The sequence below is a fragment of the Chenopodium album genome, chromosome 1 (assembly GCF_948465745.1).
Source record: "Chenopodium album chromosome 1, dcCheAlbu1.1, whole genome shotgun sequence".
NCBI classification, from domain to species: domain Eukaryota; kingdom Viridiplantae; phylum Streptophyta; class Magnoliopsida; order Caryophyllales; family Amaranthaceae; genus Chenopodium; species Chenopodium album.
In genome coordinates this window covers 56,974,345-57,035,292 of record NC_137834.1, presented here as the reverse complement: position 1 = coordinate 57,035,292, position 60,948 = coordinate 56,974,345, and the positions used below count along the sequence as shown (strand labels likewise).

At 35.4% G+C, this 60,948-nt stretch overlaps 4 protein-coding genes across 4 annotated transcripts; 1 reads left to right on the top strand and 3 right to left on the bottom strand.

Annotated features, from left to right (window-relative positions):
- Nucleotides 1–1,803: 1,803 nt before the first annotated feature.
- On the bottom strand, nucleotides 1,804–12,669 carry LOC145633097 (putative pectinesterase 66). The gene is made up of 6 exons (XM_081685393.1): nucleotides 12,383–12,669; nucleotides 4,272–4,460; nucleotides 3,641–3,803; nucleotides 2,712–2,924; nucleotides 2,232–2,458; nucleotides 1,804–1,963 (listed from the first exon to the last, which is right to left on the bottom strand). Exons 1-6 carry the CDS (start codon nucleotides 12,667–12,669, stop codon nucleotides 1,804–1,806), a joined length of 1,239 nt encoding a protein of 412 aa, XP_081541519.1.
- Nucleotides 12,670–26,960: 14,291 nt separating this feature from the next.
- LOC145589011 (beta-glucuronosyltransferase GlcAT14A-like) lies at nucleotides 26,961–32,726 on the top strand. Its single transcript, XM_081645611.1, has 4 exons — nucleotides 26,961–27,878; nucleotides 31,357–31,432; nucleotides 31,524–31,639; nucleotides 31,723–32,726. Exons 1-4 carry the CDS (start codon nucleotides 27,371–27,373, stop codon nucleotides 32,235–32,237), a joined length of 1,215 nt encoding a protein of 404 aa, XP_081501737.1. The 5' UTR covers nucleotides 26,961–27,370; the 3' UTR covers nucleotides 32,238–32,726.
- Nucleotides 32,727–41,699: 8,973 nt separating this feature from the next.
- On the bottom strand, nucleotides 41,700–42,839 carry LOC145633090 (uncharacterized). The gene has a single exon (XM_081685386.1). The coding sequence runs from the start codon at nucleotides 42,837–42,839 to the stop codon at nucleotides 41,700–41,702; it is 1,140 nt and encodes a 379-aa protein (XP_081541512.1).
- Nucleotides 42,840–57,542: 14,703 nt separating this feature from the next.
- LOC145633074 (uncharacterized) lies at nucleotides 57,543–59,696 on the bottom strand. The gene has a single exon (XM_081685372.1). The coding sequence runs from the start codon at nucleotides 59,694–59,696 to the stop codon at nucleotides 57,543–57,545; it is 2,154 nt and encodes a 717-aa protein (XP_081541498.1).
- Between the last annotated feature and the right edge of the window lie 1,252 nt (nucleotides 59,697–60,948).

The window sequence follows — 60,948 nt, the reverse complement described above, 5'->3', positions numbered from 1 at the left end:
CTACCCTAGCCGCACAGCCGCACTGCCCAAATCACCCCCTTCTGCCCACCAATGAGCCGAAAATGACCTCCCCTCCACAGCCCCAGCCCCGAAATAGGACGAAAAGCCCAAATTTTGACCCTTAAAACCATCCTGACCCCCCAAAACTGCCCATGGATGTTTGAGTTATGGGCGGTTTTGTGGGATGGGGTTTGGTTTTACGGGCCAGAATTTGGGGTTTTGTCTAATTTCGAGGAAAGGGCTGGGGAGGGGAGGTCGTTTCCAGATCGGTGGTTGGGGACGGAAGGGGATCGCTTGGGCGGTGCGGCAGCGGGTTTTGTGGTGAGGGCTATGTTGTGCGGGGTGCGAGTGTGCGAAAACGGATTAGGGGTGTGAGGGTGGTTGTTAGGGACGGTGTTGGTGGTGTACGAGGGAGAGTGTGGTTTCTGGTGGTGCTCGGGAGGCGGAGATGGGGCTGGGAAAGGTTTACAGGTGGCCGGAGTTGGGAAATAGGGGTGGCTGTGGTATTTTTATTTGTTTTTTGTTTTTATTTTTTTCGACCAATCAATGTGTGACAAGTGGCATTTTAATTTATTTTTTTAAAAACTAACCTTCTTAATAGGTAACCGATTTTTGGGATTGTTAGAAAAAAATAGAGGTGAAAGTTGGGATTATTGTAGAATAATCGATAGTTGGGATTATTTAAAGTAAATTGGCCAAAGTTGGGATTAATAAAGTGTATTTTTCCTAAATCATTTTAGTTGTGGTTTTGATTATTATATGTTCTACATTATAAGTATTAAACTATATTTATATGAGAACTTACATAGTTACATGCATTGCATTTTGAGATCAACTTATTAAATGTGCACTAGAATAAGGCTAGTATCATCTCTTGTATCTGAGGTATATGAGGACGATGTTGAGAAAATGTTCGAATATAATAATACAATTATTTGTGTATTTACATGAGAAAATGTTGAGGTATGTGAGCAAATATCTGGTCATTGAGTGATTAGGGGTCACAAGATCCCAATTTCTATTTTTACTCGTAAATTTTAATGACAATGCATACACGTTGAATATTCTCTTTTTATATTTAGAATATATTTGTTAAAGGTTTTTTTTTTTTTTTTTTAACAGTATTTCAAATATCTTTAAGTATATGTAAGTTGCTCTCATTGTAACCTTATAATATTAATTAATGAAGATCACCCTATTGAAGTTATATATTATCTTACAACTTTAAAAATGTTGAAAATCGCATACCATGTGATATTAGCTCTTGTAACTCTTTGATTTCCTACTACTATTATTTTTGTTAGCATTAAATGATTTTACACTTTGACGAACCTGTAATGGACTTGTGCTAGGTTGTGCCATGTTTATGTTGACCCATCTCACATACAAATCTATTTAAGTATCTATGGATGTAACAATATTATAATATGCGGCGCTCTCCCGATTTATGCATGATTAGTTAACTTTTTAATATATATGATTCATTGTTTATCTATTTTGCATGACAAATAAAAATGTACCGGCACAACGATTGATAGATAGCAATCGTTAATGGAAGACACAATTGATTAAAGATCTTCTAACCTAGGTCTAGGAGAATACATCGAAGCCCTTGTACAAGGGCGTAGGCTAAAATATATTTTAAAAAACCTAATATCGAAATATCTTCAATATTCAATTGTTTGAACATCGCATTACAAATTGAAATGAGGACTAATACTTAATTAATCATAATCTTCAAATATATGCGACTATGCTTATCTTTTATCATAACATTATATTTATAATTATATAAATCAATGTTCATAAAGGTTGTTTAGCAATCCACCCGTCTTGGTTGATAAAAGTTTGCGTATCATATTCCTTAATTGTAGAATAATCAAACTTCTTTTCCCATGAAACACGTTTTGATGTATCGGCACCGGGACCCGTGCAATTAACTTCTGCAAATGTCACATCGTTTCTGCATTTAACACAACATTATATCAGTGTTTAGGTCATCATAAACCCAATACAAGTACTTTACAATTGCATTAACTCAAAAAGACCAAATAGTAACATAGGTTCGAGTTGCTCTACTTGAATATCTATCAATTTTAACTATTTTGTCTTATTTAAACTTGTGCTTGGCGTGTGACATGGCGTAGCCTTTTTTTTTTTTTAAGCATATGAATTAGTGCATTTAATTAAAATGAAATATTTATTGAATGAAATTGATTAGAAAAACTTACTCATGCCTACTTTGTTTCCAAATGAACCATCCCTCAGGATTAACAACCTCACTAAATTTTGATTCAATGAAAATAACCCTTGCAAAAGCATCATATGCTCGTCCTAAGTCTGCATGCCCTGTTCCCAAAACATCACAATTTCTAAATACATAACCACCGGTATCATTGGCTGACCGTCGACCTTGTGCAGTAATAAATCCTCCTCCCGTGACATTTATGGTACATTGCTGCAACAAATATTAAGAGTTACTCTCAAGCAAAAGAAGTAAGGCTCGAACTTGCGACTTTAAAGTCATAAGATGATTTCCTCACTGTATCCACCATGTATGTATGGTTAAATTACATATACGAAATAGCATATTTGACATCATATAAAGTATATATTGTACGATGTCAAATTTGCTATTACTTTAAAGTATATATTGTATGATGTCAAATATGCTATTTCATATGTAAGTGTTGCGTATATCTATGATTTACCTCATATACAGATTGACCATAACCCCATATAAAATCAATGGCTCCTTCAATGTAGCAAGACTTAAAATAATGGCGACCATTATCATCCCATAGTGTATCTTGATATCCCACAAACCCACAAGAATAAAATGCATTCTTATCTCCATAAGCTTTCAGAGCAATGGCAGGAGCGTGCTTCGTATCATCTTTTGATGGTCTAATACTAAAAGAATTCTAGTAGAATAAAAGGTAAATCTAAGAATTAGTTGATTTGTGGATGTATATATAACTCCAATTAGAATAATGAGATTAAGTAATTACATTCAACCTAAATAGAACTGAATCAACAAAAATCAATTTTGATTATTATAAGTGCAAAATTATAAATACATAGAACATGTAATTATATTCTTTTGAAAATATTTGATATAATCTATTAGTGTCCATACAAAATATCTATCTATATAAATTATATATACTTCTGCTTTTAAAATGGTTAGTGAACATATTTTTATAAATTTAAAGCAAACAATATATATGTGCATATATATTTTGTACTATCTCAAATTCTCAATACTAAAAGGAACTCAGTCGCATCGTGATGTCAAATGTTAAGATTGTCATTCTTTCTTTAATAAAAAATTCTTCCTTTAATAAAAATAAATATGCCATAGAAAATACAGAGTAAATATATAAATTAAGACCACAAAATGCAAGATATGGGAATCTACTTGATTGTTGAGAGACTTATCATACTTAGAAGAATTTTAATATATCTAAAAAAAGTATTACCTTATAATACAAGATACCATGGTTTTATCATTTGATTCTTAAGAGACTTATCAAACATATAAGATTTTTATACTCGGTACTAGAAGATAATACTCCATAGCAATAATACGACATAATAATTATAAAAAAAAAAAAAAAAGGAATAAAAAAGGAGTTACCTTAAAGGTGACACCCCTAGCTACAAAGTTGTCAATGTACAAACCAAAAGTAATGCTATTTAATGCTGGAGAATGAACATCAGAGGTTATTATTGTCGTAGTACGGTCGCTTCCTTCAAGAATTATACATCCTCCTTTATCTTGTTGAATTGCAATTTGCTCCCTTCATGCGTAAAATTAACATTGTTATTCGATCTATATATGCACATGTAAAGTATCTTAAATGCGCATATGTATTGCTAAAAAATGAGAATATGTAGGGTATAGAGCATATTATAATAAGTGCTAGCATATACTTCCTTTTTTTTTTTTTTTTTTTTTTTTTTTTTTTTTTTTTTTAAAAAAAAAAAAATCCAACATTTTGACCGGTGCGAAATTTATGCGAATGGGTTGAATTTGTAACCATTATGTAAGCGAGGTTTGGTTGAATAAAAAAATAGTCATTAAATACTGTAGTTCATTTAAACGTAAAGGATGCGAGTAAAGAGATATACTAAAAAAATTAATAGAGTGGGGAGTAGGGATCATGTTAGAATGGATAAATGCTCTTATTGTTTTAGAAATGTTGTAAAAGGTTTCCAATTACAGTGTTGCATTTAAAAAAAAACAAAGAGTATATTTTAAGACTTACTTGTAAATTCCAGGTTTAATCAATATTTTGACCCATTGATTATTGCTAGAAGGAATGGAATTAAGGGCATCTGTAATGGTGGTAAAATTTGCAACGCCCGATTGTGAAACGGTGATAGTACGATAAGCTATTGTAGACGCATTTTGGCATTCTATAGCTCCAGACAATAAGAAACAAACATTTTGGAAACTAAAACACAATACAAATAGTAGCAATACAAGTTTCATACTTGAAGGAAGAAGAATGAATGAATATTGTAAAATAAGCAACGGATATGTCTTAACTAATTTTCACAAATATCATTTGAAGTATTTGAAGAATGATGGAGATTGATCCAATAAATAGAATTAGAAACATATCAAACTCTATTAATTTCATGAAAATGAATTTGTAGTAAATCAAGCATGATCCTTTTTTATCCAACCAATTCCGTCTCCTATCATAATATTATATGTGTCTACCTAAAGAAATCCTTCTTTCTATCTATATTCCACTGATAATGATTTTGTTATATTTGGTACTCCGTATGTTTAAATTGTTGATGTACTTAATGGATACTTCATATCAAATGGTTAAGAACGTAAAACTTACTCTATATAAATTGTTTAAGCACTTCTTAGTTAATTTCTTACCCTTAGATTACCAAAACTCACATTTTAATATCTATTGCATGAAAAAATACAATGAAAATATTGTTCTTTGATCCGAAATGTAGTAGTTGGCTTCAAAGGTCCCTTAAAAAAACTTACTGCTTTCAAATCTAATACTTTAAAATGTAAAAAAAAAACAAACAAAAAAAATAAAAATAAAAATAATGATTCATTTATGCTATTGGTGTCTTATATTATCTCTCTATTGAATCAGATTGTGAGTTATAAAAATTTCATATCATATCATTGCAGGTTAATTGTATCCAGAATAATAAGATTCAATTAGATGGTATAATTGATTTTGGATCAATTAAGAAAATCTTATGGGCAATTGTTTTCAATCTTTTATTACTACTAGATTAAGTATGCAATCAACTAATCAAGTGAGCAATCAATGACTCCAACTAAATATCAATCATCAATCAATAACATATACTAAAAGCGAACCAAGAATGACACATGTCATCTCCAGCTGGTTAAAATTTTTCCCGCCCAATTTTTATTTTTATTTTTTTATTTTTGAATTCTTCAACGAATTATCTATCAATTAATCAATAAACTTATACTAAAGACGAATATTATTAAATGACACATGTCACTATGTGATAAAAAAATTGCCGCCTTTATTTTTCCTTTCCAAATTCTTCTTCTAAATACATATCCAAATATATCTTAATTTACCATTTTAATGGATGAATATACTTTTTTTTAATCAATAACTTTAACTATATAATAAAAGCGAATACAAATAACACGTGTTAAAATCTGGTTAGATGATTTTCCACCAACTTTTTTTATTGACTTTTTTGCCAAATTATCTTAGAAAATTTTTAATTCACTATAATATTTTGTTCATACTTTACCAATATATATATATACATTCAAGTTAATAACTATTCCAAAATTTCCATATATTTTATATACCCTAACATTTTCCTCCCAAATTCAATAATAAAACATTTTTGCAACAACTTAAAGAAAATTTAAGCAAAATATTATTGTTAAAATGATATGCATAATTTTTAATATAAATTTGTACGGAGTTTATATACATCATACGGGTATATATACAACCTAAAATTTACTACAAAGTATTTTTTTTTTTACAGAATATTAACCTTTGTCATACTTTTTATAAAGAGGAAAAATTCATAAAAAAAATTGTTGAAAACTTAAAATAAAATTGTCATATAAAATTTGGTAAATCTGTGCATTGCACGGGAGCATAAAGCTAGTTTTATAATAATCCAAAATATCTTCTTTCTAATTACGAGTAACATTTTTAACAATAATTTTCCATACATACAAAACTAATATATGTTAACATATACGTAATATTTATAAGAGGTAACTAGCTTAAATCCTGTGTAACCCGCAATTTTACCAAATATTATAATATTTAATAATAATATGTAGTTTAATTTATTTTTACAATTTTTTTTCTCTTTATAAAATATACAATAAGATATTCATATTCTATACATTATTTCAAATAAAAATTTTAAGTTGTATCCATACGTACCGTTTTATGTGTATGTTTTAAGTTTATATTTAAAATTATGATTTTCTTTATAATAATAATAATAATAATAATAATAATAATGATAATAATAATAATAATAATAATAATAATAATAATAATAATAATAATAATAATAATAATAATAATAATAATAATAATAATAATAATAATAATAATAATAATAATAATAATAATAATAATAATAATAATAATGTATGGTTATTTATCTCTAAGTAATGGCAAAATAAAAACTACTGAATTTGGGAGTGAAAGATTGCATTACATTCAAATTATTTTTTCTTGATATAATATCTTATAAGATGTAGAATAATATCTTATGTAGTAAAAGATATGGAAAATATGTAAATATTTTTTTTAGAAAGTGAATTACAATTATATGATCTGGTGAATATTTTTTTAAGGAAGTGAATCAAAAGTATAAAGAAATGAATACGAAGTATTTTTTTTTTTTATAAGGAAGTAAATAAAAAAAATTAATTGGAGGGAAAGAAACGGCACCAAGAAATGACATATGTCATTTTTGTTGTCTGTTTAAGTGTTATGTTAGTACTAGGTTAGATCCCGTGTCATACACGGTTTTTCAATTTTTGTCATGGAGTATCAATTTAATTTTTTTTCTTTTAAATCTCAAATCAAGCTACTTATTATTTTATTTTTATTTTTTTTATCTTTTTTGAATAACATATTATATTGCTTCCTTCTATTTTGAACCTTGATGGCAATTTATTTATATTTCAAATATGATAATTTTTCATTCACCAAGTTGAAAAATATATACATAGTATTTATGTTTTTTTTTTACTATAAATGATCATTATACATTAAAAAGTAATTACTAATATAGGAATTTATTTATACAAAGATATGGTTATATATTTATGTTTATAAATATATTATTCTACGATTTTTTTTCCCTAAATTTTGGAAGTAAATATTTTGCGTATATAATCTATGAATTTTTAAAATTTTATTTTTTATTTTTTTAATTTAAAAAATATATTAAGGACACACCACAAGATGACACGTGTCATTGCTGGTGTGTCTTTTAGTATATTGTTATTGATTGATTGATTAATTATTTTTTCTTGATATAATATCTTAAAGAATAATATCTTCTGCATTAAAAGAAATGGAAAATATGTGAGTATTTTATTTAGAAAGTGAATCACAATTATATGATTTGGTGAATATTGTTTTAAAGAAGTGAATCAAAATTATACTTGTAGGGAAGTGAATCAAAAGTATAAAGAAGTGAATATTTTTTGTAAGGAAGTAAATTAAAAAATAATAATTGGAGGGAAAGAAACGGCACCAAAAAATGACACGTTTTATTTTTGGTGTCTGTTTTAGTATTATGCGTTATTGATTTTTTAAAAACTAAATGAACATATAATAGGTAGATATTATTGCGTATTAAACTGTGCAGTATACTAATACTATCAACTTTTTAAATCTTGCTTCCAATTTTGATATTTTGGCAATAATGTATAGTCAATTTAAAAAAAAATTATTTTGTTAGCATATACTTTGTATATGTATATACTTTATTTTTCTCTTAAAAGTCGTATCAATAATATGCCCATGTGCTGATACTATCCTTAGATTTTTAATAGACTCTTTTTTTTTAAAACGAGTCTAAGTGTCAATAATCTCGACATTGGTATAGAACAAAACTAGATTAAGTCTCGTGCCATGCACGTTTTTACATAATTTTAAAACGAATTATAATGTTAATTCAAAGTCTACCCAAAATTAATCCTCATATTTTTAAATGAAATTGAAAAGTTTGAATTTTAATTTATATCCAGAATTGAGTTCCGAATTAAAAAGTAAAAAATATAAAATAATATTTTATAAAATAAAAGATATGAAATATGTGATTTTTTTTTAGAAGTGATTATTATAATTATATGATTTGTTGAATATTTTTTAAGGAAGTGAATCACAACTATATAAAAGTGAATTTTTTTAAGGAAGTGAATTAATGAAAATAAAGATCAAAAATAAGTTTTGGAGAGAAAAAACAACACCAAGAAGTGACATGTGTCATTCTTGGTATATGTTTTAGTATTATGTTATTGTTTGATTATTGATGATGATTGATTGATTCAAGTTATATTTATTTTTGAATTAGTTTATAAGTATAATTTGTTATAAAATTTAATAACCCTTCATAAAATTTAGTAACAACCGTGCACGGGACTTAAACTAGTCATATACTGAAAACAAAATCATGATTTACAATTTTACACATGTTATCTTCTAGACCAAAATTTTCCCTCCATTTTTTCTATTTTTTTTTTTTTTGGGTAAAATCTTAATGAAAATTATTGTATAGTAATCTTTATTATTATTATTATTATTATTATTATTATTATTATTATTATTATTATTATTATTATTATTATTATTATTATTATTATTATTATTATTATTATTATTATTATTATTATTATTATTATTATTATATCTCAAAAACAAAAGTCATACAACCTACAATAAATTAGTGGGAAGCCGAGATACAATCTGGGCCCCCACTCCTCTAGCTATAGCAAAACCTACCCTAGTGAAGATATGAGCTGCAGCACGAGCCCCAATGTCTTGCGTCGTCGAGAACCTCTGAATCCGCTTCAGTAACGCAACAGCCTCCTTCTCTAATTCCCCAAGCGAAGAAAAGGAGAAGGGTATGAAACCATATCCAATAGCCTGACATCGAGCTTCATACTTAACCCGCTTCCGATGAGCAGCATCAGCCACAACCCGCCCAGGAATAAAGTCAGATAGCCCTGACTGTGTCAAAGGAGAAGACCCTGTCAAATCAACACAGACATCGCGACCACGATCCCATGAATAAAGTAACACATCCGCAGGTCTGAGGGCCTCGTCGTTCCCTCCAGCCAACCCAATGTCAACCTCTTTTCTCGCTGAAATCCCAGAACGATAACAAACATCAACAAGGGTATCCCGAACAACATTATGCCGATGTTTAATACCCACAATACCAGCACAAGACACCGCGTGATCACCGAAAATATCTCCAGCAAAAACCCTCGAACAAGCAGAGCACGACGTGGAGATAGAGAACAATGGAACACCCAACCGATAGGACAACACACATCGATAAGTCTTGGCGTTCATCGTCTGACCCAACCCCGAAATAGGAACCGCCCGAAGCCAAGCAGAGGTGTGATCACCCTGCTGAGATTTCCACAATGCTGATTGTCGAGGAGTTAAAGAATATTATTATTATTATTATTATTATTATTATCTCAAAAACAAAAGTCATACAACCTACAATAAATTAGTGGGAAGCCGAGATACAATCTGGGCCCCCACTCCTCTAGCTATTGCAAATCCTACCCTAGTGAAGATATGAGCTGCAGCACGAGCCCCAATGTCTTGCGTCGTCGAGAACCTTTGAATCCGCTTCAGTAACGCAACAACCTCTTTCTCTAATTCCCCAAGCGAAGAAAAGGAGAAGGGAATGAAACCATATCCAATCGCCTGACATCGAGCTTCATACTTAACCCGCTTCCGATGAGCTGCATCAGCCACAACCCGCCCAGGAATGAAGTCAGATAGCCCTGACTGTGTCAAAGGAGAAGACCCTGTCAAATCAACACAGACATCGTGACCACGATCCCATGAATAAAGTAACACATCCGCGGGTCTGAGGGCCTCGTCGTTCCCTCCGGCCAACCCAATGTCAACCTCTTTTCTCGCTGAAATCCCAGAACGATAGCAAACATCAACAAGGGTATCCCGAACAACATTATGCCGATGTTTAATACCCACAATACCAGCACAAGACACTGCGTGATCACCGAAAATATCTCCAGCAAAAACCCTCGAACAAGCAGAGCACAACGTCGAGATAGAGAACAATGGTACACCCAACCGATAGGACAACACACAGCGATAAGTCTTGGCGTTCATCGTCTGACCCAACCCTGAAATAGGAACCGCCCGAAGCCAAGCAGAGGTGTGATCACCTTGCTGTGATTTCCATAATGTTGATTGTCGAGGAGTTAAAGAATAAGCAGATTCTGCAGAAGCGGTAACCTTTGTGAAATATATATCTGCCAATTTCTTCATGAGTTTAGGGGCAGCGACCTCACTAGGATTACTCAAAATGTCAGACTCCACTGTTCCATTAAACAGACTCAACGCATCCTCAAAGGCTCGTCCAAGACCAACAATGCCAGCATGCCGAAGAAGTTGTGTCTGCAACCCAGCAGACTGTAACCGAGAAGCAAGAAAAGCATAGTGATGAACATCACCTGCAGAATAAACACCAAGCCCTCCAAACGCAAATGGTAAGGTGGCAAGTCGCCACTGCCAATCACCAAACCCCGGCCCCGAAGCAGTAACAATACGCTCCATGGAAGATCGAAGAGCTGCATCAAAAGTGCGCTGAGCCACCTCAAAAGTACTAGGAGGACAAGTACGCAATGCAAAGTAGAGTTTTGAAACTCCAGTACATGCCCTAAGTAACAACAGCTCACACTGAGGATCATCGAGCATAGCGACCTTATCCATAAGGGCAATGGTCTTGGTCACCCTCTGCATCACAAGCTCACCACTAAAACCAGAATCGGAACTAGCGGGACCTCCAAGCAACCTAACACCACGCAAAGGTCGAGCAATATTAGGTGGAAAGACACCCACCAGCCTGCTTCGAGGGTCTTCTGTAGGCCAGAAAACTTCAGTTTTTTCCACATTAAGACATAACCCAGAACGAGGTCCTTCCTCCATAATCAACTGTAGAACTTGCCCCACCACCAAAGTGTCACCAATAATCGTGCCGTCATCTAAATACCAAGCCTGAAGACATACATCAAAAGTCTCTCTGATTTTACACACCAGGGGTTGTAAAACCAAAGAAAAAAGCAAAGGACCAAGGGGATCACCCTACTGCACCCCTTGAGATGACCATAAGGTTTGGTCCCCATAGTACAACCTGGATGGATTAGAATAGCAGAATTCTACCCATCGCGAAATGCCCGGACAACGACGACGTACCTCACGTAACATGACCGAACGATCAACCAGATTGAAGGCATTTTGAAAATCCACCAACAACATAGATAAACCAACATCAGAACCACTGTCCTCAATCAACCGATTCACCGCATGAAGAATTGCCTCACCACCTGAAGAAACCCCAACACCAAATTGAAGGCCATCAAAGTAACTCCCTAAAGACTGACCAACCATAACAGCACCCACCTTCGAAACGAGACGCCGCCAAACCGTACCCACAGCAATAGGACGGATACCACCACCGGGCTTGACAAGTGGCGTAAGAGGAGCACTAGCAATGTACTCTCCTAATTCCATAGGACATCTCCCAGCTAGAAAGAGATTAACCACCCCAGTAATAGAGTCAACCAACTCATCTGATACTTCCACGCAAACCATCCAAAACAACAGCAGAAGTCGTAACGAGATGAAGGTGATCAATAGGTATATCAGGCAAGGATGGAGCTGGAGATGAAGGGTGCTTTGACTGTAAATCTGCAAGAGTGGCATCATTATAAGGTGCAACGCCTGAAGAAGAAAGAACCCGAACCGCAGCAGTGTAATGGCCATCGCAAATCTTCCTACGACACTGCTTAATATTGCGCTCTTCCAAATCAATGTCCTCATCATCAACCATCGACAAAGTAGGAGAATCCTCTGCCAAAATTTCCCTCACAAGCTGCAAATTACCACCCGCTACACTCCAAGAACAAATAGCACGGGAAATACTCTCTTCTTGATGCCGACGTCTTACCGAAGACCAAGACTCACGACTACTCCGCGGGCGAAAGATTTTAAGGATGCAAAGAGGTAACACCAACAAAGAGACCCAATTAGAAATGTCATTAGGCTTAGAGATCACCTTATCAAGAGCACCTTTCAGAACCCGAGAAAACCCCAAACGACACTTGGAAGGGATAGACTTAACAGAGCGAAACCCCTTAGAGAATAAACAATCAAGGAGGGCCACATCAATACCACCGTTATGATCTTGCACCAATCCATCCATACGATCAACTCGAGCAGGAGAAGAAGGAGATTGCGGCTTGGTGAAATTATGAAGCACAAAACGAACAACACCATGTCCTTCATCAGGGGGTGACACATCCTCATCCCCACGATGACGACACTTAATACGTACCGTGTGCGTTTTATAGCAAACTCCACATAACCAAATCCCCATACGCCTAAAAGTAACTTCTGCCTCATTATAAACAGCCAAATTAGAAGTAAGAGAATGTCGGGTGATATCTCGCGCACCGATACAACAATGACGATCACTAAGATGTTTGATTAGAGAACGTCGAGTAAGGCCATTTCCACTCCCATCTTGACAACCACTAAGACCCACAAAGGGACAATGAAACTTCACAACAGCAGCCGACATAGCTGACTTGCACCACCCAAAACTGAAATACGCCCGAAAGAGCACCAGAAACTGCCGCAAAACAGCACCCAAGAGCTGCCAAAACTGGACCAAAGACTACACCAGAAACTGCACCCAAAACTGCTCCAAAACAGCACCCAAAACAGCACCCAAAACTGCTCCAAAACAGCACCCAAAAACTGCTCCAAAACAGCCCCTAATACCGAAAATCGCTGGAAATATTGATCACCGAAACCCAAAATAGAAACCAACAAAGAACCTCCTCTAACTGACCAAAAACAAAACCAATATTCGCGAGAAAAGCTGCCCTCAAAATGACCCAATAACAGCTTGAAATTGCACCCAAAACGCACCCAAAAACAGAGCAAAACCACGCTTGAAAACACAGCAGAATTGCACTAAAACCGCAGCCTGAAAACTGACCAAAACAGCCCAAAAAATACCAAAAATAAACGCACCCTAAAGACGCTTGAAGCAGCCCAAAAACCCGAGGAAAACAGCGTGATAATTCGCCAGAAAATTGATCAAGAAACCACCCACAAAAGCCGCCTGAAATCCGCCCAAAAGCTGCCTGAAAACCACCCGAGAAACCACCTGAAATCCACCCAAAAGCCGCTTGAAATACCCCTGACTGAAAACCGCCCACCTGATCACACCTTACGCCAGAGATGATGCCGGAAAAAGGACTCGGAACTGCACCCAAACAGCCTGGAAAATCGCCCCTTAAACGCCTGAATTTCTGCCTGAAACCGCCTGAAAACAGAGCCACCACCGAGAATCTTTGCCGGACCTGCTAGGAAGATGAAACCACCGCCACAAGCTGCCTGAATTGCTGCCGGAAAACCGCTGGAAAATGAACGTGGAACCCCCCTAATCGCCCTAACCTAGAGAATTTTTGAATTATTATTATTATTATTATTATTATTATTATTATTATTATTATTATTATTATTATTATTATTATTATTATTATTATTATAAATCTCAAAAACATACAAAGTTATACAACCTATAGAAAATTAGTGGGAAGCCGAGATACAATCTGGGCCCCCACTCCTCTAGGTATTGAAAAGCCGATCCTAGTAAAGATATGAGCTGCAGCACGCGCCCCAATGTCTTGAGTCTTCGAAAACTTCTGGATCCGCTTCAACAATGCAACAACCTCCTTTTCTAACTCCCCAAGAGAAGAGAAAGAGAAAGGAAGGAAGCCATATCCTATTGCTCGACAACTAGATTCGTACTTCACCCGCTTCCGATTAGCCGCATCAGTCACTACCCGTCCAGGAACAAAGTCAGAAAGCCCAAGCTGTGTCAATGGAGAAGACCCTGTCAAGTCAACACACACATCCCGAACACGATCCCATGAATAAAGTAACACATCTGCAGGTTTAAGAGCCCCGTCGTTCCCTCCAGATAACCCAATGTCCACCTCCTTCCTAGCAGAAATCCCTGACCGATAGCAAATATCAACAAGGGTATCCCGAACAAACATTGTGCCGATGTTTAATACCCACCATACCAGCTCACGACACCGCGTGATCACCGAAAATATCCCCTGTGAAAACCCTTGAACAAGCAGAGCACGACGTCGAGACAGAGAACAATGGAACACCCAATCAGTAGCATAACACACATCGGTAAGTCTTTGCGTTCATCGTCTGACCCGACCCTGAAATAGGAACCGCCCAAAGCCAAGCAGAGGTATGATCTCCCTGTTGCGATTGCCACAATGCTGATTGTCGAGGAGATAAAGAGAAGGCGAATTCTGCAAAAGCGGTAACCTTTGTGAAGTATATATCTGCCAATTTCTTCATGAGTTTAGGGGCAGCGATCTCATTAGGATTACTCATAATGTCAGACTCAACCATTCTATCAAACAGACTCAACGCATCCGCAAAGGCTTGACCAAGGCCAACAACGCGAGCATGCCGTAGTAACTTTGTCTGCAACCTAGCAGACTGTAACCGAGAGGCAAGAAAAGCATAATGACGAACATCACCAGCAGAATAAACACCAAGTCCGCCAAACGCAAATGGTAAGGTGGCAAGTCGCCACTGCCTGTAATACCCCGTATTTTTATATGTATTTTATTTAAAATATGTATTTTATAAAGTATTTAAATATTTTAATTATGGCATTTTAACTAATATTTTTATAAAAGGAAAGTTTATTTAATTTCTTTATTTATAAATGTTGGGGTTTTATTTAAGAAAGTTTAATTTTAAAAAGTTTTATTAGGGAAGGAATTAGGAAAAACTAAAATAGGGAAGTTTAGGGAAAAAGGGATTGGTAGAGAAGGGGTATAAATATTCCACTTATGAGGCAAATCAACTTTGCCCAGAGTGGAGAAAAACCCAAGGTAAACTTCTCTCTCTCTTCTCCTTATTTTTCTTTCTTTTTCTTTTCCCTTTCCCTTTTTTTTTTTTCGGCTGCCCTGTTTTTCCGCCCCCCCCTCCACCGCTGCCAGCAGCCGACAGCCGGTGGCTGCCTTCTCTTTCCCTTTCCTTTTCGAGTGTATAAAAAAAAACTTAGCTTTATTATTTTAATTTAGTCTATGCTTAAATCTAAGTGTAAATTATGAGTTTTGGGATTTGATTTTTGATGTTTGATTATTGATGTTTGATTATAATTATTATATCAATTAATTTTCAGATTTGGTTTTAATTAAAAAAAGCCCCAAATTTTGAAACCCTAGGTTCTTGATTTATGAATTATTGAAGGGTTATGATGTATATTGGTTTAGATCTTTGTTTTAAGTGTTTTAAGGCTTAATTACAGCAAGTTTAAATTAAAATAAAGTGCTGGAATTTTATGTAAAACACTTAATATTATGTTTCTTGAAGGAATTTTTAATTACCCATAAATTGGGACTTAATTATGGTGTTTTAAAAATAATTTCAGCTTACTTTAATTAAATTATGAGGGGTTTTAAAATAGTATATATTGCTAGGCTTGATTTCAATCAATTACAAGTAGTATCATGCTAAGGTTTATGTATGGAATTGTGAATTAATGGTGTTAGTGATTGAATTGTGAAGCATGAATTATTTGTGATGGTTTATGGATTGGAAAATTATATTTTGGGCATGTTGTGTTTGAACCACACTTTTATTTATGGCATGTTAGAATGCATGATTAATTAAACTACATGTTTAATTATGTTTGGAATATTGAAAAGGAATTTTATTATGGTTCAAATAATTTTTATTGATGCTTTAAGCATGATGAAGGAGATATATAAATGTCTATGTACACAAGGGATAAATTGTATGTTGGTGCCTTTGTGCACTTAAGTTGTTTTTAACACCGAGGGATAGTATTTTTGGCACTTTATGCGTTTAAGGTGTCTTTGACACTGAGGTAGAATTAAAAAGGGTTCAACATTAAATAATATGTAGTCACTAATTATTCAAGAATTAAATTGGTATGTTTGGTTGATTGAATAATTATTGTTAATTGATTTATTATGCTTTGAGAGTCATCACCCAGTCCAATAACATGTAAATAACGTAAAGTGAAAGAGATTACGCACCAAAACTCTTGGAACGTATATACCTTGAGTATGAACAATGGGGGGAGTTATGGGGTTTTATATTTAACCATAACTTCTAATGGAGTACAGAACGTTGTACATTCTTTTTTATTTATTATTATGCGCAGGAATTCCGCCACCTTTGGGTGGTTTTGTCGCTTGCACGGTTAGCTCCCGTGTCAGTTAACCTCAATTTATTTGGGGGAGATATAGTTGGAAACCCATTCGATGCGTAATCAACGCTAAATGAATTATTTAGTGTCTAGTTAAAGTGTCTTGTTGATTTTTGTGTGTGCTTGTAAACAGGTGCATCAAGGTAAGTGTGTGTTGATAGGTGAAAGTATGTTAGCATGTTTAATTACGCTTATGTACTCAGCTTTGCTGATTGTGTGTGTTTGTGTGTTTGGCCATGTCTTTATCTTGGCCCTATGATGACCCATTTTTAATGGAGAGTAGTGGGGACAAGTAGAGATAAGCTTTTCAGGTATTGAAGCATATTCATGACGGGGCATGAGTGAAGAGTGAATCATGCTAGTTTCCATTAGTTTATGATGTGTTTTATGCTTTATTTATTTATGACATATTCTGTGTGGACTAGCGCAAAGGTTTTTGGTTTTGGAACAATTTTGAATAAGGGTCTTTAATGTTTCCAAGTTGTAGTTTGATTTTATTTGACTTTGTTTGTTTTGGTTTTAAACTTTACTTTCGTTTGGTTGACTTTTCAGTTGACTTGTTTAAACGGTTTTTAATTTTAAGTCTTCCGCTGTATCTTTGATAGTTGCCTTAGCCGTTTTCACGGTGGCGGTAATGTCTTAGCTTAGATATTCCTAAATCGTATTTTAAAGAGTAAAGTGGGTATTTAAAGGAAATGAATTTCTAGGGTGTTACACTGCCAATCGCCAAACCCAGACCCCGAAGCAGTAACAATACGCTCCAAGGAAGAACGAAGAGCCTCGTCAAAAGTGCGCTGAGCCACCTCAAAAGTACTCGGAGGACAAGTACACAAAGAAAAGTAGAGTTTTGAAACTCTGGTATAATAATATTATTATTATTATTATTTTTTCAATCTGGCAATCATATATATATTTTTTCCATATATACAGATAATACAACGAACTAGATATTTTTACATACCTTTCTTAAATCATGAACATAGCCAAGGTGATTCATTAAAATAATATTATTATCCAAGATCACTATGACATTATCATTCTATTTTTTTTGTTCGTTCCATCTACGTTTTGGTAATAAAAATTTCAATTTTTGAAAAAAAAAAAATTCTTGTAACATATACATGCATGTTCTATTTGTACAAATTTGGTAAAATACATAATGTAAATACTTATTTTTTCTACTCTATGAAATAGTATATGAAATTGTTAGGAAATAAATGAGGATCGATTGATTTAGGTTATGTGTTTGATATGCGCGAAACATAGACAACAATATATAAAACAAAAATTTGAGAAATAAAGTAGAAAATATATGAGATGAACACACAGATATACATGATTTGATCAACATGACCTACGTCTAGAGGATAAGGGCCGGGATAGTATTTTCTTATTAGCTTTCATGGAGGATAAACAAGAGAGATAACAAATGAGGTGCAACACTCTACATCTCACAAAATCTCTCAATGGAGTTACATATTGACTTGAATTGGCTAGGCTATTTAGTCAATATGTAGCACTTCTAATTTTTTTTACATGAACCCTAATTTTAAGATTTAATTGAGAAATTAAATTAACTACGTACAATGCGAAATTAAAGACAATTTACCCATGATTGTGTTACGCCATTGAATTCCCTTGTCGTCTCTACCACAATCGATTTAAATTCATATCTATACTAAGTATTTAAAAACACAAACCATAATTTTTCATATGACATATGTCATCACAAGTCACTCACTACCACATATGAGTATATGACACATGTCACCCCTTTTGATATTTTTGTTTAAGTCTTTATACATTCTATAACTTGCAAATTCAATTAAGAAAATGAAGTGTTTCATTTCCATCATAATAAAATAAAGTTGAACCAATTCATATACATCACATAAACATATGAATTGAATTATATAAAAATTGTCTTTTCAACTAATAGACTTAAAATATAACTTAAACCAATATGTCATTTCATATCCTACAATATTCATGTATATATACGTATCTAAATTCCTTTATCTTTTTCCACAGTTCTACCCTTATTCTTTTTTATTTTCCTTTTAAGTCTTAGCAATGAAACAATTACTTCGTATTTCATATCAAAAGTTTCAACTATTGAAAAACATACCTACATATGAAATAACCTAGATAAGAACTTGTGCATCGAACGGGCCAAGAGGCTAGTTATTATTAAAACTCAAAGGCAAGAAGTGTCATATCGCCACGTGTCACTTTTTTTTCTTCTTATTTAGACATGTCATCAATTAAACTGCCACATAATATAATCGATTACGTGTACATGTTAGATATGTGTCAATAAATTGTATGATAAATTAATTAATTGTATTTAGAATAAATTGTAAAATAACTTAATTAATTTTCATCATTCAAAATAAGTTTTGTAACCGATTGTATTTATTTTGAGCTCAATTAGAACGATGAATAATTACAATGTATTTAAATTGCTTTTGACCCACTTATTTTGTAACTGGTATATACTTAATGTGATTTATTTATTGAAAGTTTTCCTATCAAAGTTTAAATATACCAACGTAAAAAAAAAATATTTAAGTAATATCCACAATCTTCCATTTTTTTTTTTGTGTTTTTTAAATTTTTTTTTTTTTCTTAATAATGGTTGTTTAATGGTTATCAGCTTATGAGGTTGTTTAATCGGAGTGTTGGGAGATATGGCTATATATCTCACAAGTGGTCCCCGTTTTTTTTTTTTTTTTTTTTTTTTTTTTTTTTTTTTAAAGTTCTACTGGGACACTCTATTGTACTACTGGAACCTTTAATAATGCTACCAACACTCTATATTATACTACTGATGATATTATTAGTGCTATTCAAAGAAATTTCTAACAATAATTTATAATTAAGAGTAATAATTACTTGTTTTTTCAATTAATGACTTTTAACGGTACTAATTATCACAACTCTACTACTTATATATCAAAACAAATTATCCTTTTAGTGTAATAGCCCACCATGCTTCGCAATTATAATTATTTAACTAGAGAGTTTTGACCAATACCTGAACTTAGTTGACAATGGAACCTCCGGCGTTCTGAGCTTCCGGCTTTACCAAGGTAGCTAACCCCAACCCTGTCTTCCTTAGATCAGGCTCAGCACAGATCTAATTCGTTTCCTACCTTAGACCGTAAAGTCTAATTAAACAGTCATTACCGTGTTTATGATGGTGCTAAACAGAAAGATAACTCATTTGATATATAAGGTTCAAGGGGATAACGTTCCCTTCCTGAACGAAACTTTTATTTAATTTGAAAAGATTACAACACTCATATATTACAACACACACACACAAACTGAAAGCTTAAACAGACATAAGCTGAACTAGAGTTTTCTCTACTTTAAGAGAGATGGATAACCAATCTTTCTCTTAAGGTGAGTATTTTTCTCTAGAGGACTCTCTGAATATTTCAGTGTAATTCTCTAGCTAACTCTTCCAACTCTGCCTTCACTTCTTGACCTAAGTCCCTTTATATAGGGAAGCAAACTTACATAGGATTATCCTGACTCAACAAGCAATTCTACACCATTGCTTTTTTTTTTTTTTTTTTTACAAAGATACTTTAAGACAGAAACAATTAACAAAACGTGGCTACAGTAAAGATGCCTTGAATTATTGCTGGTGTGGGCTCATGCATTCATAATTTCATCCATCATCATTTCTTGTAGGCCTCCCTCACTATCTTTACTGTCTTCGTAAATAGGATTCTCCCTGCAAAGGTCTGCGACACATTTGGCTGCATACTCTTCATCCCAACTCATGAATGCTTCAAACAGATACTCATAGCCTTCAAATGACAGAAACTTTCCTCTTTCGATATCTTCTAAATATTTGTAGATTGACTCGGTATTGTTTATGCCATCTACTAAATACTCTTTCATCTCGTTAGGCGCCACAATTGTTGTGTTACCCACACGAAATATGACAAGAGGAATTTCTTTCCTTTTTATAAAATCGTTAAGATATTGTGAAATGTAGAAAAATCCCAATGCTCTTGCTTCAGTTGGATTTCTAACCGTCTTCTGACGAATTAGTATGGGATCTTTGCAATACCTCACTCCCCCAAATACTATTAAGTAATGCGGGGGACTAACTTTTCCTTCTTTAACTTCGATATTAGCACATTGTACCTTTACGCTTAACCGAAATTCGTCTTTTTTGTCATCACAATATTTTCGAACCTTGTTGAATGCGTACTGCTGGAACTTCGTAAGTCTTGGAAAGAAAGAGTCATTAGGAGTAGGGAATTTATAGAAATCATGTACCATTCCATAATCCCAAGCCTTGTAATGTATACTAATGAATGGAGTATTTTTATTAAGAGGATATGGGTAGATTCGCAATGATGTAACTTTAGAGTTTTTGGGAAACTCTACTCTTTCTCCCCATAGATCTCGAAGATCAAAGAATTTACTGGACCTTGTAGCCACCAACTCGTACCATGTCCTAAAATCATTATCTCTTATTTTGTTTAATATTGTATCTCGTACATCAGGAATGAGCTGAAATAACATAATTGTTATCTCGAACATCAATATCCTTTGGACTGCCCGATGGCAACCCTTAATTAAACCATCTCGCGAACGTTGTTTTGCTGATATGATCAAGCCTTGCATTAAGGCCCAACTGGAGGGTGAAACCCGCTCCATTGCCTTCTCGGTTTCATCAATGAGAGTTTTCCTCTCTACATCCATCTTTTGAAGTTGGTATGCAGGAGGTTTTTGTGTAGTCTTGAGCTTCTTGGACGACATTAGCTAATTCTCTGGTCAAACTGTCTGCCAAAGAATTCTTTGTTCCCTGTATATGTTCAACAGTAAAAGAGAATTGGTTAAGCCATAATTGCCAACGCAGGAGTCTCCCTTGCGCTTGCATATTAGACAAATTCTTTTTAACAAAACCGAGTATGCCTTTGCAATCTGTTCTTATTAAGAACTGTTTAGGGGCTAAGAAGATTAAAAACTTCTCGATCCCTCTAATAACTGCAAGGATTTCCTTTTGCATTGTAGGATAGTTTAACTCAGCTTTGTTAAAACTTCCACTGCTATATCTGCAAAGTCTTTCTCCTTCTTTTATTTTTAACACAGCACTCCAGTGCTCATTACTAGCATCTGTTTCAAGGATTAAATCATCTTCACTAGTAGGTAGTGTTAGTACAGGAAGGTCTTTACACATAGCTTTTAAATCTTGAACAATTTTGGAATCACTTTCCTTCCAGTTCCAAGTTATTTCTTTCTTGAGTTTTTTCTGTAATGGCTTCCTTAATAAAGCAAGATTTTCTATAAAATCAGAAGCATAGGTTAAACATCCTAGAAACCTTTCTAGTTGCTTTCTATCTTCAATTTTATCAGGAAACTTTTCAATCTTTTCTAAAATATGTTTTTGCAATATTATTTGTCCTGCTTTAATTTCTAATCCAAGAAACTCAATTTCTTGTTTAGCATAAACACATTTATCTTTTCCAAGGATTATACCATGCTCTGCACATTTTTGAGTTACTGCTTTAAGATCATTCTTATGTTGTTCTAAATCTTTTGAGAATATTAGAATATCATCTATATAGACCAAACAACAATGATTAAGTTCTCTAAAAATATTATCCATTCTTCTCTGAAATATTTGTGGAGCATTTTTTAATCCAAAAGGCATTACTAGCCATTCATAATGCCCTTGAGGGGCACTAAATGCAGTTAAAGGAATGCTTTCTTCTTCCATTTTAATTTGCCAGTAGCCACTCTTACAATCCATTTTAGAAAACCATGTGGCTCCTTGTATTCTATTAAATAACACAGTTTTATTAGGAATATAATAGCCATCAAAAACAGTATTATCATTTAGTTGTTTATAATTAATAACCATTCTAGATTTACCTCTTTTTTCTTCTGCATGATTTCTTACCATGAATGCTGGACTATTATGAGGACTTTTGCTATTCTTAATTAGCTTTTTATTAAACAATTCTTTTATTTGTTCATCAAACTCCTGAATATCTTGGTAGGTATAAACCATTTGTCTCACTCTAATAATCTTATTGGGATTTGTTAGAGTTATCTTAGCAAATGCTTTATCCTTTTCCCAATGTTTTAAAGGATTTGTTGAATATAATTTTTCGCATAGTTTTTCTTGTTGCTTATTTATCTGATATATTAATGATGAATCACACTCAGAAATTCTAAGTGCAACCTCTCGTTGTGTAGGAGTAACCCTATCACCACACTGGCTGCGCGTAAATTCCATTGTCTGATGAGTATATGCCTTTGTTATTTTCTGTATGGGAACAGAATGACCATTAATAGTAAAGATTATTTGATCAATAGTTTGAGTGCATGGGGAGTATAATCTTTGAAAATTATTTCCTATTATCATATCATGACTAGGTTGATTAGTTGCCCATAAAATGGGAATAACACATTGAACTCCTCCAATTTCTATTTTTAAATCTTCAATTATCTCTGTATGCATCATGACACTATTATTAGCAATTCTAACTTGCATAGGATTTTTGGCCTTTTTCCACAAGAATTCTGGAAATAATGATTTCTTTCCAAAACATGTAGAACAACCACTATCAATATATGCACATAATCTATATTTATTGTAATCCTTAATGCATATATCAGTTGGAATATAAATGCTATTAGGATTAGTACTGGATATTTCATTACAAGCTTCCATTTGCATATTAACTTCATCCTCATATACTGGTTCACTTACAGTTTTGGTTTTATATCCAATTACCTTCCTTTTATCAATAGGATTATTTGGATCTTCATTTAACTCGAAATTAGAACATGATCCCATATCAATGCTATGTCTTGCTGGTTGTTTTAAGGCCTTTTTACTTTCATATTTTTCATTTAGTTTCTTTAGTAGAACTAATATTTCTTCTTCATCCTCTTCTGGCTTTTCCTCACCTTGTTTTTTCATTCTTATTATTGTTGAATTTTGTCTACTTTGACTTGGTGTTCTAAGACTCAGATTTCTCTGTATTTTAGGTTTTGTGTTCATTCCAATATGAAGTAATCCTGATTCATCAATTAACATCTTACTTGATCTATTACTAACTGCAGGGTTCATAAAGAATTCTTCCCAAGTTTTTTCAATTTCAATTTCATTAGGATTTACCTTTATAGGTGTAATTTTCTTCTTAGGACCTCCTCCTTGCTCATATTTCTGAGCATCGACTATTTGTTTCTTAAAAGATGAGTCTATAGTGTTTACCAACTTATAAACCACCTTCCATCTTAATTGTATGGGTCGTGTTCCTTTATGCATTTTCACTCCTTCTGTTAATTGCTTGATAGCTAAGAACTTTGACGCAAAGGAATCCTCTAAGCTCACATAATATCTAGGTTCACATATATAGCTTACCGTTCCTTGACTTAAGTTACATGTGATACCACTAATTATTTGATCATAAAATTCTTTATGTCTAATATCACAAATAAAACTCAAGCATTTAACATCCTTGCCAAAATCTTGCAAAGGAGTTATGTATACTTGTACTGCACCAATACAAATATAGCTATAATTTCCCTTTTCCTTATGTTTTTTAATACTTTTCCAGTTTATGATATTAATTTCGGCTGCTTTTTGTTCACAATCTTCGATTACTATACTTCCTTCCATTTCTTCACATACATATTTAGTTATAGTCTTAAAGAAAGAAGTTTTAAATATTTTATCTTTAGTAATCTGGGGAAAATTCCAGCTTTCTTTGTTTACTTGATCTAGGTCATTATCTTCGAATGAATACTCAGCTCTTTTTAGTTGACCTATTTTCATTTTGCTTTTATCTTCCTCATTGTCATCTGATTCTGAATTTTCTAATTCTTCTCCTTCCATCATGTTATTTATTTCTTCATAATTTTCATCTTCAAACTCATCACTAACTTCAGGTTCTTCATTATACTCATTTTCTTCTTCTACAATTTCTACTATTCCTTTATTATTGCTTAAAGCTAGTTCTAAAGCCTCGTCTTCTGGTATTTCTATGTATTCCTAAGGCTTCCATTAGTTTATGATTAGCTTTATTACATTCATTAGCATAATGTCCTAGTTCTCCACAAGACCAACACTTGCATGTTTTCTTTTTCTCAGGACAATATGTTGCCTTTCTGAAAAACCTACTTGGCTTTCTATATTTATGTTTATAATACTTCTTCTTATAGGTTTCTCCTCTTGATTGGTCAAATTTATTTTTCTTATAGCTCTTTCTTTTATTATAATTTTTTCTTTCGCATCCATAGTTATTTGGGAAATCCCAACAAGTGAGAAATTGTCTCTTCATTTGTTGAGTTCCTGCGACCTCTCTACACTTCTTTTCAATCCACTTTCTAAGGAAAGCAATTCTATTACCTAGGGCATCCCTAGCTAAAAATTTATCTCTCCATTCTTGATATTTTTCACTAATCTCTTCATTAAGAGGACTGGGTAATTTGTCGTAGAACATTCCAAGATTTGTTTCATTTTCACCAATTTTATAATAATATGTTTCAAATTCCATAATATAATCATCAACATATTTCATATTACAGATGAATAAATTACTTAACTTTCTTTGATGTTCCTTTCGTTTCTCATTAGGATCGACTCTAGGACCAATGAACTCTGACTCAATATATTGACATAACTGCCTAAACATTCTCGTAGGTGATTCACTAGCTCTTAATGCAGTCTTTACTTCTTCATCTATTCCATCGTACCAATCTTCTACACAGCCGTAGAGACTATGTTCAATATAATTTAAGAAATTTTCTGAAGTCCATTCAGTATTTAAATTAAGTACACTACTCATACTCTTCTTCCATTGATCTAAAACATCTTGTCTATCTCTTACACCGTCTAATTTAAGTTTATAACCAGTTTGACTAATGAGTTCAAGCGTTACTTCTTCTTGTTTAGGTATATGAGTAGGCATAACCTTGACACTAAACCGGGTAGTCTTCCCTGGTATGTATCTTGGTCGTGTGCAACTTCCTTCTCCTTGGTACCTAGGTCTTTGGATAACATTGTTTACATTAATAATTTCTTCTCCAACATCATTATTATCCATTACTCTTTTCCCTAGTTTGTTTTCGATCTTTCGTTGAACAACTTCTATGGGTAGAAAGTCAAGATCATTTAACTTCATTAATCCCATTTGTTGATATAAATCTTCCTCTAAAGTAGCATAATTATTTTCCTCTATTTCACTATCAGAAGCAATCCCTTTTTTAGAAATTAAATTCATGATTTCGTTAAGCTTATTAGGGTCTTCTTCTCTGTCGAATATGCCTTGTAATTCATTTAGTGTTTTCTCCTGAAGAGGAGGGCTCATGTTTAGTTTCTTTATTCTTTTCTTGGTTATTAGTCGGTCTTTTAGGGAGTGTTACAGTAAATTTTTTATTTTTATCTAGGTTTTGAAAAGGATATTTATATTTATATGGGACGATTTTATCTTTATTAGGTGATACTTCTTTTCCAAGTTGATGCCTAACTTCGTTTGTTAAAGCAAGTTGAACCTGTTTAACCTGTTCGTTTAGATCGCTTACTTTTTTATTAATATCGGTTGTGGTTATTGATATTTTATTTTCGATATTAATACAACGAGCATGTATGTTATCAACTTCCGATCTTAATTCGCCAATTTGATCTACTATATAATTAAGGACTGGACCAAAATTACTAGTATTTTCAGGAATATGATAATAATGCTTAAAATCAGGTTTCTTACACTCAGTAGAAGGCCTAGTATTCTCCACCTTTACTTAATAATTAACACCTTAATTTAGCTTTTAACCGTATGGCTCTGATACTAAATCGACGCAACACTTAAGACTAATAAAGTAATAATCTTATTCTAGAGACAAGTAGTTTTTATAAGATGTTCCACTGATGTTCCACTGGGTACTTATTTTATATCACTGGAAAATAATGTTGTACTATTGATTCTCGTAATAACGCTACTGAGAATTTAAGGCTTTTATAAACTAACTTAATATTTTTCTAACTCCTAGGTGTAAATTAATCGTTTACTACTGTTGAATAAATTTATATTACCGGATAATAATAAGGTACTACTAGACGTTAAAAATATACCACTATGACCTTTAGTGATACTTTAGTGTTTTATAGAGGTACTTTAATATAGCGAATTTCCTAAAATACCCTTGTGAGACGCGAGATTCGTATCTCGCAACCCTCCGCTAGGACTTCCTCATCAGCTTATCGCTAATTTTGTCCAACAGGGCCTAACTCAAAAAAGTGGTTTTGAAAACTTGAAAAATCAAGCAAAAGAAGCAAGTATGCGTGTTCTCCACTCTCCTCCATTAAAATCCAACAGCTGTTCAAAACGTGAAACCAGTACACATATCGAAATTCCAAACGACTTTGAATTTCCAAATTAAATCAAAATCAAATCAAACCTTTTTTTTTTTTCTCGTCAAACCCTAACCTAACTTCGATTTTTCCTCCTTCTTCATCATCAGATCAATTTCAAATCTTTCTAAATCAATTCAATTCCTCGATTTCTTCCCCTTTTTTCATTCAATTCAATTATTCGCAAAATTCCATTCTCAGCACAGTTTCCAAATCCCCTGAATCACCAATCGGCGTAAAATTCCATCAAAATTGACGGCAAATGCGAAGCAGATCTAGCAAATCCTCATCAAATTCAAGCTTAATCATCACAAATTCACTGGAAATCAACGGAATTTCATCTAGGTTTTCAATCAGTTTCTGACATATGATAAAACTACGAACTGCAAAATCGCCATTGTTATGGGAGCAGCAGAGAGGAAGAAGTGGTTATTCGCACTATTCTCCGCTTTGTTAGTCTCTCTCCTCCTCTTTCTCACTGCAATTTCTGGGCTCAACGCTTCATACGCTTTCACTTCTTGGAGTAACAAGCCAACCGCAATCCTCAACCGAGGGCCGCAATTCCCGCCATCATTCGCTTACTACATCTACGGCGGTGCCGGCGATAAGGAACAAATTCTACGACTATTGCTTGCTGTGTACCATCCCCGGAATTGGTATTTGTTGCATCTATCTGCGGATGCATCGGCGGAGGAGAGAGAATGGCTGGTTGCTGCTGTGAGGTCGGTGCCGGCGATTCAGGCTTTCGAGAATGTGGAGGTTATTGGGAAGCCTATATGGCTGACATACATGGGAGCTACTAATATCGCGGCGACGCTTCGAGCTGCTGCTGTGTTGTTGAAGCTGGATGATGGGTGGGATTGGTTCATTACTTTGAGTGCTTCGGATTATCCATTGCTTACTCAGGATGGTATGTGATTTATTGGTAATTATCTATTTATGGGAGTATTTGGTCATTTGATCAATATTGTTATTTCCTTTTGTGGGTTTATCTGAGGATATTGATTAGTGATGTCTTCATTGTCTTGCTGATGTTGCCCAATTTTGTTCTTGTTGGCTTGTTTGTGTACAATTAGTTTTATGTTTATGTGGAAAAAAAGAACAGTTTGTACCAAATTGTAAATGGGTGTACTCTTGAATAGTTGAATTAGTCTTTTTTTTGGCGACTTTTGGTTATTTGATTTTAATATGGGTTGGCTGATAATTATGGTTAGATTAGTTACGTTTCGGTTAGAGCTAGACCTCAAGTCACCTGGGTGTCAGTTGGAGAACGTTGTTTTTCCTGATTTGCTTTAAGGTTACTAAACTTGCTTAGGTAGGAAGATGTAGTGGTTCCAGGAGGTTTTAGTGAATGACATTCTAATTTAGAATCTAGAAATTTAAATCATTTAAAGTGGAGACTCACTTCGTGTCCATTTTATTTTTGGCTGATGAGATTTTATTAAACTGCTCTCAGCCACAAAATTTTTCAATAGTAAAAAATATTTTAACGGATGGAAAATTTGTGTGGATTCTTGTTGGGTTTGAATCATATGCAGCAATGATCAAGATTGTGTTTTTAACTGTAATGATTTTCAATAATTGTGGGTCATGGGCTAATAATGTCAGCTGTGTATGCTCTCTCAATGTTGTGCTTTACATGGAGTGAGTCTGGGCGCATAGCACCTATGGGCAAGTTATGTAAATAGGAGGGTAAGGAAGTAATTTCCGCTGATTCAATTTTTGCTTTTAGAAAAAGTTGGCTCTCTAATGGTACATTATAATGTACCATTATACATGTATAATGTACCACTAAAGTATAATTTGTCTGAATAGTATGTTTAGTGGACTATTACGAGTGTAGTGGTACTTTTTACCATCATATAATTTTCAACTTCTGGAAAAAGTTAACTCTTTAATGGTACATTATAATGTACCATTATGCATGTATAATGTACCACTAAAGTATAAGTTATCAGAACAGTACTTTTTAATTGCAAAATTGCCATCCTATATACGTTGAAATCAATAGGCGCTATGCGCCAAGACTTAACCCTTTACATGGTTGTAAATACAGAATTACTCATGACAAACTAGTATGATTGTAGGGAATCAGTTTTACAGGGAGTGTGAAGAATGTGTGGTCACTTGTTATTGCTTTTGACCTTCTAGTTGATTTACTGATTATTCCAAAGTGAATTCTTCTTATTTGCAATTGAATGTGAGGATGAACCTTGTGAACTTTTATTGACATTTAAAAGAATTATTATGTTCGAATTTTAGGAGGTTTAAGTTTGGTTTGGAGTAGCACTGAATATCTTCTGCTAGGACACCGTCCTTAAGACTTCCTTGTTGGTGGTAGCTGAGTATTGGATTCTCCCCTATTTCGGCTGATTATCTGTTTTCATTTTTTTTTGGAAAAAGTGAGTTCGGATGATGGTGGCTGCACAAGAAATAATTTTTCAGTAAAAAGGTTTGTTTATGAAACAATGCTCCAGGATCTTAGAAAATTGTAAGTAGTTATATTCAGATGAATGTGGTTTCATCCCGTATTATATTCCCAGTTATTTTCAATAATGTAGTTGTGTTCTGCTTCAACCAAGTGGGTTTGTGGGAAAGGAAATGTATTCCCCTTGATGTCTGTTTAAGATACTCGGGTATTGATCTGTTACCAGTCATACCACATCCTCTAAGATGAAAGCTTTGCTCCCCTAGGCTTATTGTCTGATCTGCAGCTCTTTGCTTTGGATGATTATTTATTTATTTATTTTTTTTTTTTTGAGATCTTATTTGGATTGAAGTTGTTAGTTGTGACAGATAGAAATTCCTCTTCCCTTTAGCTTTAAGACAATTCTCGTGGTATGAAAAGACACATAGATATTCAGAATTTGAATTCCTTCCCATAATTAGCAGATTGAGAATTTATGTTTGTGATTTGGAGAGCAACATCAATGCTGCTCCCTACTGGTCCATTTCTGTGTAATTGTCGAGGGAGAATCAAACAAAAAAGTTCACCTAGATTTCTAGTTTCCTTTGTCCTTCATATCTTAGGGAAAGCAGTCCTGTGCTTCTTAGATCAGAGAAGCAGGTGCTTTGTAAATTGTGGTGGTGGGGCCATGGGATTTGGTTGGAGAGATGAATTGTTGTGGCATTTATTGTTATTTGGCAGAGGGTAATACTTTTTTAATAGAGGGAATGAAGAGGTTTGAAATCCCTTTTGGGTTTTTTTTAATAGTATTTCCTTTTTCCCTTTAGGGCTTCTTGAGCCAAAAAGGCCATGGAGTGTATAGGATATTATAATTTTCAATATCCATGAAGCATTGCTAGTAGAAACTTTGTTTGAATGGTCCCTAATTGTTTTATTGCATTAAGTATATACTTATAACCCAGTTATGTTGAGTTGGCGTTGAACTGTGCCGAATTAGAGGGTTCAGTGGCATTATAAGCTTGTGTTTGGAGTGTTAAGCTTCTCGTCTTCTCGATAATGTTCTAACCAAATTATATTGCAAGTATTTTGTGGATTAATTTCTTTAATGGCTATCACTTTGCCTGAATTTGGAATAAACCAATTTTTATGGAGTTATGGGCAAAGTAATAAGGAAACATGCTGCTGTGCAGCAACATGCCGATTTATGTGCTTTCATCCTGAAGTACTGTGTTAATGGATAAGCAACAATAGGGCTGAATCTGATGCTTACTTGCAGAATTAGTGGTCATATAATGTCTTTTATGTTTATACTGGTTTATTGTGTCAGACTGCATTTAGATTTTTCCTTGAAATTTGGTGTGGGGAGTAAGGTGGGGGAGTGGAGTGGATGAATAATGATCAAAAGAACCTGAAAGCAATCAAGGGAAAACTTGGATAAATTTGTTTATTCTCTGAAGCGTGTGTCATAATTTACTTGTCTTCCCCCCTTTACTTTAATGACACATTAAGTGAATAGTTAATAAAGTTTAGATCATGCAAAGTAAAAATTATTTAAATATGCTCAGGGTCAAGATTGAGGGCCTTGAGGCTGCAAAATAGTTTTGTTTAACTCACAACTTTTGTTGGTGCATTGTGCCGTGGATCTTTTTGACGGTATGTTATGATTTAGTCACTGTCTCAGCGAAGTTGATCTGCCTATGGCATAATCATCTAAATTTGAAGTGAAGAAAATTCAATGCCATAGATTACACTTGATCATTTTACTATCAGTATGTGTTAGTGGTCATGCTCTATAGATATGCTAGCTATGCTTTCTGCTGATTGCCTTCTGATCATGTGCTTGGATGACGAGTACTTTGAGCTAAGCTACTGCTGTTTATATCTATGCTGAAAAAATGCTGGTATTGTTAATCATGGTGTAGCTATCATTCATTCTCATTATTGATGCTGATAAAAGTCTCTGTTTGTGTATTTATTTCAGACTTGGCTCATGTATTCTCATCAACTAGGAGAGACCTCAATTTCATTGACCACACCAGTGAGCTCGGCTGGAAAGAGTAGGCAAACCCTTTTCATAAACTTAAGTCATCATTGTGGTAAATAGATCTTATTGTATTCATGCAACTTTTTTCAAACATTCCTTTGCAGACAGCAAAGAATTCAACCTATCATTGTGGACCCTTCAATATATTTAGCTAGAAGAAGTCAGATATTTACTGCAACACAAAAGCGGCCTACACCTGCTGCTTTCAAAGTTTTCACAGGCAACTCTTTTTACTATCCTCCATCACTATTAAATTTATAAGCCCACTTGTTATGTTGATTATATTCATTTGCCTTTTTGCAGGTTCTCCCTGGGTTATGTTGAGTCGATCCTTTTTGGAGTTTTGTCTCTTTGGTTGGGATAATCTTCCTCGCACCATCTTGATGTATTTTAACAATGCGGTGCTACCTGAAGAAGGCTATTTTCATTCGGTCATATGCAATTCGCCAGAGTTTAGAAACACAACTGTTAACAATGATTTGAGATACATGATATGGGACAGTCCTCCAAAAATGGCGCCCCACTTTTTGAATGTATCTGATTTTGGTCAGATGATTCAAAGTGGAGCTGCTTTTGCACGCCGATTCCAAAAGGATGATCCAGTGTTGACGATGATTGACGAGAATATACTTCATCGGAGACATAACAGAGTTGCTCCAGGGTCATGGTGTTCTGGTCGAGATAGTTGGTTTACTGATGCTTGTGCGCAGTGGGGTGATATCAACTCTTTGAAGCCTGGGCTCCAAGCAAAAAGGTTTGCAGATTCTATGACAAATTATATAGATGACCTTAACTCACAGTCTACACAATGCAAATGAAAATGAAAGCAACTGATAATTTTCCTTTGGGACATGGAGGCTCTGTATTTTTACTTATATCAAAGCATGAGAGACCACAGGTGCACATTAGTCAGCTTACCGAGGGGGTTTAGATTCAAATATGGATGGGACTTTGTACTAATTCCGTATACAAATTGTTCATAGTTTGGTGGAAGTTGGGGAAGAATGGCCGATCCCTTATAGGGACTTTTGAGCCTGCATTGTGGCTTAGAGGGGCCAGCATTGATTGTAGAGTAATCTGGTCTCTAAAATAACTAGGAAGTCACTATATTATGCGGCAGTATACATACTGATGATCCTTTTGTATCTTTTTTGTATGATATCGTTGTTGAAATAGGCTTATGGTCGACTTTTCTCGATGGCCGTGTATCAGATTTTTACTATCCCTATGTTTAATTAATTAATTCTTCTGATACAACACTGCATAATGCTTCATTTTGACATAAGATATTTTCCATTTGTAATTTAGTATTTGATTCATTGGTTGATTCTATTCTTTGCTAATTTCGCCTTTTGTGATTTTATTGGACTATAAAAGATTTAAAGCCAGTGACGTTGCAATTTGGGCATAGTCTCTGCTTTCTTCCACTGTTTGATGTTTATGCTTACTAACATGTATCATTGTACCAGGTTTGGCGCCATCAGAAATTTGGAATTGACAGTTTTTTATGAATTCCGAACAGTTTTGTGCAGGTCCCAAAGTAAATATTTGTGATGCTTCACTTGCATAGCCATGTTCCCATGTATATGAAACCAACTTTGATCCACTATGTTGGAGAGAAATAGGTGGCCCTTGAAACAATCAAATTTAAGGCTTCCCTGCTTAACATACCTTTGAATCCAGTACGAGTAAACGAAATTTCATGAAAGTTTATATCATGGCAACTTTGTAATAAAATAGCATTGAAGTCCGTGCTCAAGCAATAAATACTACCTCCGCTGCATATTATGTGCAACGATTAAACATTTTTTCTTTTTAATTGTTTTACACACAAAAGTTCTGACATTATGCCAACTTGCACGATAAAACAAATTGATGGAGCCTACTAACGTAAGCTTGGATTCGTGAGACCGTGAGTGCTTAACCCACCATACACGCTTCTTCTTCCTCCATTTTCTTACCTCCATTAGCAGAAATTAAAAACCTTTAGTGGAGAGATAGAAAAGCTCGAACAAGCTTCAGTGGAGAAGGAAGATAAACATTTCCCTTAAGGATTAACCATGCCCTAATTTCTCTAATTTTGGAAAGGTGATAGAGGTTGAAGAAGATATGAGACAGCGAGATACCAGGTAATGTCAAGCAAATCCAAGCGGTGGTTGGCTGGTTGTGAGATGCCGAGATCTGGTGGTATGGTTTGCAGTTGCTGCGAATTGAAGAAGAACCAATTGAGGAAGAAGAAACATGTCGTTGACGGCAATGTAACAACAGATATTCGTTCATTTGCTTTGGACATTATCACCCTTACTTTTATACCCCAAATGACGAATTTGTCCAGATATAAATAGCCCAAGTTTCTATCCGATATTAACCTGGGCCGGCTCAAAGTTTTACAATATGTGGATTTAGAATTTGAAAACTCGTGAAATCACTAATAATAACTTCACTAAAGTTTACAAGTTGGATACACTATGAGCTATGGAGTAATTATCCTTCATATAAGGTGTGTTCTCTTCGCTTATTAGAATTGAACTTATTTGAATTTATGTGAACTAAACTTATCTAAACTAAATTAAATTTATCTGAACATATCAAACTTGTTAGACCTTATTGAACTTGTTAGACCTTATTGAATAACTTATTAAACTTGTTAGACCTTACTTGGTAGGCTTTAATTAAATTCATAGCGTTCTGTATGTTCACCTGATTTTCACTTATCTGAATTTATCTGATCTATTATTAGCCCTTATTAGATCTTATTTTAGTTATAAATTGAACTTGGATAGCCTTTATTACCCTTTATCAAAACGTATCTGAACTTATCTGAACTTATAAATCCTGATTTGAACTTATCTAAACTTATTTTTCCTGAAATAAGTGAAAATAAGGTGAACAAAACAAAGCTTTATTGTAACTTATCTTAACTGATATGAACTTATTACCTTGAAACTTTTATAAGGTGAAGAGAACAAGCGCATAATCCAAAAGAGTCTATATGGACGTTTATTATCTCCGAAACACCCTTTTTTAGGAGTAATATATAATAGAGAGTATTAATGTTAAACAAAAGTTGCAGTGAAGGTACTCAAGTTTCAAAAGTTGCAGGTAGAGTACTAATCACACTATGAACCTACAAAAACAGGTTAACAAAAAAAAAAAAGGAAAATTATTTTTCTGACATTTATGCAGAGGGTTCTGACATTTATGCAGAGGGTACTGCTGTTTGCAATTGTTCAAGATTTTGAGTTGTTAAAATATAGCCGTTACAACTCCAAAAAAATTTCCTTCCATATATATTGATCTCCATATAGCCATCTGCTACACCTTGCAGCTGTTTTTTTTTTTTTTTTTTTTTTTTTTTTTTTTTTTTTTTTTAAAAAAAAAATCAGAAGAAGCAATTACAAAAATTACAGGAAAATCAAGTTAAATATTTTTTACAAGAGTTCACAACATGTCAAGGCTAAGAAACTCTGGGAGTAGATGTCACTGTGGGTTGTTGGTGTCTAAGAGTAGGACATGGACAAAAGATAACCATGGCAGAAGGTTTCTTGCTTGCCCTGACTATGATGCAGAAACTGATAGGAGGGGCTGCAAATTTTTTAAGTGGGTGAACATGGAAGACCCCAATGCATGGCAGACTAAGGTGATATTGGGGCTTATGCAAGAGAAGCAAGAACTCAAGAATGAAGTTATGTCTATGAGGAAGGAATTGAAGCAAGCAAACAAATATGCTAGGAAGATTGAAAGTGATTATGTTATGCTTAATTAATTTGGGCATTAATTGTGACTTATGGAAGGTTGTTATTGTGCTTCTTGTGCTAGGAATTTTGTATGCAATGAAGAATTGATCAAATGTAGCCTGAAATAAGTAATAAATTGTACCTTGTGCATCTACTTCTTGATGTTTCTCTCTTCTTTGCTAAATTCTGAATAATTGCTGCAATTAGTGTATGATTTTATCTACTTATAAGTCTGAGGGTTTCCTGTCTTCCTCAGCTTTCCAGAAGCTGTTGTCTCTCTTGCCTGATATCTCCTCTTTGTCTTTGGTCTCCCTTGCACCTTTTTCAATTTTGGTGGGATGACAAAGGCATCAGATTGTGGCCATTCTTGGGGACCATTCAAAGGCTCAATAAGGAAAGCATATGCTTTCATGTACTTGTCCTTGGTGGAAAACTCACTGACATAGCCCTCAGGCTGGTCTGATTCATTCCAAATAGCAACCACAACATGATTGCAGGGAATGCCACTCAGTTGCCAAGCATTGCAACTGTAAGTTTTGGTCTGCAAGTCTACAACAAATTTTTCCTATGTGGCATTCTTCCTGACCCCATAAAAGAATCCTCCATCCCATAAAGCATTCCACCCCCTTGCCCAAATCTTCACCTTCTCCAATTTTTGTTGAATCCTTGGTAGAGCATTACATTCTTCCCACCAATTTCATCTTTTTTTTTTGTGGAGTCTCTCCATTAACCCTCCCTTATATCCTCAAGCATTGTAATTAAGGGCTTATGCCTTGAACTCAGAATGTATGCATTGAAGACCTCACTCATGTTGTTATCTACACTATCACAACATGACATTGGAGTGTACAAAGCCCTACACCACTTCTTGTAGTTCCTTTTCATCAAATCTTTAGCTGCATCATCAGATATGACCCCCATGATTTCAATGTTATTCAGAAACTCATTCTCATTGTTACTTTTAGCTATTGTCCAAAATTGCTTTCTGAATTTAAGTCCCCCTTCAAAGACCCCTCTAAATTGCAGTACACATGCCTAGCACACACCTTCAGATACTGCTGCTAACAACCCCTTTTGCTGGTCAGCTCATAAATGTGTAACCAGCCCCTGTTGCTGTCTCCAAATCATCAGCAAGTAGAGACATGAACCATGTCCAATTGTCTGTACTCTCAACTTCAACCACAGCCCAAGCCAAAGGAAACATTTGGTTGTTTCCATGTCTCCCTACAGCAACAAGCAATTGGCCCTTAAAAGGTCCTTTCAGGAAGCACCCATCAAGGGAGATAGAGGGCCTACAACCAGCTTTGAACCCTTTCTTTAGTGCTTCAAAGCACAAATAAAGTCTCTCAAACACATTAGCACTCATCTGCAACTTCACAGTGTTTCCCCTGTTACTCCTCAAAATTTCAGCAGCATACCTATGAAGCAAAGAGTATTATTCTTCATACTCCCCAACAATCAAAGCTTGACCCTTCTTCCTTGTCTTGTAAGCCATGAACCTGCTCACCCTTATTCCATTTTCAAGCCAAATGGACTCCCTAATGTCTTGCAACTTCATGTATGGGTTTACTTTTAACCAATTTGCACAATTCCTAGCAATCCATGTTGAGGTCACCAATGTCACCTTTGCTTGGGCTCTTCTTTTTGGGATTTGACAACAAAATTTCTTTTGTATTTCTCTCAAGAAGCCCATATTTTCCAAGGGCAACCTTTGGCATGATGCCTACACTTTGCACCCACTCTGTTAGGGTCATTTCTATAGATTTTAATGTTCCTGCCACTACCTACACAGTAATCAGTCAAAGCTTCCCTGAACATCACATCATTGTCAAATTGTTGGCCTAAATAAAAATCAGATGTGCTAGTCTCACTTCCCATATGAACTCTTGTATTTTTACCTTGCACAGGTGCTACAAGGTACCCCATATCATCTTCATCATCATCTTTACTAGGACTATCTTCATCACTACCACCTTCCCAAACTTCCTCAAACATGTTCATTGCTTTCCCCTCAGATTTTGCTACCCTTTGCAGCATACCTAGCTCCTCCTCAAAGTCCAATTCATTCTTCTTTTCTTGGGTAAGTTTGTCCCTAGCACTAACAAACTCCACATCATCTTCATCTGTCCTCTCACTGTCATAATCAAATTGAATATCTCTACTTCTCCTAGGTTCAAAACAACCAGCACCAAAACCATTCAACAAGGACATGAAAGACCCTACAGCAGGCCCTTGACAAGATCCTTGCCCACCACTGCCTACATTAAAGTTTGTTGGCATGCCCAACTCATGTTCACAGTACACATGAATCACTCTGCATTCAAGCAACAAAGACAGAAAAGGATCAAAGGTCCTACTGTCAAAAGCTAAAAACCTCATCCCATCTTGCGTTGTTTTCCTAAAATCTAAGAAGTGAAGCTTAACAATGTAGTGTATCCTAAAGAGTCTATCAATTGCTTGACATATGAGCTATCAATTGTGTCAGGGATATTATCAAAAATATTGACCCTACCACCCCTATAGTACATATCTTCTCCTTGCACCCAAATTCCACCATGATGTACAACTAAACACGGCCTTAGATCATCCATATTGTCTGCCAATGTGTAAAATTTTTACTTATTAAGGGCAGGATGAATATGTGATTTCATTGAATTCAAAACAAGCACTGTTATAATAAGGATACCATTTCATTCATGAAAAAACAAGAGCATAATAAGAACAATAAAGTAGAAGAGATATGCAAAATAAGTGGCTTCATTTATATATATATATATATATATATATATATATATTGTTCCATTACATAAATGGTTGTAAAAGCCAAGCCAACTTAGTACTACTAAGCAATGTCATGGTAGTGACAAATCCCAAAAGATTGTAAATGATTTGTCACCTAAACAAAAACCTACTATACCATGACAATGCACTTCTACAACTCACATCTTAAACTAAAATAAACAGCATAAAAAGCTTAAAACTAGCAGCTCCTAACACCAAAAACCAACAAGCTGCACATAGCCCTCCCCCAACCTAACAAGAACAGCCTACTGCTCCTCCTTGAAGAGTAGTAGGAAGCCATCAAAGTAGACTGTTGTAAGGAGGGTGTTCCCATCGTAAGGGATCCTTCTCCTTAGATGCCTATGACCCTTTAAAATCCTAGGACTATACACTCGTTAGTGTGTATTAGGATTTGAATTCCTGACTGTTTGGGAGACCTTGAATTAGAAATGATAATCTCATCACGCTTTTTTGTAAGAAACAAGTAGGAGTCACCAATGAGTTTTAGGAAAACTCATAAACCTCGTTCATGCCTTTCTCCCAAGTAGAGTTCAAGGGATAATTAGCACGAATCGTAAGTTTACCCATGCCCAAATTGGTTTACATAAACCAGTTTTGAGTTCGGGAGCGAGGGTATTGTGGTACCCATTTTTTGACTAATTAAAATTAGAAGTCAAAATCCCACGCAAGTCGATAATTTGACTAAAAAAAATAAAAATTAGAGTCGCCACTCTATTTTTGCCCGAATAGAGACGGTCTTTTTGTTTATGATCGTTTTCAAATAGAAAACGACATTGACTCCATTAGATGAGGCACTATATAAGTATGGTCTTAGGAAAATCAAAAATCTAGGTACGGGGTATAAGTTAGGAAGATCGAACGTTTGGAACTCGTCTCTTCCTCTGTTCTAACGAACAGGCTCTTACTAATACGTTGTTAATTGGTTATGATTATTCACATACTTTTCCTTAAACTAATGCATAAAAACATGAAAATTTCCACATTGTCAATCACACTCAATTGTAAAAAAAAAAGTGAATTAAACCTTACAATATATGGTGGGTTTGAGCATTAAAGTTGCACTACGTACCGTTCATTGTGGGATTTGAATCCACTCCCGGATCAAAACCCTACGTAGTTCTTACTAACGACCATTTATACATGGTCGAAATTTCATACGAGGTTTCAAGAAAGTTTATACTACCTCCGCTTTGAGTTACTCGCAACACTTTCCAAAAATGGATGCTTCACATTACTCGCAACAAAATTTTTTTCTTTCCTATTTTAGTAAGTTTTACCCTACAAATTGACATATTTACCCTTACTTTATTTTTTAAAACCAACTTATTACTACTAATCTGTTTTATTTACAATTAACCTTAGATTAATTTATTTAACCATTCCCACCATATTTACCCAATTTATTTAAAACTTTACAAATTCCCAACTACTTCCTTCAATGAATCAGCATTCAATTGAAGTTGGGTGTGGTTGAACGAATTGAATTCTGGAATTGAATGTTCCAGAAATCAAACCCAACCCTAGTTCTTCATATACCCATCTCTCTCTATCTTTCTCTCTCTCTCCCAACGCTCTGTCTCTCTCTCTAATTCTACTCTGTTTTATCCTTTCTCTCTCCTCAATTCTTCGTATTCTTCTCTGTCTGTCTCTTTTTCTCTGTAAAAATGGCTTCCTCTGATGAAGAGAACCCAGATCTGATGGGCTACGAGTCCCTTTCTGCTGCTACTAAAAGATCCAACCCTCGTCCTTCTTTTGCTACCACCTACATCCCCCGTCGGGGATCTGGTGTGATGAAACCCCTCCGTCGCGCTTCTGTTATTGCTCGACGAAAAATCAGGGGTGCTAAATTGGCCGAGTTTTCAAGCGATGAGGAGGAGAAAGTAAAGCTTGCTTCTGGATCTAAAAGGCCCGCTCCAACTACCACCGTTGTTGATCTGGACCCTGTACCTATCTCCGTGGTTCTTCCTGTAGAAAAACCTACCGGAGATGCTGTCTCCGTCGCCGTTGTACCTGCTGCTGGGGTTCTAGACACCGGATCTGAGACTGGGGAGTCTGAACCCGTTGAATTAACTGCTGAGGAGGTTCTCCGCCCACCTGAGTCCCACCCCATGCTGGCTGTGGTGGAAGATGCCCCTACTTCTGGTGCTAAGCGCATACGGTCTGGGCTACCTGCTGGTTTGGAGCCTGATGATGTCTACTCGGCTTATCACCAGATCTACTATCCCCAGTTCTCCAACCCCCATAACTAAATGGGCAGCGTAATCTCTTAAACCCTAAAGTTTAATTTTTTTTTGGCAATTAATTTAATTGTTTTAGTTAATTGCATCAACTTGTGGGTGATAATTGGTTATGTATGTTGTTTGAGTCCTTTTTTGTGATATGATAGTTGGTTGGACTTCAATTGTTATACTCCTATTTTACTTGGTTGTAATGAAATATTTGGTTTGGATTGTTGATTACTTTGGCTGTGTTGGTTAATTTGGAATGTTGGCTGTGTTGGTTAATTCGGATTGTTGGCTGTGTTGGTTAATTTGGATATTTGGCTTTGTTGGTTAATTTGGATTGTTGGCTGTGTTGGTTAATTTGGATATTTGGCTTTGTTGGTTAATTTGGATTGTTGGCTGTGTTGGTTAATTTGGATTGTTGGCTGTGTTGGTTAACTTGGATTGTTGGCTGTGTTGGTTAACTTGGATTGTTGGCTGTGTTGGTTAATCAACTTGTTGGCTGTGTTGGTTAATTTGGATTGTTGGCTGTGTTGGATCATTAGAGTAGTGTCTCTGTTGGTTATTCACTTACTTGCCTGTGTTGGCTTTGTTGGTTGAATCTGTACTTGGCTGTGCTATAGTTGTTGATGCCTGATTTGTATATGTATGTGTATTGGCATATGAGTCCCCCTCTAGGCCCCTTAGATGCAATGAGTCCCAAATTGTGTATTGCATCAGTGACACTTAGTTCTCCAAATGATGAAGGGACTCAACTGATAGCTCATTGTTCAGTGTGGAGGCTCTAGTGACTTTTTTTGAGGTTGCTGTTGAGGTGCCCACTGTCAAGATTGCTTTGAGTGAAAAACACCCTATCTGATGGAATTCTTTTGCATTTTCATTCAATCAAAAACATGTGAAGCTTACAAAAGTTAGGACAATAATCCTTTGAGCCCTAATACATGACTGCCTAAAAATGAGGACTATGTATTTACCAAAATACACATAACCAATACTTAAACAAAAAAACAAAAAAAATTTAGTTTAGGCTTCCCTGGTTATGTGTGGCAGTCTATGAGTCTCAAAAGCATATTAAGTGTCCCTTGCTTACTTAGTCTGCATCTACCTCCATGTTGGCATCTTGCTGTTGGTTGCTTGTTGATGGCACTTCTATTGTGTTCAAATACTGCACCACTGTCTTTAGAACCTCTCTGTCTACTTGTAGCAAGTCTGGTAATTGGCCTAGACTGTCCAAATGTCTCTTTTTCATGTGTGGTGGAACAAAGTTGTTGTTGCCCTTCCTTTCTAGTATTTCAAGCATGACAGACTGAAGGGTAATCCATGTATACTTGTTAACTGTTGGATCAAATGCCTCCCAAGCTTCTTTCACCTTTTCTAGTAATTCATCTAGATTTTTAGGGAAAGACTGATACTGAATGGATTGTATTACCCTAAACAGACCTAAATCCAACACATTTAAGTCTGGACTTTGTGCTGGTTGGTAAACAAACTCAATGTTGAACCCATTTGCATGACATGCTTATGTGAATTCTGTATCCTTAAGGACTTGGTGAGGCCTAGCATTATCCCACTGTATAAGGATATCCTTTGGTAGCTGGGGGGGCCATTTCTCATGTATAGCTGGAATGACATGGTTGAGTAGCATGTCCCTTATAGCATCCTTGTTTACAGACTGGACATCCTTAGTTTCCAAAGTTCCCTTGGCTCTGTTCTTGCTTGTCTTCTTTGCTATGTCATACTTGACAAAAGGAAACAACCCAAACTTGCCATCATGCAAAAGATTTTTGTTTTCATCATATAGTGGCTTTCCAACCATGCCCATGAACATAGCCTTCAATTTAAACCTCCTAGACTGTTGAGCTCTGTATGGGTTGTCTTCATTTGGTAGCAAATAAAATGTTCTTGTTTCTGGGTTCAAGTAGAACCACTTTTCATCAATATGAATTGTGTGCTTCATATCTCTGAAAGTTGGGTTCCCAAAAGCTGGAATAGGGTGAACATAGCTTAACACCCACTTTAGTCTTGCTATTTTGTGATTGTCTGTCAGTGCTGGGTGATTGCTTGATGTGTGTGTTCTAAGTCTGCCTTGTTTCTTTAATCTGTGTATCACTGAGGAAGAAACATGAAGGGCAGCAGCATAGCTTCTTTCAGTGGTCCTCTTATACAGAGGAACAAACACTAACCACTCATCAGAATATTGTTTGGGTTTAGGCCCAGTCTGTCCTAATTTTTTGGTCCTCACATCAATTGCAGTCCCCTCCCCTAAATGTTTTTTAATTACCTGGAACCATCTAGTTGTTGTTGATCTGTGAACATTGTGTTTTCTGGCCATTTTGGATAAAAATCCAAAAGGTAATGAGTCCCCTTCCATGTTCACCAAAATTTCATCAACTAGTTGTCTCTTTTCTTCCAAAGTGAGTTCTCTGTTTGGCCTTCTGGCATGACCTTCTTGAGTTGGAGTCCCCTCTGTCTCTGTTTGTGTCTCATCAACATCTGCATCATACCCACCATCTGCTTGTTCATCATTCTGTTGCTCTTGTTCCATTTCTGATTCATATTTCCCTGAGTCATGAAGTCCCATGCTGTAGTAGTCCCATTGCTGCTGTTCATCTTCATACATTTGATGCATGCCAAAAAAATCAGATTCAAAGAATTCCATGAGTCCCCTTGGTTTTTTTGCAGAGCAAGTGAAGGTGATGAAGTGGTGGCTGTGGGTTTTTTTTGCGGTCTTCAGTGGAGCCTAATTCAGTAAATATGGATGCTGCATCAACTAACTCAGCACTTAGAATTAGGATTTTTAACAACTAATGTTAGTTCAAATGTAATTTATCTAGGGCTGCCTGTATTTTGTGAACTTGATTACTTGTGGTTTCTGTGGTTTTTGTCAAACTGAATTTATCACCCCCCTCCCAAATAAACCCCTCTGAAATGAATGTGAAAAAAGATGGGTTTATTAGGAGGGGTGACCTATTTAAAAAGAGGTCCTTTTGATTGAAAAAATTGAAAAATTTGAATTTGGGTGACCATTTAAATTTTCGTGCAAAATTTGGGAGGGAAAAACTAAAATCCCAAAAGTAGTGGGAAACTACTTAGGAATTCAGACATAAAAGGGGGGGGGGGGAACCCCACTAAAAAGATTCCCCCCACATGCTAAGAAAAAGTTAATAAGGGACCACTTCCTTTCCCTCCAATTTATCTCTCCTAATACTACCCCCACCCCTTAATTAAACACACTCCAATCTTTTACCTCGGCCTCCGCAAACTTGTACTTTGTTGCAAGTAACTCAAAGCGGAGGTAGTATTTTTTTTTTAGGAGAGGTGGTTGATCCATATAGGGTCATTTGAATGAGGTTGAGCAATCTTGCTTTCAAGGTGAAGGTCAATTTATCAAGGTTGAGGAAGTCACTAAAATCAGCGACACCATAGGAGTTTCTTTGAGGAGAATGATTTTGTTTGTAAAATGCGTTTCAATTAACGACTTTATTTAGGGTTGACCAACTTCCAAAAAGAGATTGTGTGGGCTTATTTGAGTGTGCTAAAAAAGGAATTTTATTTGGTATGAATTGAGAAGAATATGAAGGAAATGTGTTTAGATTGTATGAAATTGACTTACGCATAATGGACATTCTATATGGCTTAAATCTAAATGATAGGTAGTATATGTTGAAAACCTTAATCATGTTAGATTAAGTAAGCGATCTATCAGAGATAATAAAACTTTAAAAGTATAATTCTCTGCGGCAAATAGATCATCTTATAACCTATCATGATTGAATATTCAACTTTACCCTCTTATTTAAATATAAGCCATAAACCATAACTCGAAAGATTTATTTTATTAATGAAATGATACAAGCATGCAAGACCATATTTTGCTTAATTAAAAGTTAGTTGTCTCTTTATTAAGAAATGCATAAGGAAATTTTGCTCTTCCGAACGATGATGGAATTAAAACTTAAACAAGATTTATTTAAAAATTATAAGACATTCTATTCCAAACTAAATGAATTATTTATAATGCTCCTTTCATATAGCCATAGGATGAAGAAGACTTTTTTTTTAAAAAAAATAAAAAAAGTGTTAGTCTTAAAGTGTACAATCTTGTTTGGATTAATATCAATTTGAGGCATGAGTAATTTATAACTTCCTCAAATGACTTAAAAAAACCAGAGGTATACATAATAGGGTGACACAAATTATATAATAATGTTCATTCCATTTTTCCTTAAAAAGCTTAAGGGTTTAAAGTGTCTCTAATATTTCGAACACCATAACTCATGTTCTAAAAGTCGGATTTGAGCATATGATAGGTCTTTGGAAATGTCTACAAGTCTTATATAACATATCAAAAATTGGGATTTATCTAACTGTTGAAATGAAAGATAATGAAATTTCTTTAAAAACACTCTAGTTTGGGACGTTCATGGGGAATTGGATGATAATGGTCAAAGTACTTCAAAATTGGCATAATCCTTTTAATGGTATGTTAAGGAAAAACATTTAGATGCTCTGTAGAAAATTCTCCCTTTTTAGAAGTCATTTGATATGTCAAATAAAAAAGTATTCTTGGTTGGGAAAAACAGCCTCAAATTAGTTTGACATTTTAATATCTAGATTTGTAAAAATCATAAAAAATAGAGTATTCATCCTATGAGAACGTGTAACCCCAATTTACAAAGCTTAAGGAATCTATTTTCTAGATATTTAATTCAAATTTTATTATTAAAAAAGGAAATTGGTCGAAATCGGAAAATGGACAGACCTGTAGTAAGGAATTTGTGGTGTTACTATGTCTTCATGTCTGATTTTTTGTGAGTTGGTTAAAATTTATTTTTATAAAATTCCAAGTCTCATACACTCCTAAATACATAAGCGTACTGTAAAAAATTTATTTTTTAATTTTATGATGAAAATCGATTTTTTACATAATAAAAAATGTAGTCGAAAATGCTATCTTGCTAGAATTCTATCATTCATTCTTTGGAGCTTCCTTATGCATTTTGTACAATTATCATTGCTTCCATTTCATACTCTACATAAGGATGATACATACAAGAAAAAAAATCAAACAAACCATGTATACTCACTCTCAAACTCGCTCGCGGTCGGTCAAATTCTACTTGGTTTCCAAATTAGGAAACCGACACGTATAGTGCCCTAGGAGGTTATGGAACACACAAAAGTATAAAAGTTAGTAAATGTATGTAAAAAATAATATGAAATCACAAATAAAAAGAAAGAAGATATTACCTTTGGCTTTGAGTAGCTATCTTGAGGAATTAGTCAAGGTAGTGTCAAAATGATCGATTTAATTTTTTTAGGCCAAGTCCGATCCTTCTACAATTTTTTATATTCTTTTTTTTTTTTTTTTACTGAAAATAAAAATTTTGATTACCTTTTTTTTTTTTTAATCTAATTATAGTGCTGAAATAATTTAGACTTCTTTTATGAGTTTTTTTTTTAGCTCCTTTCTTAACTATTCTCTTCGATATATTTTTTTTTCTTTTCGTGAAGAGTGGGGTGGTATATATATGGGAGCAAATGGGAGCTAAAATACAAAATACAGAGAATATACTGTTATACGAAATAAATACGTACGAATACAAGAGTTAGGTAGAAATTATAACTAAAAATCGTCTTAATGAGGTAGAGGACAAATAGAATAGCCTACTACTCTATGTAAAACTTAATTACTATTGACTGAACAGAATACAATATTATTAATGACTAAAAATAATTAAAAGTACTAATATAATTTGAATACAATGGTTAATTGGTACTACTTTCCTTTGAAGAGTGTACTTACTCTTCGTATATTAAACTTACCATAGCAAAATACGACTATTACACAACCCACTTATCAGAAAATAACAAGGAAAAAAGTTGTTTGCCATTGATTGTGGATAGTCATATCACCTTACCGTTTGGGAAGAAACACGGCTTAGTGATACAACGTATTGTCATATCACACCATTTTCTGATTCTCGTTGCTAAATTACAACCATAGCTTACCATTTTCTTTTTCTGTAGAGATTTGACATATCAAATGAGTGGTAATGGCAGAGGTATCTTTGTTTAGAGCCACTCTTTTACTGTCAAATATTGTCGTCGTTGCAATAAACCGGAAGAGAAGTAGCATGCATACTTACACTTGTTATTTCTGAGTATATGAAACAGAGAAAAGATGACTCATGAATGTACAGTGGTAATGGTGTTTTGGTGAATAAGGAAGAAGATGAAAATTGGAATAGTAGTACGTTTTTGACAAAGCAAAATGGTAGAACTAAAACAAGTTATAATTAAGGAAGTTGAACAACAACAAAAAAAATAAAAAAAAAAATAAAAAAAAACAAAAAAAAAACAATGGGAGCCGTGAGTTTTGGCATTTGCCACTTACATTACATGCATTTCATGCATGTTTTGTGTCTGACCTTGGGTATTGGTAATGGCTTAGTATGCATGCATGCTTTGCATTCTTTTACATAATCAAAATATGCTAATTTGTCCTTTATGATTTGTATTTTTCTTTTTTTTTTTTCTTTTTTTTTTTTCATTTTTTTTTTAAAAAGATGATTGAAAATATTAGAATAATAATAATAGCAATAGGATACATAAAATCAGTTAGTACTAAACTTTTATCCGGGGTTAGAAAGTGATACTTTAGAAACGGTCACGGTTTTAAAATTGTACAAATTAAAGGGTCAATATTTGATATTCTTGATCAGGATATGTCAAACGAAATAAGTGTTACATATGTCAGTGGTAACACATTATTTTTATTTTATGTTATTTTTAAAAGATACACTTACTACTATTATTAGACTAAACAATTACACGATTAGGATATGATAAAATACGGATAAGATTTATCCCCTATAAAAGGGAGATTTCCCTTATCCGAAATCACCCTTTACTCAAAAAAACACACCCCTTGCCTTTTCCTCTTCGGTTTCCATGGCTCCCGGCAACCAAAACCGTCAAGCTCCATCTCCGTTCGACGAGCATTTTCGAGTGCTAAATTTATATCTAGCTTTGATTATGGAGTTAGTGGTACTACTAATGGCGTTAATGATTTTCATAATCATGAATAAATGACGACTTGAAGTTTTCGGCATGGAGTGTACAAGGTTCGAGTTATGCTACAAATTAGCCTCGTGTTTTGTTTGTAAATTAGGAGTACAAATTGTAAGGGTTTTGTATACTCCAAAATTATAAATAAACACTACTTGAACTTGTCTCTTATGTCTAATTATTGCGGTTGTCGTTAGCAAAATTAAATTTTGTTATTATAATTATGAAATTACACAAAATTTATTAGTTAATTGAATGTAAAAAATTTTATGGAAAATAGGGGATCAAAATTTGGTGTCTACAGAATGCCCCTCATTGATCGAGTTTGGAACAAACGATGATCAATGATTAGAAAAAGATAGTAAATTTTGATCCTTAAATAGAGTTTATGAAGAAACTAGAGTAAAGTAAAACAAAATGCTAATTATCATCGAGCATTTGCTTAAATATGGCGTGAGAATATTTGCGGTCAAATACGGCGTATTGATTGTTGTTAAAACTTAATTGTCAATTATTTGCAGTTGAAAAACTGGCTAAAAAAATTGAATAATTGATTAATAATCAGTTGTGGTTGAAAAACCAGCTTTGATAAATCTCAATTGCGGTTGAAAAATCGGCTTAAAAAGTCTTGGTCGATTAACCAATGATCAAGTGTGGTTGAAAAACCATCTTTGGGAGTCTTGGTTGCGGTTGAAAAACCGGCTTGAAAATTTTTGATCCATTGATCAGTCGTGGTTTAAAAACCAGCTTTGGAAACTTCAATAAAGAAATTAATCGTTCATTACTTACGGTAAAAAAACGGCTTTGAAAGATTCCATATAGGACAGAGATAATAAACAGCTTGAGGCATATCAAAGTGCAACTGTAAAATTGGCTAAAAAGACATTCATAGGATTAATTTGATTCTGTTTGACTATCCTATTCATGTACAAAAAAGCAAGTTTCACGGGTACTTTAACCATGAGAATATGGAGTGAAAAAAACAATTGATTGTTGTCATAACACATGCATGTAAGTAAAGTTTGCATGAAGAAAAATGGCATGTTGTGGGGGGACTAAATGCATGAAAGCTTATAGGTGTTTCAATGTAAGGTGGGGTTTTTGCTTGCCTATATAAGACATGAGTTTGGGTGATCATAATCATATACTTCTATTCTCCTTTGAAACAAGAATACTTAGTCTTTCTTGTTTTCCTTTCCTCCTTTTCCTCAAATTTTCTTTCAAAATTATGGATATGAAAGGAAAAGAACCCAACTACTTGAATGAAATCAATGAAGTAGACTACAAAAACACTTTATTTTCCATGGGGGTAGAGGTTGCTTTAGGAGAGAAAAGTTATGCAAAAATCTTCTTTGATTCCCTTCTTCCTCTTCTCAAACTTCCACTTTGCTATGACCTTATTTATGCTTCTACTAAATACTGGGATGAGAAAAAGCATGTTTTTAGGTTTAAAGGTGGGGAGATGGTGCCAATGGTAGAATAAATTGAAGGCCTCTTGGGTTTTTCCATGAGTGGACCATTGGTTACAACAAGAAAGTGTACTTCTACTAGTGGTTATTTACATGAGGCTTTAGGCATATCTTATCATGATGGTATGACTTTCCATCATGAATATTCCATCCTTATCAATTGTGTCCTCGAACCTTTTAAAGAAAAAGGTACCAGTCTTAAACTTGATATTTCATATGGCTTGGCACGAAGTCGAGCATGCTTGATTGCCCTCATGGGTCTTTTGTTGTTCAAGGAAGATCTTGGGTTGTGTCATAACAATGTAGCTAGCTATGTACTACAAATGATTTATGGGGGCCGATTAGGGCCATTGATCTTGGGAGAATTGGTCCTTAGTCTTGATCATCAAAAGGAACATCCATACACCTTCAAGAAGGGGAGCCCACTAGTGCTTCACTTGTGGATGATGGAGAAGTTTAAGTTGGTGAAACCTTTGAACGAAATCAAGTACCATCCTAAGATTATCCTTAGTAGGGGTTGTTCACCCTTATATCATAAGGTAAAGAAAAGTAATGCTTCGAGCTTTACCCTTGAAGGTGAAATCCAATGGGTAACCTCTCATTTGGGGATCAAAGAAGTCATATATAGTACTGCTAACAAAAGGGGTGTAGTGCTTCCAAGTATCAACAAGATCACTTTTTATTATCCGTGGAGGTGTCTTCGACAGCTCGGGCAGCGACAAACCTTCCTAAAGGATCTTCCCACTGATGAATGTACTACTCATTGGATAGATACCAACATGTTGAGGGATCTGTTCAAAGTTTGGGAACGGGTTAAGAAAATTCCATTTCTCCCGGTCTTAAGAGATCCGACTATTGATGTTTATTATGAAGGGTGGCTTCTCAAAGATGTGGGTTCTTTTAAAAGGCCGAAGATAGAGGATGAACCCTCGATCAGCAATTCGAAGAGGATTAAGGAAGAGAAATGATAAAGTCAAGAACGGAAAGATTCAAATGCTCCCCGTTTTTTTTTTTTTTTTTTTTTTTTTTTTTTTTTTTTTTTGGCACTTGAACCTTTCACATAATAAGTCTAGGGTTTCCTTATCACTATGGGCATTTGAAGCGTCGAATTAGGATCGAATGTCATCTTATGTAACATTGTGTTTTTAAGGTTGGAATTTCTCATTGGAATGAAGTTTTTCTTTAAAAGTCAACTCAATTGTTGCTCTAAACATTGACATTTGTTACTTGAAATTTAAAGTTTATGATCACGAGATCATGATTTAGAATATTCCATTTTATGAGCCCAATCATGTATTTTAACCGAAAATGGAGGTCCAAAGTTTAGACAATGACATTAAAGCCTAAATATACAATCGATAAATCTAAAGGAGACGAGATTATAAAGATTGTAATTCGTATGCAACCCTTAGAGTTGATCGAACGTCATACATTGACAATTAATTTCCCGTTTTATTGACCAAAGTACGTGCGAAGATCTTTTTTTTTTTTTTTTTTTTTTTTTTTTTTTATCCGTATTGACTTGGGTATAGTACTAAGCGTAATACTTTTTGAGCTGATCAAGATTGGTGAAGTGGAGGAAAGTATCACCATTCATATCGACTAACTGTACTGCCCCGACAGGAGTGATATGTTTGACCAAGAATGGTCCTGACCAATTTGGTTTAAATTTGCCCCGAGGATCATGAAGAGGAGCGCGATTTTCTTTTAGCACCAAATCACCCTCCTGGATGTCTCTATCTCGAACTTTTTTGTTGAAGGCTCGAGCAATGCGTCGTTGGTAAAGTTGGGTATTGTGAAGAGCCTGTAACCTTCGTTCATTTGCTAAGGCAAGTTCATCATTCCGAAGTTTGAGCCATTGATCTTCAGAGATTTCACTTTCATTCATGACCCGTGAGGATTGAATTTCAATTTCTATGGGAAGGATGGGCTCCATCCCATACACCAAGGAGTAAGGAGTAGCTCCTGTTGGGGTTCGAATAGAGATTCTATACCCCCAAAGAGCATACGACAACTTGTCAGGCCATTCCCTTGTTTTTTCAGTCATTTTTGCGATTATTGTCCGAATGGTCTTATTGGCTGCTTCAACTGCTCCATTGGTTTGAGGGCGATAAGGAGAAGATTGATGATGTCTAACTTTATACTTTTCAAGAGTTTCTTTCAATTGCCCATCGAATTGCGACCCATTGTCCGAAATCATTTCAAAAGGTACTCCATAGCGACAAATAATGTTGTTTATCACGAATTTCAAGACTTGTTTTGCACCTAACTTGGAAAATGATGCTGCTTCAATCCATTTTGAAAAATAATCAATCGCTACTAAAATGTATTGATGCCCATTTGAAGCTTTTGGATGAATTTGTCCAATGACGTCGATGCCCCAACTTGAGAATGGCCATGGTGAAGTGAGATTATGTAGTGAGACGGGTGGCATATGGTTGAGATTTGCAAAGATTTTACACTTCTTACATGTCCTTACAAAGTGTATGCAATCTGTCTCCAAGGTGGTCCAATAATACCCGGCTCGCAAAATCTTACGAGCCAACATTCGTCCGTTCATATGTGGTCCGCATTCTCCTCCATGGATTTCTCCCATGAGCTTTCGGACTTGTTCACCATGAATACATAGTTGCAAGGTTCCATCACAACCTTTATGATACAATTGATCTTTTAATATCACAAAGTGAGCGGCTAGCCTTCGAATTGCAAGTTGATCTTTTTTATGACTCCCTTCGGGATATTCCCGAGTGGCCAAGAAATTTTTTATGTCGCTATACCAAGCGTCCTCTTCGTCCCGTACAGTTAATGATGCGATCATTTCTTCATCCATGATCACTGGGGAACTTTTTTCTTCTACAGTTACAGACCGAACTTTAACGTATCTTCCCAGGTTAAATTTACTGCCAGATTTGCTAGCGCGTCAGTGAAACTATTTTGTTCTCGAGGGAGATGTTTGAAATCGATTTCCTCAAAGCAAGGGATAAGTTGTTGGAGATGGTCAGTATACATTTGCAACCTTTCATCTCGAACCCTCCACACTCCAATTGTCTGAGATATAATGAGGTTTGAATCACCATACACTATAAGATTTCTTGCCCCTGCTGCTAAGGCTGCCTTTACACCGTAGATGCAAGCTTCATATTCAGCGGTGTTATTGGTTGTTGGAAAACTAAGTTTTATTGAAAAGGGAATATGAACTCCATGTGGATCAATAAGTAACACACCTGCACCATTCCCCCTTCTATTAGATGCTCCATCAAAGTACATCTTCCATTGTGATGTATTGATATTGAATAAATGTTCATCCGGAAAGTCATTATCAAATTCATCTCCTGATATAGGCCCATCAGCTAACGCTTCAGATATGGCTCTCCCTTTAACAGATTTTTGACTAACACATTGAATATCAAATTCTGAGAGAATAGCATGCCATCTCGCAAATCTTTCACTCAGAATAGGTTTCTCAAAGATATATTTGATAGGGTCTAATCTTGAGATAAGGAATGTTGTATGAGCTTGTAGATAATGTCGGAGCTTTTTTGTCGCGTAGATTAGAGCGATGCATGCCCTTTCTAAGGAAGCATATCTAGTCTCATATTCTAAGAACTTTTTGCTTAGATAATAAATAGCAATTTCTTTCTTGGTACCTTCTTGATATTGCGCCAACAATCCACCCATGGCAGTTTCTGTCACTGTAAGGTACAAGAGCAAAGGTTCCCCGGGCTTGGGTGGCATCAAAACTGGAGGATTAGAAAGATAATTTTTCATTGAATCAAATGAAGCTTGACACTCATCATTCCACTTTTTTGGCACATTTTTCCGAAGAAGTTTGAAGATTGGTTCACATCTAGTTGTAAGTTGTGATATGAACCTGCTGATGTACTGAATTCTTCCTAAAAAACCTCTTATTTCTTTTTCATTCTTTGGAGGAGGCAATTCCTTAATGGCCTTAACCTTATCTGAATCAACCTTGATTCCTTCTTGACTTACAATAAATCCTAGAAGTTTTCCGGAAGTTACCCCAAACACACATTTCTGGGGGTTTAATCTTAAGTTGTATTTCCGAATTCTATCGAAGAAAGACTTCAATGCCGATGTGTGTTCCATACGGTCATGGGTTTTAACAATCATATCATCCACATACACTTCAACAGTGTCATGAATGAGGTCATGTAGGATGGTTGTTGCAGCACGTTGATAAGTAGCCCCAACATTTTTTAGTCCGAAGGGCATCGCTTGGTAGCAAAATGTCCCTCATGGGGTAATAAACGATGTTTTTGGTGTATCGCCTATCGCCATCAGTATTTGATTATATCCTGAAAAACCATCCATGAATGAGAACATTGCATGTCCCGCAGTACTATCCACCAATACATCTATGTGGGGCAGTGGGAAATAATCTTTTGGCGATGCTGCATTTAAATCTCTGAAGTCTATGCATACTCGAACCTTTCCTTCCTTTTTGGGAACTATCACCACATTAGCCAACCATTCGGGGTGTTTAATTGGTCGAATGAATTTTGCATCAAGCTGCTTCTGGATCTCCTCTTTGACCTTAAGACTGACTTCTGGCTTCATTCTTCGCAACTTTTGTTGTTTTGGCTTACTGTCTGGATAGAGAGGAATACGATGTTCAGCTGTGTTACGGTCCACACCTGGCATATCGGCGTATGACCATGCAAACACATCTACATAGTCTTTAAGTAATGAAATGAATGCAACTTGTTCTTCAGGGGAGAGGGAAGATCCTAATTTAACCTCTCTTATATCACCTTCTATGCCTATATCTATGACTATGGATTCTTCTATAGGTGTCATGCATGATTTAGGCTCATTGAAAGATTCATTGTCAGATAACTCATGATAATCAACATTAATTTCTTGCATACAAACATGTTTAGATTCTACAAGAGCTTCAAAGTCTTCATGATCAGAAAAGTCAGATTGTGTGTGGAGGGAAAGTTGGCTGGATGAAGAACTATCCGTTTCATAGCCATCTGAGTGGGAGAAATGAATCTCATTCGTTTTTGAAAAAAGTTTAAGGGAAGGGTCTTTTAGGTAGGGTTGGTTTTGAGTCTTTTCGGTTTTCATTTGGAGTTGAACATCGCCCTCAACTAGTACTATGAGTGATAATGGATCTATGTCTTCAATATCTCCAAATTTTGTAGAAAATAAATTTCTCAGAACACCATGCTTCAAGTACTCTATCCAATCAATGTATTCCTTTTGTTTAGGCTTCTCGTAAAACCACTTTTCTACCACATCCTCGTCTCTAGCCTCAGCGAAGAAGATTTCCAGTCCAGGGAGTATTTTTTGTGAGGCAAAGTCATACCATGGCTCAGGGAATTCATGGTATGGCTCGGTATCATTTTGTAAAAACGAACTGTCCATTGACTGTTAAAGATGATCTTTTGTGAGTGTGAAAGTCGTGGCTAGGATCATATCCTAAACCATGGCGATTCTTCTTGTCAATGATGGGGATAGGGTCCCTCCTTCCTTCATTGTTTCGACCTAAACCTTGACCAGGTATATAACCCATTTTCATCATTAATTGTAGACCCTTAGTAAGTGGCTGGGGCATCAAACCTTGGTTTTTTAGGATGGGATTTCTAGTCGGCCTGAAAGGTTGGTTTGTTGAGAGGGATTGGTCATATTTGCAAAGAGAAGGCTTCCAAATCAGACGTCTGTTTATCCTAGGTGGTTACCTATACAAGGGGTATTAAAGTCAACCAAAGTTGTAAAGAAAAGATATGTATGAATCATGCAAATTCATATGCCAAATAAGAATTTTTTTTAAAAAAAAAAAAAAAAAAAACTTAAGAAATGCATAGATATGAATTTTTTTGTTTGGAAAAAAAAGTAAGTGACGTTTTGATAAAGGAAAGAAAAGGTCAGTAAGGGCCATTGATTAAGGTGTTATATTAGATGCTTCTTTACATACAAGGTACCCAAGATGTTAGAACTCGCTCATTGTTTGACATTCAGCCATGCTACTGAAACCATTTTGGTATGTAAACACGGAGATGTATTATGATTAATCAATAAGGGGAAGTGATCTGAGTTAACAAAATAGGTTATAGGTGTTCATCTCTCATGTTATACCAACTTTGAAAAAAATAAAATAAAGGACAAAGATGTAGAACATGGGCCTGTATCCCTTTAATAATTTTCTTCGGCGGATGTCAAGAAATTCAACAATTTTCTTACGTGCTTGCGTATCTCCTTGTACCTTGTACGAGTCCAAATTCTGCATAATCTCTATTTTGTTTGCAATACACATATAAAGTGGAAGGTTGGTTTTGTGTTTAAGGAGCTGAACTCATGCCTGAGTTGCCTACGTACCCCCAATGGCGTGGTGAGAAAAGAAAGTAATGAAGGGTATGGTGATTATAGGAGTTTCAGTGTTATAGTGTGCCATGGGGGATCAAGCTGCACGTAGTTCTTAGGGTAGTAAAAGGAGACATTTTTGTGGATTTTTTATTTTTTATTTTTTTTTTGTTGTGGGTTTTTCTATTTTTTGGTTTTTTTTTTGTTGTTGTTGTGGGTTTTTCTATTTTTTGGTTTTTTTTTTTGTTGTTGTTGTGGGTTTTTCTTATTTTTTGGTTTTTGTGGGTTTTTCTATTTTTTTTGGTTTTTTTGTGGGTTTTTCTATTTTTTGTTTTTTTTGTGGGTTTTTCTATTTTTTTGGTTTTTTTTGTGGGTTTTTCTATTTTTTTGGTTTTTTGTGGGTTTTTCTAGAAGTTGCGTTTAAACGAGGTTGGCTAAGAATGAACGGAAGTGTGGATCATGATTATTTCTTTGTTAATGTCCTGAACCTTCGCTAGGTTCTTCATCATAACCATCCTGCTTCATTTTATACAACCATCTAGCCCATGCTTTACATACTTGAGTACATGCTTTCTTGGTTTCGTTGTCGATCCGTCTTAGAAAGATATGTGGCTCCATGATTGATTGAATAGAAGCTACTTTTGTTGCGGGTGTATCTTCTCCATCCGCAGTCACGGCAAATTCCTCATCTTTCATCCAAAAGGGTTCTTCATCACTGGATGATCCATCGGATTGTGGTGCTGGAGATAACCGTTCATTCACATTCATCCGTCCCATTTCTTCACTTAGAGGATCGTATGTCATGAGACTCGTAGGGTCTTCTTCATCATTAGAAGTTGATAAGACATTAATGGATATTGACCTTTTACGACTCAAATGTGATATCTTGGTGATATGTTTGATGCGCAAGCAAAGAGCGTGACATCCATCGGTGTCGTGACCGTGAAGTTGGTGATAATGACAATATTTGTGGAGGTCTACTCCTATAGGGCTGGCTCCAGGTCGTCGAGGAAGTGGTTTAATAGTGCCTTCATCGAGTAATCCTCAAAATATTGCAGATTGAGATGACCATTGTTGCGATGAAAAACGTCGCACAAGATTGTGTCCAGTCCTAGGCCTTGTGTGGATTGGGTCTATTATCCTACGATCAATGAGGTCTTGGATAGAGCATCGAAGATCATAACATGAATCAGTTGTATGGCCAAACTGACTGCAATAACTACAGTATCTCTCCATATTTACTTCAGGTGGCGGGATTGCACATACGTATCCCTTTGTTCTTATAAGGCCTTGCCTGTGCAAACGACGATACACCGCACTTAGAGGCTCATTAATTTCTGTAAATGATCTCCTGTTAGATGTTTCGGCACATGGATTGACCCTTGGTCTATGGTCTAGTAATTTATATGTGTCGATATCGAACCCATGTTGTTCCATATGCCCAAGAATATTGTATCTCATTGTAACCATTTAACGGTAATAGAAATCATTAAGGTTTTTAAGCATGATGAGCATAAACTCTTTATCTGTGATAGGATTTCGGAGCTTGGATCGTACAACAGAACATCGAGAGCAGAAGTGAGAGAAAGTTTCTTGATTTGTCTGTAGGGTTGTGACTAAGACCAATTTCTGAGGGTCCGTTTTACTAAAATTATAAGCCCAATTAACAAAAGCTTGTGATATCTCATTCCAAGTCGTTCAAAACTGTAATACCAAGTTAACGCTGTGCCTTCCAAGCTACGATCAAATAATGTAGGGAGGTGTTCTTCTGGGACATCCAAGGGAGCCAGGACATTAACGAACTTACAAAGATGGATCATTGGGTCACCTGTGCCATCAAATTTTTCTAACTTTGGTAGATCTTGATATCTTGGTTCATGTTTATAGCCCGGAAACAAAATTAATTTTTCTGGGAAAATTGGCACTCTAAACATTGGAACATCAAAATCTAAATCAAAGTCATCGCGTGCGTCATTGCTATTTGCACGACTATCGCTGCTAGTCCACGACTCTCCTTCTCGCTCTTGTTGCTCATTGTTAATTCTATCCTCTGGGGTTCTAGGTTCTTCTTCCTTTTCTTGATACAGAGGTTCATCGCCTTTTTCTGGGATCTCAATTGGGTCCTCTGGATCTTCATTACTATCCTCATCAGATACCTCTATCCACCCACCACTTTGAATGCAAAAGACATTAAAACCATCCAAGCGACTCCCTTCTTCTTCATCTAGGTGTAGCACAGATTTCCCGATAGGTGAGATGTTCATGATATTTGGATCTCCGGGGATGGTTACCGCTCCTTGATCGGTCATTAATTTCACTTTTTGATGTAACGTTGAGGCTACAACCTTGTTTTCATGTAACCAAGGTCTTCCTAGCAAGAAGTTAAAGCATGCTTTGATGTCAATCACTGTGAAGTCTACTTTCCTAGCCATTGGTCCATATTCTATAAGTAATTCGATGGAACCCAAAACTTCTCTGGTGGCGTTGTCATAGGCTCAAACCACTTGGCTTGATGGTGCCAAATCATCTTTTGAATGACCAAGCTTAGTGAGCACTCGATAGGGACATACATTGATTGCAGATCCGTTATCCACAAGAACTCTAGGTATCGTCCATCCATTACATCGAACAGTGATGTGTAATGAATTATTATGGTTTGAAACTTCAGGGAGATCTTCATCCGTGAACATGAGAGTACGGTCTACACCATGAATAAGGCCTACAATCTGATCTGGAGTAATAGAGGGGTCAACTGAAGCTTCATTCAAATGCTTAAGGACCGCGCTTCGATGAGTTTGCGAGTGCATAAGCAACTTCCATATAGAAACATTAGCATTGACCTCCTTCATTCGCTTGATAGCATCATCTTCTATGTTGACTTCATCTACCATTAGTTCTTTCCCTTTTTCTTTTCTTCGTAAAGCATCTAATGGATTATCTTCTTCAAGGTAAGAGGGCTTGAAGTGTCGACCTGCTCGAGTTAAATGGGATACTTCCACTACTTCATCATCACTAAGGTCATCAAGGCATATAGGGTGCCTATAGTTGTTTGGAGTGGAGAAATAAGCTCCCGTGTTTCTTTCAACAATAGCCATTACAGATGCAGCATCTTCATCTTCCTCACGGTCCAATATAAAGTATGCATTGTCGTAATCTATAGCCCCACACATCATAGCAAAAGGATCCTTGCGGAGGGTATAGTCGTGACCCCTTATCTTGATGATTCTATGGGAAGCAAGTTCATTATCTAGACACCTGCCTATTTCAGTCACTGGTGCTTCACATTCACAAGATTCATTTATGGTGATCAATTGGGTTGGGTCAAAATCATTTGTGTAGGTAGAGATGGCATTTATGGAGGTAGGGGGTTTGTGATTTGGAAGGGGGTTATTTGTGATGCTAGGTTGCGTGTTATTTGGTTTGTTGGCTAAGGTTCCAACAGAGAGCCTTCCACCATCTATCAAGTCTTGTAGTCGATGCTTGATTGCCGTACAACTTTCAATGTCGTGCCTGGCTCCTTGATGAAATTCACAATGTTTATTTGGGTTGTACGTTGGTGGCGGGTTCCTTGGTGGAGGTCTTGGGTTCAAAGGTTGGATGAGATTGGCCTTTTTTAGTTTGGAGAATGCCTGGGCATATGTCATATTTAAAGGAGTGAATTCTCTTTGGGGTCGGAGTTGAAATGTCGAGGTTGCCCCAATGTTGTATATCATGTTGGTAGGCTTTGAAGCAGATGCATCATTATTGGTGATCTTCTTATTAGCCCCGAACCTTGAACTATATGAGTTTCCATTGTTAAAGTCTTCCTTCTTGATCTCTCCCTTCTTTATGGCGTCTTCAACCAATGACCCAGTTGAGATAAGAGCTTTAAAAGAGGGGAAGTATTGATATGCCATCTGCTTTTGATATACAGGAAGGAGATTTTTCACAATCATCTGCAATTGTTCTTCTTCATTCGGTCTATTTATCATTTTAGCTGCTTTATTTCTCCATCTAGTAATGAAGGAAGAAAATGTTTCATTAATATTCTGTGCAGTTGTCTCCAAATCCCTTCTCGTGATATCAATTTCCTCATTGTATTTATATTGGTTGGAAAACTCTCTCACTATGTCGGCCCAAGTGGATTTCTTTGAATTTTCCAGATTCAAAAACCAATGTGAAGCAGCTCCATCAAGATATTGTTGAAATAACTGAGCCATCAATGGTTCATCTACACCCCAAGGGCTCATAGCGCCAACATAGAGTTTTAAGAAGTTGGTAGGACTTCCTGTTCCGTCAAAGTGTGAAAGAACAGGCATCTTAAAACCATATGGGAGGTGCGCTTTAGGAAAGAGAGTTAGCCCATAGATGTCCATCCATGGTTCAGCCTGAGTGATACCTTTAAACACTTTTTTCATCCTGGTCATTTCCTCTTCAATCTTGGTGGGAATTTCCCTGTCATTGTTTCCAACTTCCAGTGGGAATGGTGAGGCTACTTCCGATTCTGGCACATTAGGATGCATCTGTGTGTTTTGTTTTATGAAATTCACCACAGTTTTCTCTACAGTATCTTGTCGTTCGATTATGGCTTGCATCATCCCCTTAAGTTCCACGAAAGGATCTAAGCTGAAGCTCGAATTTTGTTGCTCATTGTTTGAAGTTCCAGCCATGCTACTACAGCTGGGAGAGGAGAATATGACTGATATCGGGCAAGGGGAGAACTCTGCAGAAAGGGATCTTCTACCATTAAAAGGGGCTTGGCGAACGAGTCTAGATCCAGCACGGGTCCATATAGAACTCCTATTAACGAAAATGACATGATAATGTGATAAGAAAGGAAAAAAGGAAAGATGTTAGTATTCATGATTGTAACAAATAAACATTAAAAAAAATACGACTAATGAATATTTAACTGAGAGATGAACACCTAAAATACCAATTAATATGATTATATAAACTTATTTGAAAAGATTCCCCTTTTCCTAAAAAAAGAAATTTTGTCGAGATTCATAGGTTTTCCTCTAGCTTGTGTTAGAAGTTTGGAGGTTTTGTTTGTTTTCTCCTTATGTCTTGAATTTCGTGACTCGCTATCGGTGGGTCCAGTACAAACTCTAGCCTATATATAAGTTCATCACTTACCTTACACATAATGTAACCTTATCCCTCCTACACGATAAAAAAAAACTCATAAAAAAAAACCTTTTTTATTATATAGGAATATTTCCCATGGATCTCAACTTGCCTCCTCAAAGTTCTCGTTCATCCCGTGTGAGGAGGCTAATCCAATTTTTCTCAGAAGACCCTACTCCTTCTCTTCAAAACTTAAGGGATAGGGAAAATGAAGCAGCTCTTGCTTCCATGTCGCTGGAGGACCGCTTAGTCGTTGATTCTCCTATGGGATTTTCTAACCAAATTCTCCCCACAACTACTTCTCCTACCCCTTTGGTGAGGCCTGTGTTGGTAGGTAATTTCTCTCAAACGTTTCGTATGAGTGATCCTTCAGAGACCTTAGTTCTAATTGTGGCAGACACTACGGTTTTAGCCATGTCTCTAAGTCTACAATTTCCTTTAAGCTTGACTTACTCTATTTTGGCCATCATAAGTCACAAAACACTCCTTTTTCCTCATAACTCCGGAGAGAGTTCTAGCTCTACATCCCCATTACCCGTCAACCTTACGAGTCCTAGGGCACTTAGGTTGTTGTTGTGGGATGTTCGAGATCAACCTATGACTCGACTTCCCGGTCATCTCCTCACGCTACTCAAAACATACCCACCTACTTGTTTTGTGCTTCTTCTTTCGGACCCTAGAATAGGCGAAGAGGTGGCTAAGGGTTTTGGTATTCGAACATACTCAGTCTTCCGCGGGTCCAGCTCTCTCCCACCAATCTTATTCTTATGGGGCGAAACATGTTTCTTTTCT

Bases quoted from the DNA above. Each gene is read 5' to 3' on its own strand.
- LOC145589011 (XM_081645611.1), top strand. From the start codon at position 27,371: ATGGGAGCAGCAGAGAGGAAGAAGTGGTTATTCGCACTATTCTCCGCT. The intron at 31,433-31,523 runs GTAGGCAAACCC...ATTCCTTTGCAG, and splicing joins AGTGAGCTCGGCTGGAAAGA to ACAGCAAAGAATTCAACCTA. The intron at 31,640-31,722 runs GCAACTCTTTTT...GCCTTTTTGCAG, and splicing joins TGCTTTCAAAGTTTTCACAG to GTTCTCCCTGGGTTATGTTG.
- LOC145633074 (XM_081685372.1), bottom strand. From the start codon at position 59,696: ATGGCTGGAACTTCAAACAATGAGCAACAAAATTCGAGCTTCAGCTTA.
- LOC145633090 (XM_081685386.1), bottom strand. From the start codon at position 42,839: ATGGAATTCTTTGAATCTGATTTTTTTGGCATGCATCAAATGTATGAA.
- LOC145633097 (XM_081685393.1), bottom strand. From the start codon at position 12,669: ATGGGGATTTGGTTATGTGGAGTTTGCTATAAAACGCACACGGTACGT. The intron at 2,459-2,711 runs GTAAATCATAGA...TATTTGTTGCAG, and splicing joins ATGGTCAATCTGTATATGAG to CAATGTACCATAAATGTCAC. The intron at 1,964-2,231 runs GTAAGTTTTTCT...TGTTAAATGCAG, and splicing joins TGGAAACAAAGTAGGCATGA to AAACGATGTGACATTTGCAG.